Genomic DNA, 60,948 nt, shown 5'->3' on the forward strand with positions numbered 1-60,948 from the left:
CCCCTAGCTTTGCCAACCTTGTAATGGGCATATTCGAGAGGAATCGTTTTAAAGACCCACGTGTTGGGTTATACAAACGATATATTGATGACATCTTGATGATATGGAGGGGGGACGTAGAGAGTTTGAGGGAATTTATTGATACCTTAAATATTAATGAATTTAATTTTAAGTTTACCGATACTTGTAATCCGCATAAAATAGTGTTTTTGGATTTGGAGATATTCATTGAAGAGGGAAGAATTACTACAAAGACATTTTTTAAACCAGTAGATACCAATAGCTTTTTAGATTTTAATAGTTGTCATCTTAAAAGTTGGCGTACTAACATCCCGTACGGACAGCTTAGGAGGATAAGAAGAAATTGTTCAAAAAAATCCGATTTTGATGTACAATCAGAAATTTTAAAACAAAGATTTAGAGAAAAGGGATACCCAGGAGAAATAATAGAGGGGGCCTATAAACGGGTATGTGAGATATCAAAAAGAAAAGAACAGAAAAAAGACAAAGAGGGGATTCAAAATAATGGATCTCAAAAGACCACGTTCATTACAAAGTATAGTTCACAACATAAGGAAATTAAGGCAATAATCAAGAAAAATTGGGGTATATTAAAGAATGACCCTTTTTTGGGAAATTGCATAGATCAAAATCCTAAATGCATTTTTAGAAAAAATAGGACCCTTAAGAATATACTGGCCCCATCCCGCCCTAAAAAAGAAAACAGAGTTAAAGAGGAGCAAGAAGGGAAAGAAGGGCAAAAAGGAGTATATAAATGTGGTAAGAAGAGGTGCAAAAGCTGCATACACATCGCACATGAAATTAAAGAAATAATAAGTCAGGATGGGGAGGAAATCCAGATAAGGCAACACCTTACATGTAGATCCAAAAATGTTATATACCTTTTGGAATGTCCTTGTCACAAAAAGTATGTGGGAAGAACCCTTAATATGTTGAGAGCACGAATCTCAAGGCATAAAAGCAACATAAGGAAGGGTTTTATGCAACACAGCGTCTCTAGGCATTTTAAAATACACCATAATTGTGATCCCACAGGTTTGAAAGTTACCCCCCTGGAGAGCATCTCCTTACGGTCTATTAGAAATTTACGTACCAAGGAGATGTTTTGGATATTTAAGTTAAATTCTCTTGTCCCGCATGGTCTCAATGAAGTGTTAGAGAAATTTTAATCAGGGCCCTTTTTCTATTTTTTCTATTTTTTTTTTTTTTTATTTATTTATTAGTTTTTTAAAGTTTTTTTTTGACAACTGGGATGTACCCATCCATAGATATATGGATGGGATTATAGTTTAGAAAGTATCTATTGAAGTTTTTTAATGTGAGATATAGTTTCATGATATATATGATTATTATTGGTATTATGATATGATGTATAGGCTATTATTAGATGATCTTATATTTATATATATAATTTTAAGGTAAGGGGAATGTATTGATAGTAATGGGTATTTATTGGGTTAACAATGTAGTATATAAGAAATAAGTGATTGAGTGTGTTGTAAACTTATAACATTGTGAAGGATGGAAAAGAGATATGCTGAATTGATCTATTTATATCGTTTTAGATACATTTTTTATATGTATAAAACATGACAGCAACACAGTGAAGGTTCTGCTGTATGCCGGAGGGATGCGTTCCATTACCATGGGAACGCACCTCCTATAGAAGCATCACACAGATGCATCCCGAGCGTGATGACGTTAGGACGGTGTTGCAATCATGTGACCAGTACAGTCACGTGACCGGCACGTCCGCGCGTCATATTGCTGAGAAAACATATTCATGGTTCCGATATATGCCGGGGGAATGCGTCCCATCACTATGGGAACGCACCCCCTAGAAAAGCATTATACAGATGCATCCTGAACGTGATGACGTTAGGACGGTGTGCGATCATGTGACTAGTACAGTCACGTGACCGGCACGTCCGCACGTCACTTTATTGACATAGCATATCCATGGTGGCAACCCGGAAGTAGTATCCGTGAACCGGAAGTCCTCCAGGTAATCTTCCGTGCACCGGAAGTCAGGACCCGGCGCTTCAGGAGGCCATGCAGAGGATATGCAGAGATGATTGGGTGGGTAAGGTTTAACATATGTATATAAGGAGAAGGTATATGTGTATATGTCACTTGAAAAAGTCGCTTTAGGGCGACGAAACGCGTCGGACATATCTGTTAATAAAAGTTAGTTCTTGTTTTGGAAATATCCAAGGGACCTATCATTTATATAGTACAATAGGCATTTCTCTGGAGCGCTGGATCCTTTTTGTTTTTTTGCTTATCTCATTTATATTTAGTCGCACCCTGTCACAGGGGTATGACAGATCCTTGCTTGCTTCAATGGTATTGACTTCCTGAACCTCCGATTGGTGATTGCAGCATTTATACAACGTGTACCAGGACGTGGAGGTGTTAGGTGGAGGGTCTCTTTACAGTGGCCCATCCACCTGCACCGGGTAAGTCCCAAAAAGAATTTCTGTTTTTCTACATCTTGGAAATTACATTCTAGTGGGTGGAGCGCCGTCACTTATTGTTTTTTACTTTTATGGAAGAGTTTGGTGTCATTTCTAATTTCAAAATAAATTACTCCAAGTCTACGGTTCTAAACATCTCCATTCCGCTAGCTCACTTTAAAGAATTGATGAGTAATTCACCTTTCTCCTGGTCAAATTCCGGTATAGATTTTTTGGGTATTAAATTTACAAAGAAAGCAGAAGCTCTGTACACCGCTAATTTTATCCCCCTTACTCACCAAGATTAAAAGTCTGCTCCGCTCTTATGATCTCCCCTTCATATCCTGGCTGGGGAGGAAAAACATTCTGAAGTCTTATGTTCTTCCGATAATCCTGTAATATTTCCGTCTGCTCCCTATTTACATTCCGGGCACCTTCTTTAAGGCATTGAGAGATGCCTTCTCGAAGTTTATGTGGAAAGGGAAAAGGCCTAGACTTCCTCACTGTTTATTAACAAGGAGGAGGGGTGAGGGTGGAGTAGACTTGCCCTGCCCCAAGGAATATTATTTGGCCACTCAGCTCAGTCAATGGATGGAAATAGTTTCACCGTCTAAAGACCCCCTGATCTTTATGTTAGCTAAAGGGTCATATGGCCCTACCATTCTACAAGATCTGTGGTTCCCCACAGTGAAGGTCCGAAGTGGAGGTGTGCGTAACCCACTGCTTAGAGGGACTTTCGAGACCTGGAATAAATTTAGAGACTCCCTAGCTCCCTGCCCCTCGCCTCTCACTCCAATGTGCGCATTATACAGAACTCTGGGTCTTAGGCTGGACGCTTGTTCAATCAGTGCTTGGCTGTTATTTAAAAATAAGACTATCTCAGAAGTCCATTCTATGGCCCACGAACCCACCTCTGCAATAATTGCGGAGCTGCTCCCTAACCACAACCTCTCATTCCTTGCCCAAGCTCACGTAAACAAAACAATTGCAGACTTTTTGAAGATTCATAAAGCTCACCGCCCTGTAACTATTTTCGAGACTACATTAGCTGCAAAAAACCCTAGCAAAAGGAAGATGTCGTTTATTCGAAAACAATTCATTGCTCCTGCTACTCTGTCAAATCCCACTTTTATCACTTCCTGGGAAAAGGAGCTGGGGATCTCTCTCACTCCTAGCGAAACGCGGCTCATACTGAGAACAGCATATGGGTTTTCCCCTTGTGTCACCTCACAGGAGTCGCACTACAAGTTATTGGTGAGGTGGTATAGAACCCCTCAATGGTTATATGATCACAAATTGGCCTCGCAGGATAAATGTTGGAGGTGCGATTCGCATGCTGGGTCGTTCCTCCATATCTGGTGGGAATGCTCTTCTCTGAGACCTTTCTGGAATGATGTTGGTTCTGTGTTGAAAAAGTTATCTCCAGGTTTGGACCTCTCCCCTGAGGTGGTTCTCCTTTGGAAGCCTACAGCGACTTTTCATCCCCTAAAACATAAATTAATTGCGTTTCTCATTGACGTTGCAAAATTCCTCATCCCACTTAAGTGGCGTCAGCTAGACCCCCCACTATTTGTATGTGGAAAGATAAAGTGGATCTTCTCATGAATTTAGAAGGACTCTCTAGTTGGACGAGAGGTTCACATGAGACGTTCCACAAAATCTGGTACCGCTGGAGGTTAATCAGAGGCGAAATAGAGTAAAATGCGGTTGGTGTGCCTTCTCTCCGGCTAAAGAAACGGAATTGCGCTATGGTTGCCCTACTCCGTGGATGGGGGACTCAACTCTAGCGCAAACATGCGTATGTCCTAACTAACGCAGGCTGGAATTGTGTACGTAGCATCTCCCAGTTTTATCCGGGTGTGGCTCTTTCCCCACCTTTGAGCAGTACGATTAGCAACCCCCGCCCCCCTTCCAACCCCCTCCCTCTTCTCCCCCCCCCCCCCCCCTGTCTGTCTTGTCTACAATTTAGGTCATTATTACTGTGTTCTCGGCTGACCCTGTTTCGGGATTCTCCCGCTGAAGATGTTAACCTTAACAGCATATAGTTATGTGTTGGTTGGCCGGTAAGATGGGGAGACTTCGGTATTATGATGTGAGTACGGATTTGATGTTTACTGTCAATACTTGTACCTTTGTCTGCCCTACTTGACAGTTTTTGTTTGTTATGTATACAAAAACTTTTCAATAAAAATTTAAATTAAAAAAAAAAAAGTTATCTTGACTCATTATTCTCCTTTTCTTGTTCTGGACTCTGTTACCTCCTCCTAGGGCCACCATGACATGTATACTGGGGGTGGGCCTTTCTGCTCTCTCATTTAGCTCTATGCCCTTGGCTACCTGGTGCAGGACTGATGCGGCAGTTTGTCACCATTCAGGCTTGCCATCCTGAAGCTTTTCCCTAATATACGGCTTAAGACCATCCACGAATGCTAATGCAAGCATAGTGTCTCCCATTTCTCTTATACCATTGTAGCCCAAGTCAGCCCATCTAGTCTGGAGTTTTTCGAAGGAAGTCTCAATACTGTCTTCTTTGTCCTATACTACGTTGGTCAGCGATAGGGAAGATCCCTTTAATTTTTCTTTGGCCCAATCGTGTAGCCCCACCAGGTATGTGACACCAGAGTCATGGTGGAGAACATTCCTTTGGGCTGCAGGCTGACCGCAATATCTATTAATGTGATCATTTATAATGCTCCCTACAGCTTTCAGAGGGAAATATATGTGTATGTAGGTAGAAAATATGGATATGTATATATATTGCTATATGTCTTTCTTTTTTATACGTATGCTAATTCTATGCAATGCTATAATGCAAAACTTAATATGGACCTTAGTGAGGCTTGTGCCAATGAGATATTATGCCAAAGCTTTGCAAGGCAGAGAGATGTATTTTGAGACTAAGAAAAAATAGCACACCGCGTGCTTGGCTGCTTTCCCAGAATTGACTACATGATTCCTCGCACAGAGACTAGAAAGCAGAAGTGCCTTATCTAAATAATGACTGTTTAACTAACTCTGCCTCAGGCGGAACTGCGGACATTACGTATATGGTTATGCGGTGAATTTGAGGCAATAAGACAGATACACACTTCTAATGATGTGACAAGGGGTATAAAACATCACGTAACCTACAATAAAGAGCGCAGTTACTCCCGTGTGAGGAACTATACCAGACTTCTGTGTGTATTGTTTTTCTTTACCGCCAGCTACAGGGCATTGGGGTGGGCCTGATTGATGCTGTATGCAGTATTACACTGACAGCTTCTCCTGCGTTTAGGGCGTTTAGTGGTGTGAGATCCTGCCATGTTGCATTGTATGTGCTCTGGATCTGGACCATTTGTCTATGAAATAGCATGGGTCTAGCAATAGGGTCAGGTAGTTGTTACACAAGTGACATATGTTCCTAGGGGGTATAATCTTGCATCCCTATTACTCCATAACCAGGGGTGAGGAGAGGTCTTCCTAGTGCACCTCCAGAGGAGATTGATACATTTAGATCTGCCCCAACTCCCTCATGGTCTCCTCCTTGACTTGCGTCATCCTGACTGGCTCCTCTACAGACTGCCTGACATCGTACCACAACTAGATATATCCCTCGTGTTTGCTTACAGCAGGCAGCACCACAGACAAAACAGGTATCACAGAGGTTTGGGTTCTGTGGCCCATGATGCCAGCAGCTCCACCCTTTCAGCCTGTCACTTGACCCGGGAACAGATGGCTTGGCATAGGGTAGAGGTGAAGGGGATGGAGGAGGCGGAGGAGAGGTTGGAGGAAAAAGGAGCTTACCAGAAAATCGGGGAGCAGAATATGTGTGTTCTGCTGGTATCTTGCCTCTTCTACATCTTTACTCCCTTTCAGTCAACTATTCAACATTTCCAATAATCCTTTATCTTTTATCTATCCCGCATGGCTTTCTGCAAACCTGTCCCAATGCTGGGGATCTAGCAATTTAGTACATCCTTTGCCTATTGTGTCCTTGCCTTCTCTTTGTTCCAGTATTTCCCTTGCAGTCTTCCATACCTTATCCTCTTTACCAGCAATATTGCCCATGGCTGGCGACTTATGTATACGAAGAGACTTATTGTTTTTATACGTTCATACACATAAAACAATCCCCTGGCCACTGAAATATACAGTGAAAATGCAGGGGGCCCTGTCCAGACTCGGTGCCCTGTTATCCACAGAGACTTCCTTAATGCCTTGCTGATCTGATAGTTCTGTTAACGTGGGACACACAGATTTATATTTGCGCTTTAGAGGTCAGGTTTCACAGATCAGTTCAGCTTATCTCAGTCACTCACTCATACGCAAATAATCACGCAATAAGGACAGAACAGAAACATACTGTGGTTCATTTTGGTTTTTGTTTCCCCTACTCTTCCAGCCTCCACCCATCTTCCCTCCGCCTCTACTACTACTCTTATACCTATAAGAGGCTTACCAGGGGTGCCTAAATTTATAAATTATTTCCCTTAGTTATGGCTTCCTCGGTTTTGCACAGTGCCCAGAGGTTCCTAAACTTATTGTTTTTCCCCTTTATTATGGCTTCCTCGGTTGTGCACCATGATATTCGGTTAATGGGTTAAATGGTTCCTCACTAGAGATGAGCGAGCACCAAAATGCTCGGGTGCTCGTTGCTCGAGTCGAACGCCATTGAAGTCAATGGGCGACTCGAGCATTTTTGTATATGACCCATGCTTCGCTAAGGTTTTCATTTGTGAAAATCTGGAAAACCCAAGAAAGTGATGGAAACGGCACAGAAACAGATAGGGCAGGTGAGGGGCAACATGCTGGGCTGCATCTGAGGCTTCCAGGTCCCACTGTTAAGCCACAATAGTGGCAAGAGTGAGTCCTCCGCCCATAACAATTTTTACTTCAGACAAACCCTCATTAGCAAGGCACACCTTAGCTAAGCACCACACTACCTCCAACCAAGAACAAGCACTGCCTGCGGGACACACCGCTGCCTCTTCTCCTGGGTTACATGCTGCCCAACCCCCCCACACGACCCTGCGTCCGCAGCGCACACAAAAGTGTCCCTGCGCAGCCTTCAGCTGCCCCCATGCCACACGCTGGCTGCATAGCCACACCACCCTCATGTCTATTTATAAGTGTGTCTGCCATGAGGAGAAACCGGAGGCACACACTGCAGAGGGTTGGCAGGTAGCGACCCTCTTTAAAAGGGGCCGGGCGATAGCCCACAATGCTGTAGAGAATCAATGAGAAATTGACGTTCGATCTTCATTCCAATCCTGTGCCACCTCCATCAGGTGCTGCAAACGTGGGCATAAGTTACATAGCTATGGGGAATTCATGTGCCCACACAGTATTTATTCTGTCTAGGTGTCCCATAGCTCAATCGACACCGCAAGGGGAAAGCCATCTGCACTCTGCCCCCTACCCAAGTCAGTCAGTGTCCTTGTGCCAGACAGGTCAAACACCGCAATGAGAACTAAGTGTGCACCAACAGCATAGGTGGGTCCTAGGCAACCCAAGACATGAACAATAAATAAATCAGAGCGGCCAAACATGGCAGACTTGCACCGCGCCGACGATATAGGCCTCGGCCCACAGCTTCAGGAATCGTAGGCATGAAGCGGACTTCGATGCTAGTTCATCTGAGACGGGCTCATTAAATTAGTTAGCTTTCCGTTCACCGCTCCAATGATTGGATTAGCAGGAAAAAGCTCCACAGCCCCAACCTGGCGTACTTGCACGTCCCCTCGGGACATAGGCCTCAGTCCACACCCTCAGCAAACGCGGGCATGAAGCAGACTTTGATGCTAGTTCATCTGCTACGGGCTCAATAAATCAGTTAAGTTTTCTTTCCCCGCTCCAATGACTGGATTAGCCAGGAAAAAGTTGCACAGCCCCAACCTGGCACAGTTGCAGTTCCCCGGGACATAGGCCTCGGCCAACAGCTTCAGCAATCGTAGGCAGGAAGCAGACTTTCACTGCACCCAGGACATAGGCCTCTGGACAAACCATTAGCAATCGCTCCAATGCTAGTGTAGCTGTGAACATCTCATTAGCACTGTATCGCTCCTATTGTTTGTCCCAATGCATTGCCCCGGATAGCTGAGGTAACGTGAGATAAAATACAGGTTGGCTTCATCCCACACTGCATGCCCTAGTCAGGCTGGGGTTTTTTTCATAGTCACAGGCAGGTACAACTCCGCTATGGGAAGTCTGTGTGCACTCACAGCATGAGTGGCTCCCTGGAACCCACCAACGGTAGATAAATAAATCCCATTGCAGTGCCCCGGAAAGCTGAGCTAGCGTGAGATAAAGTACAGGTGGGCTTCGGCCCACACTGCATGCCCTAGTCAGTCTGTGTTTTCTTCATAGTGCCAGGCAGGTACAACTCCGCTATGGGAAGTCTGTGTGGACCCACAGCATGGGTGGGTCCTAGGAAGCCACCGACGGTACATAAATTAATCCCATTGCAGTGCCCCGTATAGCTGAGGTACGTGAGATAAAATACAGGTTGGCTTCAGCCCACTCTGCATGCCCTAGTCAGTCTTTTTTTTTTCATAGTCACAGGCAGGTACAACCCCGCTATGGGAAGTCTGTGTGCACCCACAGAATGGGTGGCTCCCTGGAACCCACCGACGGTGCATAAATAAATCCCATTGCAGTGCCCCGGATAGCTGAGGTAACGTGAGATAAAGTACAGATTGGCTTCGGCCCACACTTCCTTCCCCCAGTCAGTCTGGGTTTTTTTCATAGTGCCAGGCAGGTACAACTGTGCTATGGGAAGTCTGCGTGGACCCACAGCATGGGTGGGTCCCAGGAAGCCACCGACAGTACATAAATTAATCCTATTGCAGTGCCCCGGATAGCTGAGGTAACGTGAGATAAAATACAGGTTGGCTTCGGCCCACACTGCATGCCCTAGTCAGTCTGGGTTTTTTGGGGGGCCAGATACGTAGAAGACCGCGATGGGAAAACTTAGTGCACCCGTACTATGCACAGACCCCTGTAATATTCCTGTAGCAAAGGTATAAGCTGACCCCACTAACAGTTATGTTGCAGAAGTCTAGGTAGACCCCAGTAACATTTCTGTAGTTACAGTATAGACAGACCCAGTAACATTTCCGTAGCAGCAGTATAGGCAGAGCCCAGTATTAGTAACATTTTAGTGGTAACAGTATAGACAGACCCCAGTAACATTTCAGTTGCAGCAGTATAGGCAGAGCATAGTAACATTTCAGTAGCAGCAGTATAGGCAGAGCCCAGTATTAGTAACATTTCAGTGGTAACAGTATAGGCAGACCCCAGTAACATTTCCGTAGCAGCAGTATTGGCAGAGCCCAGTATTAGGTACATTTTAGTAGTAACAGTATAGACAGACCCCACTAACATTTTAGTTGCAGAAGTATACGCAAACCCCAGAAACATTTATGTAGCAGCAGTATTGGCAGACCCCAGTAACATTTCTGCAGCTGAAGTATAGGCAGACCACTGTAACGTTAATGCAGTTACGCTGCTCTCCTTTGGCCCAAACAAGTTTTTCCGATAACTGTGGTAACACGAGAGAAAATACATGATGTGCATTGCTGATCCCCTGACCCCAAGCGGGAGGAGAAGGTGGCATTACAAGGCCAAGACACCATGACCAGGACCCACTATAGTCTGTGTGGGAAGCACGTTAGCAGGCCCAGGGTCAGGCTCGGTTCCGCGCCTCCACCTTGAATTTTGCCTCCATGGGCAAAATCAAACCTACAGATACGAATAAGAGCCAAGGGACAAAAGTAAAGCCACAGAAGAAAAGTGGAAGCAACAACAGCTATGTGGAAAAGCTAGTATTTTCTGAGACAAGAGGGGCATTTGATAGCAATGAAAAGGATATTCTAGGTACTAAAAGTCTGAACTCCTCCTCATCTCAATCTGAAATATGGAAAGGCTTCATTCATATGTTTTCTGTTGACCATTTCAAAGTGCTAGCAATGCAAGTTTCTGGCTATACCACTCATCTTTGTCAGGAATTACCAAAGATGATCACAAGTAAAGGCCTCATCAATCAGTGCAAAATCAGTCCGGGAGTATGTGGATCTCAGCTGGCCTGCTTCCACCAAGGATATGTGCCTGCTGCTACTCTGTCCCCACCCCTGCAGGGATGCTGGGTTCTATAGTCGGCTCTATTCCTACCTCAGCTGTACACTAAAATATGTAATTATTATCAGTACTAACAAGATGGAAGCCACTATTGCTCTACCGGTCGGCTGAATGCTTCAGCTAGGAATAATGGAATAGGACCCCGGTTGTATTTTGTTGGTTTTCGGAACTGTGGCCATGATTAAGTGGGATGGCCAGGGGCATTCGTATTGTGCCGGTAGAGGTGAAATTCTTGGACCGGCGCAAGACGGACCAAAGCGAAAGCATTTGCCAAGAATGTTTTCATTGTTGGAGGAGGAGGAGGGGGGGGGGGGGGTTTAGAGGAGGTGGCATAGACCGTCGCAGATACCAGAACCGAGGAAGGACCCGCAATTCTGGGTGTGGGTAGGACGTGTGCGGTCCCAGGCTCTGACTCGGTCCCAGCCTCCACCAAATTCACCCAATGTGCCGTCAGGGAGATATAGTGGCCCTGCCCGCCAGTACTTGTCCACGTGTCCGTGGTTAAGTGGACCTTCCCAGTAACCGCGTTGGTGAGGGCACGATTGATGTTGCGGGAGACGTGTGGTGTAGGGCTGGGACGGCACACCGGGAAAAATAGTGGCGACTGGGGACCGAGTAGCGTGGTACCGCCGCCGCCATCATGTTTTTGCAAGCCTCCGTTTCCACAAGCCTGTACAGCAGCATCTCCAGGCTGATCAATTTGGCAATGCGCACGTTTAAAGCTTGAGCGTGCGGGTGCGTGGCGGCGTATTTGCGCTTGCGCTAGCGACAGCTGGACGCTGCGCTGTGAGACATTGCTGGATGGGGCTGAGGACAGGGGAGGTGAGGGTGTGGATGCAGGCCGGGAGGTGCTCGTGCCTGTGCCCTGAAAGGGGGGTTGGATCTGAGTGGCAGGTTGGGGCACAGGGGGAGAGGCAGTGGTGCGACCCGGAGGCGGTGAACGGCCTTCGTATGCGCATGCTGGTGGTGATGAGGCTGGTACTGGTGGATCCCCGGCTGATCTTGGAGTGACAGAGGTTGCACACCACTGTTCGTCGGTCATCCGCGCTCTCACTGAAAAAGATCCACACCTTTGAAGACCTAGGCCTCTGCAGGGTGGCTTGGCGCGAGGGGGTGCTTTGGGAAACAGTTTGGGGAGTATTCGCTCTTGCCCTGCCTCTACCCCTGGCTACCCCACTGCCTCTTCCAACCTGTCCTGCTGCTGCACTTGCCTCCCCCTTTGAAGACCTGTCCTCATTTGGCTTATCAAACCAGGTGGGGTCAGTCACCTCATCGTCCAGCGGCTCTTCCTCCGAATCCTGTGTGCGCTCCTCCCTCGGACTTACTGCCCTTACTACTACTTCACTGATAGACAACTGTGTCTCATCATCATCGTCCTCCTCACCCACTGAAAGCTCTTGAGACAGTTGCCGGAAGTCCCCAGCCTCATCACCCGAACCCCGGGAACTTTCTAAAGGTTGGACATCGGTCACGACAAACTCCTCAGGTGAGAGAGGAACCATTTTTTCCCAATCAAAGCAGGGGCCCGAGAACAGTTCCTGAGAGTCTGTCTGCTCATCACAATGTGTCATTTTCATGCAGTGAGGAGGCTGGGAGGAAGGAGGAGCAGCAGCGAGAGGATTCAGAGTTGCAGCAGTGGACGGCGTAGAAGAGAGGGTGATCAATGCATTGCTGGATGCATTTTCTGCAATCCACGAGAGGACCTTCTCACACTGCTCATTTTGTAATAAAGGTCTACCACGTGGACCCAAAAATTGTGATATGAAGCTGGGGACCCCAGAAACTTGCCTCTCTCCTAATCCCGCAGCAGCCGGCTGCGATACACCTGGACAAAGAACTCGGCCTGTGCCCACTCCCTCATTTGGACCTTCGCTTCGTCGTCCGCGTCCATGTCCTCTAGCCCTACCCCTACCCCTCAGCATTGTGTATTATGAATAGAGCAGATACAGAGCGGTGTGAATAATTATGGAATTATTGGCGTACACTTTCACACTGACAGCGGTTTTGTAATGCAAACTCCAGGCAGAAACAAAGAATAAGGAAGGCTGCAGAAAGGCTTAGCTGGGTAATAGTGAGGCACTACAACTCCCAGCAGCCAGGCAATAAAATGCATGCAGTCACAGGTAGCCCTAAGAAGTTTTTTTTTTTTTAAATTTTTTTGAAAAAGAATACAGGCTATATAGCGTGTATATGTCTTTCCCTTTATCAGTGGCTGTCGCTGTACACTGTGCGTGAAGTTGACGACAGACACAGAGCGGATTGAATAATTATGGAATTATTGGCGTACACTTTCACGCTTACAGCGGTTATGTAACGCTAACTCCAGGCAGAAACAAAGAATAAGGAGGGCTGCAAACAGGCCTTGCCGTGCAATAGTGATTCACTACAACTCCCAGCAGCCAGGTAGTAAAATGCACACGGTCACAGGTAGCCCAACGAAGGAGCTTTTATTTAAATTTGCTACTTTATCTTGTTAGTTGACTATAAGGCTTCTTGTTGCTCCCTACACACAACTCCTCCTGTACATTTTACCTACCCTTATACTTCAGCGTGAAATACTGAGAATTAACCCCCAGACCATGAAAACTCACTAAAGTCCTGGGACCAAAACCCTAAATACAGAACATAAACTGGAAACTGTAGACAGTACTGAGCAGAGATCACGGATGGAGGATGGACAGACAAACAATACCCAGCAGCAAGCAGGGAACACACCAAGACACAGTGAGAACTGGTTTAAGAAACACAACAAACTGAATACAGACTAGAAGGCACCAGCAGCTTGCATGCAGTCATACAGTAAACAACAAAACCAGAGCACTCTGGGAAAGGTCTGACGGGTTTAAATAGGAGAATGTTTGTGAATCACCTCAAGCTGGATGGAAAAGCCAGACACAGTAACCCTGTGGATGCTGGAACAAAGTGAAGCAGACTCAGGAGGCAAGACGATGCCCACGTCTGTCAGATCTGACAGAGAATATTTGAGTGCAACTTTTCAAACTGGCCACTAGATGTCATTGCAAATCCATGTTCTCCATCTCCATAACACTTAACCCTTTGGAGTGAGTCCCTTACATAACTTTATTTTAGAAATGACTCATCTTAAGGCATTCATCAAGGGGTGCAATGAGCAATTTGACCAAACAGGTGTTTTGCAGTAGTTAATCCCTTAGTGACCACCCCATTGCCTTTTTATGTCCTAGCCTGCTGGGCTTTAATCCCCAGGGACATAAAAACATGCTCCCTGTGGGGGTTAAAACCTTGTAGGCTCTGGACATGACAGCTCCATGCTGCTGGCTCCCGGAGGTAATCAACAACCTTGGGCTGTCATCCTGGACTGCGGAAGCCCCTGGGTCATGCAATCGGCGCTACTCAATCGATAGCACCAATCACATAAAAATACATAAAGAGCTAATAAAAGTTAGATTTTCATCTCCCTTATCGATCGCATCCATGAGGGGGGCTGAAACTGCTTGCCCTGTTCTCTGCGATGTCCCGCATTGATCTGGTCTGGAAAGAACCCTCCACCGTCTTCTGTGCATACACACCAAAGGAAAAATGGCAACACATGCACAGAAGCCCAGATCGGCGTGGGACATTTGAAATCTCCTGTCCATTGGCAACTGAAGGTCTGCCAGACCTGACACTATTACACTTTTAGCTCTGAACACAGGAAGGAGCAAAGTGCGGCAGAGGGTCAGTTGATTAGTAAAGATCCCTAGTGGTGCATCAGAATTGGCCTTTACACCTTCAACTTTTTCCTACTACTTTCTAGCTCTGTCTATTACACTGGTGTCAGCCTAATGCTGTTTTCTTTCTTAATTTCTGTTTTCTTGGAGGAAACGACCTGAGAGATCTTGGGGACAATTAGCTAATTATTTCCCTATAGTGTGAGACGCATGAGATACGAGCAGCAAAAATATCCACAATGGCCTCCATTCATCTGCGTATATATAGAGGTGCTCATACAACATTATATGGTGATATCCGCACATCATCTCACACGCTGATTCATTTGGGAAGATTGACTTTAACTCTATCAGGATATTCTAAATAGAATAAGAGAAAAAAAGAAAGTACACAATTAATTCTCATCAGTGAGAATAAATGGACGTATTTGATGTAAGTACTGTCACATCCCCTTACTTGTATAGTGATCATTAAATGTCAATATACAGTTTATAAGTTGTCTGTATAAACTTGAGATCCATAAGATTAAATTACAGTTTTGCTGACCTTTACTAGCTTTCTGATCATATTTTTGCCTATCCTTTGCTACTTTATCTGTTTAGTTGACTACAAGACTTCTTGTTGCTCCCTACACACAACTCCTCCTGTACATTTTACATACCCTTATACTTCTGCATTAAATCCAGAGAATTAACCCCCAGACCGTGAAAACTCACTAAAGTCCTGGGACCAAAATCCTAAATAGTGTTTCTAGTAAAGGGGTGCAACAGGTGTAGTGTGTGGTCTGCTATAATGATGGCAGAGACAAGCTTGTTATATTAACATTTAAATATATGTTGGTATAAATGTTACTAAAATCTTATGAAATAAATTCACATTTACATTTCCGTTGAAGCTTCTATCATTCATACCTTTCTATATGTACAGACAGTAGTGAAAAAACTGATCCTGCAACATAAAAAGACAAAAAAAAAGTTCACAGAAAACTAAACAAAGCTTTCAAATAAAATAACCCGACCTCCACCTTAGGACATGCAGAAGGCACAATAATGGTCTGATGGTTGTTCTGCTGCCTCCAGCACTGACTACAGTTTTAGCAAATGTTAATTTGACATCTAGCGCGTTATAATAACTACAATTTACAACAATGCTGTACATAAAGTCATCAGGATGCAGCAGTCATGTTGGCGGTTGCTACATCTGTACCTATTATCTGTGCCAAGCAGTGATGGAAAGCTTTGTCTTGTTTGTTGGTCAATATCCCTAATCATACTCTGAGCAGCTGACAGTTAGACCATTCCAGCATGTCCCAACTTGGTCACACCATCTCATGTTACTACCTTAACCCTTTCCCAGCTCAACACCTTTTCTATTCTCATTTTATTTTTTCTTCCAAACCTTCAAAAGAACTCTTTCAGTCTTAGTCTCCTGAAATATTCTTCCATCTCACTGAGTTCTATTTTATTAAGCGTTTTAGTAGGACAGAATAAAAGTTACCCGGAGCGGATACTGAGCTCCACATTGGTGGGGTTGTGAGATGACAGATTGATGACACAGCTGATTTTACCTTTGTTCGTGTCCTGTTGGGGGTTCTGTTCCATCATGCCAGACTCGGGATCTTCTTGATCAGTGTTTGGGTACAGGCCTGCTCTGAATCGAAGTCTCTGGAATTTATTTTCCTTGTTCGTAATTAGGCAGCATCATAGTGTTGTGTAAAAGTGTTACATTTGTAGTGTTGTGTAATAGTGTAAGACTGAAAGAGTTCTTTTATGACAAAGAGGGCAACAGGACTCTCAAGCACCCAAACACAGAAGGAACGTGGGGCCAAAAAGAAGTCTGACTGGACCCCCCCTCCTGCCCACAATCCCACCTTGGATAAATATATAGACTCCTTTAGACATGAGGTGCAATCTACTATACTGGACAAGCAGAAAAGGGAAGCATTTAATATCAATATGCAGGAAAGAAGGGCCATCTATGCACTCAAAAACAACAAGGAGATCACTATTAAGCCTGCGGATAAGGGTGGTGCTATAGTCCTCATGAATAGATCAGACTACAAGAAAGCAGCAGAAAGACAACTGACGGACACCAGATACTGCACCAAACTGGATCAAGACCTGACTCTGAAATATGTGAGGGAATTGAGAAGGGTTATTAGAAGTCTGTCTGTGGGCTCCACAAAACCTCTGGACTTGATACCGGAGAACCTCAGGGTTGGAATAGTCTATATGCTTCCCAAACTAAACAAAGCTGGCAACCCAGGGAGGCCAATTATTTCAGGTGTGGGAACCTTCACTGAAGAAATCTCAGGATGGGTGGTAGGTGTCCTTAACCCACTGGTGAGGAATACAACCAGCTACTTGCAGGACACCACAGACCTACTGAACAAACTATCAACCATAGATCTCCTCCCAGATGGTGCAATCCTGGCCACAATGGATGTGGAGCCCTTATACTCCAACATCCCACATGAAGATTGACTAACCGCCTGTCAGGCACACATTGAGGCCAATGCAGATACCGCCATGGGCAGTAAAATGGCACCAAGAAATGCCAATCTTTTCATGACAAAACTGGAGAGTGACATTATCGCATCTTGCCCCAACAAACCATTGGCCTACTTCCGCTATATTGATGACATCATAATCATCTGGACCAACATCGAACAAGAACTAAAAAAATTCCACGAGAGATTTGATGCATTTCACCCCACCATACACCTGACATTAAGCTACTCGTATACAGAAATCAACTTTTTGGACACGACCATAACCTTTTGAACAACTCAATATAGACATTCCTATACCGGAAACTGATTAATTGACCCACATACCTCAGACGGGACAGTTCCCATCCTAAACACATCAAAAAGTCCATAGTTTACAGCCAGGCCACGAGATACAACTGGATCTGCTCCAATCCAACAGATAGAAAGGAACATTTACACAATCTCAAAAAGACATATTTAAATCAGAGCTACCATCCCACCTCAATTGATGACGAAATCACCAGAGCCACCAGGATACCCAGGAATCAACTACTCCAATACAAGGAGAAAGAAAAAAATGGATGTGTACCTCTAGTAGAGACCTACAATTCACAGCTAGATGTACTAAGGAAGACTGCAAATAAACTCTATCATACCTACACAAGGATGCCTGTCCGACCACCATATTCCCGGACCCTCTCCTTCTGTGTTACAGGCAACCTTCTCATTTGAGAAACTGTATAATCAGGAGTGCATTGCCTTCTGACACACAAAAATAACTTATACCTGTAAGGTAAGGAGCTGCAAGACCTGCTCACATATACTGACTGTGGACAGGATACAGATCCCCAACACACAGAAGCACTGGGACCTTCACATGTTCCACGTCCAATGTTGTGTACCTGATCATGTGCAGTAAATGTCCTGTTGGGGGACTTCATATTGGGGAAAGAGGACAAAAACTGAGAGCCAGGATGAGATCTCATTGCCACTCAATTAGAGAGGAATAGACTGAACTACCTGTGGCAAAACATTTTTGTGATCAGGCACACAGCATAGAGCAGATGAGAGTTATCATACTGAAGGGCAATTTCAAGTCGCAGCATTACAGAAGAATTTGGAAGTACAAATTTATGGCCATATTTGTTACCCTCAAGAAAGGAATTAACATCAGCCTGGGATTCTTGCATAAGTGGAAAATGTGAAAATTCTGCAGGATCAAGAGGGACGTCCTCTTCCTGATCATATTTTTTTTTCTTTCATTAAAACTTCATAAAAATTTAGAAATTGACTTTTAATAATGTTGTCATGCAACAGGTGGTGCTGCATCTCCTTTCATGTGCAGGTTGAAGGATAGATAACATACATCATAAAACTGTCCTGAGCTCAGTGGACTGATTTACGATTTATGTCTTGGCTCAGTTTGTCTGCTGTTTTAGGTTATGGGTGGAAAACAGTCTCAAATTGCTGTGTGCGAAAATTTATTTAGATCAAGAGTAGAGATGAGCGCGTATACTCGCTAAGGTACATTACTCGAGCGAGTAGTGCCTTAGCCGAGTATCTCCCCGCTCGTCTCTAAAGATTCGGGGGGCGGGGAGCGGCGGGGGAGAGTGGGGAGGAACGGAGGGGAGATCTCTCTCTCCATCTCTCCCCCCCCCCGCTCCCCGCCGCAACTCACCTATCAACGGCGCCGGCCCCCGAATCTTTAGAGACTAGCGGTGAGATACTCGGCTAAGGCACTACTCGCTCGAGTAATGTACCTTAGCGAGTATACGCGCTCATCTCTACTCTTGATCTAAATAAATTTTCGCACACAGCAATTTGAGACTGTTTTCCACCCACAACCTAAAACAGCAGACAAACTGAGTATCTCCCCGCTCGTCTCTAAAGATTCGGGGGGTGGGGAGCGGCGGGGGAGAGTGGGGAGGAACGGAGGGGAGATCTCTCTCTCCATCCCCCCCCTCCCCCCCCCCCTGCTCCCCGCCGCAACTCACCTATCAACAGCGCCGGCCGCCGAATCTTTAGAAACTAGCGGGGAGATACTCGGCTAAGGCACTACTCGCTCGAGTAATGTGCCTTAGCGAGTATACTCACTCATCTCTAATCAAGAGTAATGTGTTCCCCTCTGTATGTTATAATTGTGTGCCATCCAAACTAGTTTCATTCATTAGCCTGAGGAAGGGGGTGAGATATCCCCAAAAGCTTTCTGTAACCTCATGTATTTTTGTTAGCTATTAAAAGATATATCTATAAGATTATTTGGTTTCTCTTACTGAGAACAATCACACATTGCTCTACTGGCTAACACTGTACCTTTTTTTTGTTTTTTTTTACAATACATTATATGTACCCAAAAATTTTACAAATGAAAACTACAGTTTACTATACAGCAAATAAGCCCCCATATGACCATATTGATGGACAAATAAAAAAGTGGAGATTAAAATGTAAAAAAAATAGTGCATCCTTTGGGCCAAAATAGAAGTTAAATTGTTATTGTTTGATTGCCCCTAAAAAATCAAACAGCTGAAAGTTTGTAAATTTGGCAAAAAAAAATAATGGTTACAATGCAGGTGAATAATTTTGATTGCAACTGAATTTGACTTGATATTGATTGATGCTGAACAATGTTCTCTTTTTTCCATCTAGACGCAGAGAAGGAATATGACTGAGGTCACAGATTTTTTCCTCTTAGGATTCCAAGCTAGCAAATGTGTACGTGTTTTCCTCTTCTGTCTTTTCCTAATTGTTTACTGGGGGACAATATGTGGGAACCTCCTGATCATCACCCTGGTGTCCACCAGCAAGAACCTCCACACTCCAATGTACTTCTTCATCTCACAGTTGTCCATCGGTGACATCCTATTAGCCACAAATATCACCCCAAAGATGCTTGAAATTCTTCTTTATAATAAGGGGGCCATTACTTTTGTTGGTTGTATTACCCAATATTATTTATTCTGTACCTCGGAAGCATTTGAATGTTTTCTCCTCACAGTGATGTCTTATGACAGATATGTTGCCATCTGTAATCCCCTCCGTTACACTTCTGTAATGACAAGGACTTGTTGTATAAAATTTGCCATTGTCGCTTGGTGTTTTGGTTTTGCCATAACCTCATTTTCTTCTGTTTCAATGTCAATGTTGAAATTTTGTGGGAATAATAACATTGATCATTTTTTCTGTGACATATATCCTCTGCTGGATATTGCTTGCTCCGATACCTTCACTGTTCACCTAGAAGTCACAATACTAATTTCTCCTACAATAATCATCCCAACCTCAATAATAATTATATCCTATGTTAAGATTATTGTCGCCATATTAAGGATCCCATCCAGTACTGGTAGACAAAAAGCCTTCTCTACCTGTAGCTCCCACCTTATTGTGGTCTCCATATTCTACTGGACTCTTTTCGGTGTTTATGTTTTTCCCACCCAAGAGCAAACCATGAATATTCCTAAGCTTCTAGCGTTACTCTATACAGTATTCACACCTTTTATCAACCCCATTATTTACAGTCTGAGAAATGACAGCATACGTATAGCTGTAAAAAAATTAATAAAAATATAATACTTATTGCTTACAAAGATCTATGAAATAATTTTCTGGCTGTATGTTGCAGCTACTGATATAGCAGGGAGTAGTTTGACAGTTGACACCTCTTATATCTACTGATCACTGTTTCCTCTAAACTGAGCACACTGCAAACAGGTATTAAATGGGCTTGTTGACCTGATTAGAATGTTGTTTAACCCCATAGTGAGCACCCCATTGCCTTTTTACATCCTGCCTAAGTAGGTTTGAAGGCCCAGGAAATTTAAAATTACCCTGCTCCGGGCTAGTATGAGTAGCCGAGAGCAGGGAGATATCACCAGGAAACACTGTATGCATTTTCCGGTCACATAATCACCATTATCCAATGGATAACGGCAATCATGTAAAGTAAAAAAAAAATTGTAAAAAAAAAAAAAAGGAAAAAAAAAGTTTGAGTTTCATCTCCCCTCATGTATTATGAGGGAAGATGAAGTTACATACTTAAAGCCCCCAAATTTATCTGTGAACCTTCCCCCGGCTTCTGCGCACACGCCCATCACCAAAAATCCGTGGATTGCCAGGGTAAATTAAAATATCTCTGCTACTGGCTAGCAAATGCATCCAAGAGCCTGGAGATTTCATAGTGGTGGGCACGGTGAGCGGTCCTTGGTCACATGATCACCATTATCCAATGAATAACAGTGATCAAGTAAAAGTTAAAGTTTCACTTACCGTCATGTATCCGATCTATGAGGGTGGGTGAAATTACTTACCTAAGGCCTCCGGTGATATCCCCTGACAGGATCTTTATCCACGGACCTTTTCCCAGCTTTGGCACATACGCCCGTCGCCAGAATGACTGATGCAAGCCCAGATGCTGGTGAGGGCCCAGGAAATTTAAAATCTCCTTGTTAGTAAAGGTAGACGAGAGCCTTGAAGCAGTGACTGAGAGCTGCGGTGAGCGGTCTTCAGTCAGGTGATTGTCGTTATCCAATGAGTAATGGTGATCACGTAAGAGTTTAAAACAGTTGAAGTGTAATGCTGCATTTGGTTTGGACCCTGTTGTGCATACAGACATAATATTAGGGCCACAATGGGTATGTTTCTGAACATGGGACAAACAGCAGTATCCATTTTGGGGTGAAAGTCTTCATTCCTATGTGTGCTGTACAAAAAAGGGTTTTTAAAATGACAATTGCAAAAAAAAATGACAATAATATTTTTTTCTCTTCTGCTTTGCTTAGATTCATTCAAAAACTGTGCAGTCAAAATGCACAGTGCATCCCTAGATGAATTCGTTAAGGGGTCTAGCTTTCAAAATGAGATAATTTGTGGGGGTTCTCTGTCGTTTTGGCCACTCAAGGGCTCTACAAGTGAGCAATGGGGCTTAAAACACCTTCAAGCAAAATGTCTGTTCTGAAAACCACCGGCTGCTCCTTTCGGTTTGGACCCCATTGGGCATACAGACATAAGATACCACAATGGGTATGAACACAGGACAAACAGGGGGATTTATTTTGGGGTGTAAATCCTTATTTTCTTGTGCACTATTGAAAAAAAAAATGTCTTTAGAATGATATATTGGCAAAATTTACACTAAGGGGTGTAGTTTTTAAAATGGGTATTTGTGGGGGCATCTATCATTTTAACACCTATGAGTCTTTGCAATCATGGCTTTGTCAGAGCTACTTGGATATGCAAAACCTTTACAGAGTTATTCTATGTTAAAGTGGCACATGTCAGATTTCCAAAAATGTGGTTTCTGCATTAAGGCTTTGTAACTAAGTGTTTAAACTGTTTTCTTTTCAGTTTGCCCAGCTTAGAAGGAAAACTGACCCTATGTCACTAAGAGGCCATCCACACTGTCTTCTGCACCCTATATTTAACATATTGACTGAACTTGGAAAATCATATGTTTGTGATGCTCTGAGTCAAAGTCCAGAGTCCCACAGTCAGGCCAGGGCATACTTCTGAACTCCACTTAGTAAATGTATGGTGCAGAAGATAGTGTGGATGACCTCTAACATGCACTTGTAGACTACATGTACATGTTAGTAGCAAATGTTTACCAGCAGTGTTCCTTCTAAGCTGGTCAATTTGAAAAAGTTAAAGGGGTTATACCAGATTATCAGGTTATTCACAAGATAGGGAATAACTTGCTGATTGGTAGGTATCATAATAGTGAAACTCCCTCTAATCTCAAGAATAGGATTCCATGCCCCTTATCCTCGTATTTGAAAGGTTAATGGAGTGCAACGGTACCAGCTATCTCTTTACTTTCATTGGGCCTGCTGAGTACCTGAGTGGCACTTGGATATTTCTATCCCTCCCATTTTAATGAATGGAACACTAACTGCTCAAACTTGTCCATCACTCCATTCAGAGTGATGTCAATGTGGGTGGAGACGTGAATCCTGTAGTGACAGGAGAGCATGACACTGGAACAGGGCCAGATTTAGAAACCATGGGGCCCTGGGCAAAGGATTTGGTGAGGAACTTTGTTCCTCCTCCAAACAGCTGTCACAATTTGAATGTGGTTTAATTAGTAGTGAAAGATATTTTTTGTTGTAGTAATTTGGATATTTTGCTTTTGCACAAAAATCTTTAAAATAAATTTAAAAAATACTTTAAAATAGAACATAATAATATCCACCCTGGGCTTCAACTTGCAGCCCTTCCAGCTCTGTTAAGCTGTCACTTCTTCTCACTGGTCTGTGCCAGACCTCCCAGTTCCTAACGCGGCTCCTTCACCGTCTCTCTGGCTCCCTCAGCCAACTTCTCTCTCTCTAGAATGTGGCAGGATCTACTTTTATGTTGCTTCCTCCCACACCTAGCAGGTGTAAACCCTTTAAGGTTAACTCAACACAGTAATCTGCACTCCGAGGCTCTCTGCAGGCCACACTTGCAACTGTCTTACCACACTAACAACTTAGTATACTATACACACTTTACAGAAAGGAATGATATTCAGTCTTTTATTTGACAAAAACTTTGCGTTTCCCAAACTGCAAAATCTGAAATTATTTCTGATATGTCTATTTGACACAAATATCCTATGACAGTGACATCATTGTAAAAAAAATTAGTTTAACTTTAGTCATTGATCTTCTTAATCTGTTTTTGAGGAGTTTCATTTTTGAGAAGGATCGCTCTGCAGTGCAATCCATAACCATCATGGAAAGTTAGATTCTCAGGGCAACTTCTCTATTGACAAAGGTATCCTTTACATTTCTATCATGTAATAGTTTGTAGAGGAATAATTCATAAAAGGTTTTAAGGTCATATTCCAAAGAAAAAAACTTTTGCAAACTTGGCAAACTGAATTAGCTCATCTTCCCAGTAATTCTCAAGATTGTCGGGATGATCACTCACCAGCTTCTTGGCTTTGGAGCGGATCTCTTCAGAAGTAAGGACATCTAGTTTGCAAAAAAAAAAATTTGAGTTGTGAGCAAACTGACTCGTAAGCTCAACTGAGGACTGATCAATGACTTGGTGGAAGCGTTTATGTAGAAATTACCAGAATCTGAGAGCTCAACTCCAGAAGCGCTTCCACAATCCAGGGGTCATAAACAAATGTTTACTTTTCGCCAGAATGTTTGCCGGTACTCATTTGTAATGGATAACTGGGCTCCCTGATATACATAGTCAGCGAAGGGTTTCGCTTTGATTGCATAACGGATTGCAAAGACTGTAGAGTAGCAACAGCAGTTTTCAAATTCTGGTGTATGTTTTGTAGGCACAAATTAGTTTTTTTTGAACCTTAAAGAATGTAATTCCTGTATATGATGTATATTCCAGGCTACAGCGAAGACATCCGATCATACAGGCCACTCGCAATGCAATGGACTTCAGCCTTTTCATCAGGAGTTTCGTCTATGCTTTTCAGAGAATCTGCAATAGCTGTGTACCTGTGCACAAGAGCTTTTGTGGCATCACCCGGCAAGACCATTGTGTCATGAAAATTCTTTGAGGTAAAGAGAACTGATTTTTTTTCCCTTCATGTTTCATGGCCAACTTAAGCACCTTTGTTAATATTTCAAACTGCCAATCTGAAGCAGTGAAGAATATTTAGAGTTCATCAAGAAAGCAGAAAAATTAGACAACTGCTGGACAGCTTTCAGCTGCTTCTTTTCCCACAAGATTTAAGCTGTGGGTGGCACAAGGTACCCAGAAGGACGTTCTTGGGCGCTAAGGACACAGGGGAGGAACCACACCAAGCACAATCTAAAGTTCTCAATGGTGCAGCAGGCGGATGATAACAGGGTACGTGTTACAATGGCTGTGAAGGCAAAGGAAGGCTTTAACAGATGAGAAGCCACCGGTCATCGAGTTAACTATGCCACTGGATATGAAGACTGTGTGTTGATCATGTGTGCACTGATCTCCACACATAAATCAAATTCCCACTCAGGCATCTTCCAAAAAGATGCAAAAGTCCCATGGTGATCAGCAAGTGGCGACAAGGACAGTACTGTAAAAGCTGGAAGCCCTTAGCCACAAACTGGTGCATGGCCAGTGAATATGATTCAGTCAATCTATCTCAGGGACTGCCGCAGCTGAGCAGTTTGGCAGTTGTATTTACAACTGAGCAGCCCTATTTAGGTCCCACTCTGCTCTTCCCACATTGGGGGCTAGAAAAGGTACCCTAAACATAGTCTGCCCCTCTCTCTTTCCTGACTGGACTACTGCACCCAGAGAGGTCACTAGCTTGTGGTAAAAAAACGAATTTCAGGACATGGAACATGTTGACACTATTGGACAATGAATGCTCTGAGCATAGGACTGCTATTGTAGCAAGGAAGCTAAGGTGCTTTAACATCAAAATAGCAGCACTCCAAGAGACCCGGAGAACAGGAGAAGGACAGCTAAATGAAGAAAAGGAAAGCTATGCCTTCTTTTGGAAGGGCCTGCCTGAACAAGAAAAAAGAATACATGGAGTTGACTTTGGAATTTTAAAAACGACCTGGTGAAGTATTTGTCTGAAGCACCAATCAGCATCAATGAATGACTCCTAACTCTCCGAATTGATCTTGCCAAAAGCCAGCAGGCAACTATCTATGCATCAACATTAGATGCTGATGAAGACATGAAGAAAAAATTTTACTGCCAGCTGGACACCATCCTATCAGAGATACACAAGGAGGACAAAATCATCTTCCTGAGTGATTTTAGTGCAAGAGCTGAACGAAACTTCGACCTGTGGCCAGGGACTATAGGTAAAGGGGGCGTTAGAAACAGCAACTCGAATGGCATACTACTTCTTACCAAATGTGTAGAACATAACATTGTTATCATCAACACACTCTTCCCTCAGAAAAATAAGATTAAGACATCATGGAAGCATCCCCAGTCAAAGCATTGGCACCTCTTAGACTATGTAATTATATTTACCAGAGACCACCGCAATGTACTTCTCAAAAGAGACATGACAGACGCTGATGATTGCTGGACAGACCATAGGTTAATTCAATTTATGATGGCTATCGAGATTGACCCAAAATGCAGATTCCAAGGAAGTAAGATATAAAATGAACGACCAAGCCTTTCAAGAGCCCTCTAAATGAACCCTTTTCCAAACAACACCCAAGGATCATCTGTCCATGGAATACCCTTAAAATGTTGAAGAACATTGGAATAAACTGAATATCACCATTATTACAGGCTTTGAAGAAATCATTGGATACTAAATTAAAAAACATCAAGACTGATTTGCTGAAAATGATAACGAGATCCAACAGCTAATCGATAAGAAAAGGAAAGCCTTAAAAATATGTCAAAGAAACACCAACTGTGTTGCTAAGATAAAGATCTATACTAGTGCAAAAGCTGAAGTCCAAAGAAGGACCAGAGAAGTCAAGAACATCTGTGGACAAAAAAAGCTCAAGAAATCTAACATATTGCAGATATCAATGATGCATGGGGGTTATTTAAAGCCACAAAGGTCATCTATGGCTCAACAAATCATGGCATACACCCCCTACATTCATCAGATGGAACCAAGCTTCCAAAGGACAAAAAATCAATTGCATTACGTTGGAAAGAGCAATATCATAACTTCCTTAATTGCAGTTCTAATGTGGCTGAAAAGGCTCTCTTGCTAATCCCACGACAACAAGTCAGGGACAAGTTCGCAGTACTGCCTAGCTTGGAAGAAGTCAGCAAAGATATCAGCCAATTAAAAATTAACAAAGCCAGTGTACCTAATGGGATTCCTGTTAAAATCTTTAAAGAGGGTGGACCTGAGCTGACACAACAACTCCACGTGTTGACTGAAAAAGTGTGGGCAACTAAGAAAATCATAGTGGACTTTAAGGACACCAATATCATCACCTTTTTTAAAAAAGGGGTAAAGAATAGACTGAGAAGACTATTGGGTTATTTCCCTTCTAACTTCCACTGTGAAAATCTTTGCGAGAATCCTTTCAAACCGTCTTTTACCCATGTCAGCAGACGTCCTTCCGGAATTTCAGAATAACTTCCGCCCCTCTAAGGGAACAGTTGATGGGATCTTCATGTCATGACAGCTTACATGAAAATGCAATAAACAAAATCAACCACTGTACATGGCTTTTATAGTCCTTGCAAAGGCATTTGACACAGTGAATTACAATGCTCCTTGGACAATTCTCAAAAAAATCGTATGCCTTAATAAATTAGTGAACATCCTGTGGCTCCTCCATGATGACACGATGGCAGCCGCCTTGGACAACACTGGTTCCCAAAGTGACCCATCTAAGGTGGAGTCAGAGGTCAAACAGGGTTGTGTTTTTTCCCCAATTTGATTTACCATCTTTGTAGCTATGATACTGCACTTTGTTGATGGGAAGCTTCCCGCCAGTGTGAAAATCCTCTATTGGACAGATTGTAAGTAGAGATGAGCGAGCATACTCGCTAAGGCAAACTACTCGAGCGAGTAGTGCCTTATTCGAGTACCTGCCCGCTCGTCTCTAAAGATTCGGCTGCCGGCGGGGAAGAGCGGTGAGTTACAGGAGTGAGCAGGGAGGAGCGGGGGGAGAGAGTGAGAGAGAGATCTCCCCCTCCCTGTTCCTCCCCGATCTCCCCCACCACTCCCCGCCCCCTGCCGGCAGCCGAATCTTTAGAGACGAGCGGGCAGTTACTCGAATAAGGCACTACTCGCTCGAGTAGTTTGCCTTAGAGAGTATGCCCACTCATCTCTAATTGTAAACTATTTAACCATAACAGACTTAAATCCAGAATCAAGGTCAGAATGACATCTGTTATAGAGCTCCAATATGCTGATGATAACATAGTCTGTGCTTATTCAGAAGGAGACCTACAAGCCACTTTAAACATCTTTGCAGGAGCATATGAAAAGCTTGGTCTCTCACTGAACAAAGATCAAACCAAAGTGCTCTATCAGCAGGCACCAACTAATCCTTCTGCATTTCCAGAAATACAACTTAAAGGGGTTGTCTCGCGAAATCAAGTGGGGGTATACACTTCTGTATGGCCATATTAATGCACTTTGTAATATACATCGTGCATTAAATATGAGCCATACAGAAGTTATTCACTTACCTGCTCCGCTGCTAGCGTCCTCGTCTCCATGGTTCCGTCTAAATTCGCTGGCAGCTTGCTTTTTTAGACGCGCTTGCGCAGTCCGCTCTTCTCCTTTCAGCACGAGCCGCTTCAGTGTGCTCCCCGCTACAGCTCTTCTGCGCATGCGCAGATGAGCTGTCACTGTTCGGGAGCGCGCTGGAGCGGCCATTCTGTACCATCCTCTGTTAGAGGAAGGTGCAGAGCCGCCCAGCTGTCCGGAGAAGCCGCCCAGCTGTCCTGTCGTCCAGCTGTCCTGCCGTCCTGGTAAGTGATGGGACGGGGGGGCTGCCGCTGCGCCGGGGGGGCTGTCGTCGCTGTGCGGGGGGGGGGGGGGGGGCTGCCGCTGCGTCGGGGGGGGGGGGGCTGCCGCTGCGATGGGGGGGCAGTTGCTAGGCCGTGGGAACTAGCGCTGGGCCGGGGGGGGCTATCGCTAGGCCGGGGGGGGCTGTCGCTAGGCCGGGGGGGGGCTGTCGCTAGGCCGGGGGGGGCTGTCGCTAGGCCGGGGGAACTGTCGCTAGGCCGGGGGGGGCTGTCGCTAGGCCGGGGGAACTAGCGCTGGGCCGGGGGGGCTGTCGCTAGGCCGGGGGAACTAGCGCTGGGCCGGGGGGGGGGGCTGTCGCTAGGCCGGGCGGGGGCTGTCGCTAGGCCGGGGGAACTGTCGCTAGGCCGGGGGGGGGGCTGTCGCTAGGCCGGGGGAACTAGCGCTGGGCCGGGGGGGCTGTCGCTAGGCCGGGGGAACTAGCGCTGGGCCGGGGGGGGCTGTCGCTGGGCCGGGGGGGCTGCCGCTGTGATGGGGGGGGGGCGGCCGTGTTCACTCCAGGGGTCCGGTCGGCGGCTGCGGGGCGTCTGGTTGCCATGGAGACACAGCTGGTAGCGTCTCGGGAGCGCGCATGTCGGGCTGCAGCGAGCGAAGGGAAAAGAGCCGGCGGCCATCTTGGCAAAATTTTTATAAGTTGCTGAAACGCTGGAACTGTAAGTAGAAACCAGCTAGAAAAGTCATTTACAGGGGTAATTAGTAATGTTTGCTTAATTAGGGGGACTGGGCAAAAAAAAAAATTCACTGCTTCCTTGAGACATCTCCTTTAAGGGTGTAACATCGGAAAACATTGACCATTTCTGCTACCTTGGCAGCCACCTCTTCACAAAAGCTAATATCGACGCTGAAATACAGCACCATCTGAGCTCTGTGAGGGCCGCAGTTTTTTGAATGAAGCAGAGAGTGTTTGAGGACTGGGAAACTCTTAGAGATACCAACATGCTTGCTTTTAAAACTATTGTCCTTCCAACTCTGTTATATGTCTGTGAAACGTTGACCATCTACAAATATCACACTCAACTTCTGGAATGATTCTCTCAGTGATGCCTTCCAAAATCCTGCAACTCTCCGGGGAGGACAGGCAAACAAATGTCAGTGTTCTGGAAGAAGCAAAGACAAAAAGCATTGAAGCAATCATGCTTCGCCATCAACTTCGCTGGACTGGCCACATTGTGCCAATGGCCGATTACCGTCTCCCAAAGCAATTAATATATTTCAACTCAAGAATGGAAAATGGAATGTTGGTGAACAGCAAAATAGATTTAAATATGGGCTTAAAGCTAATTTTAAAACTTGGCATAGACATCAAGATCTAAGAAGCCCTGGCCCTCTAGCGCTCAATTAGGGGGTCAGCTATTACCAACAGCACTGTGAATTTTTGATGAGGCACAAATGAAAGGGCAAAAGGGAGAAACATATCAAGAGAATAGCACATCAAGCCAACCCTTCCATTTTGAAACTGTCTTCCACTTTGATGATCTTCCACTTAAAAACCGATGTCCCCATTGTGAAAGAACTAGCAGACCAAGAACAAGTCTCTATAGTTACCTACGGACCCATCGCAAAAACCCCATACTTGGAAGACAATCATGCTCAGCCACGAATGATAGCCCTAATATATATTTAATACTGATTAAACAATAATAATATCAGAATTAATTAATGTAATACTTGCAGGATTAATAGACTTTCTTTGATTTCTAGATGTATGCACCGTCACGGCCCACGCCACCACAGCCAATGACATATTTAAGGTCTGTGCCCTGTCGGCTTCAGAATATAGGCGTACACCATCACGCTTTAACTAGCTATGCAACTTTCTGTGCGGGAGATTTAAAACTAGAAAAACACATAGAATTATTATTTTCTACACAAATAACTTACATTTTTAAAATCAGATATTTCAAAAGGAATTTCCCTTTTTTTCACTTATTGGGGGCCCCTATTTGGTTGGGCCCCTGGGTGCCAGCCCATGTTGCCCTTGCCTAAATCCAGGCCTGTATGGGAGTCCCATTTTCCAGGTGAGCATAGGTTTCAGTTGTGAGAATCCCAATGGTCAGCTAGTTGTCCCCTATGCAGTGGACAGGGAATAATCTGATTGTTGCTGAAGTGCTGAGATCGCTGCCGGATTAAGTCTTAAGATTTGGTTTTGCACCTTCCAGCTCAGTAGATGGGACGTAATGTAATCACATCTGTGGGTAATTAGCTGGCTATTTACCTGGGCTAAATACTGAGCTAAAGTTCTGTGAATTGCAAGGTGCTTGCTGTCTGAGTTGGTAGTAAGTTGCTCCCGTGGACAGCGTGGTCTCCGCTGTGACGTGAACAAAGGACAGCTCCATGTGCTGCGGCTTCACCAGCAGCTAAGTGTGGTGGTTCATTTTAGTTTCCTTTTGGAGTTTGCTTTGTCCTTTATTTTTTTGGCCAAGTAGGGTTACCTTGGTCTCAGGAACGAGTGCAGGCCCGCATCTATCGAAGCGATCAGTCTGCCGTGCTAGGCAGGGCCCTTTCCCTCATTGTCATGTATTTAGGGAAAGACTTCCCATTTATTTTGTGTTGTTGATTTCAGTTGCTGCACCTTGGGCTATTAGTGTGCATAATCGCAGGTGCTGGTGCAGCACATCATTTGCAGACATAACACTGATATTCTGGTACAACCCCTTTACTGTTAAAACAACATCTAAATCAAGGAGTGCAATTATATGTATAAAAGTCTGTGGTATTTTTATAACTATAATTTCCAGAGGGCAAAACTTTGAGGGAACAGTGCTTGTAGAGGAGTCCCTTAGGTGATGGCAGAGAACATAAGGCAATGGCTGCAGACAAAGAAAACTTATTACTCATCTGTTCAGGTATCAGCCACATGGAATAGATTCTAGGCCTAATGGCCCATTTACACTGCATGATTATCACTCAAAATTCATTCAAACAAACACATTTGGGTGATTATCGTGCGGTGCAAATGCAACAAAAAAAGTTCAATGTTCGTTTCGTCAGCATGAAAACCACCTCTGGCTTCTCATTACATGTAAATGCTCCTTGCTCAGCGCTTCATGTAGAAGGTGAAGTGCTGAGCGAGAAGCCAGTGAGAAGCCCGTGATTCAGCAGTGAGGTATGTGAGTCTACACACTACATGGGCGCTAACGACCTTTACGGTAACATCAGCACTGTTTAATCAACTGTCATCCCGTGTAAACGGCCATTACAGACCACAGGAATCAGGTAGCAGTTAGCACACACATAGGAATAACATGGTTCTTTACACAGTCATTCCAACTCTTTAGATGTCTTTCACTGAGAGGATGGGGTACCCTCATGTGATCCAGGCCATAAACCCTAGTTTCAGGGCATCTGCTGTGTCAACAGTCAGACTACTACCATAGCACACTCAACTTCTTGCACCTTCCAGAACTGCCTTCACTTCTGGGAACATCTTTCACACCAAAAAGATTGATCCACCTCCTCCCATACTTCATTAAAAACAAATGTTACAGTATGATATTCATTTTGTGAACAATAGGGCAGATTTATTTATCCTGTCTAATACTTAGTGTAAAGTTAGACTAAACAGCTTGAAGATGCATCAAATTTATCTTAGTTTATGAGAAATTTGGTGCATCTTGTTAGACATATTTGACACTTTTTTTTTCTAATTGTACGCCACCAATCAGTTGGATTTTGCCATTCCTACTACGTTAAATGCAGAGGTACATGTAGGCCATGGCTGCAACAGATACAGTAACACCTGCCTCAGCACTCATACAGATTTATTATCTGAATATTATTGTACAAATGCGGTTTATATCAACCATCACATTTCATCCCATTCCAGGACCAAGGATGTTAATATGGATTGGGCCTTTTCCAACCTCCACTCCTCTGGGAACACTTTTTACAAGGTTTTGGAGTTTCTAGGTATTTGTGGGTATTCAGGGAGGTCAGACATTGGTGTTTTACAAGAAGGTTTGGCTTACAATCAATATTTCATTTATTTGATGGGGTTGAGATCATGGCACCGTGCAGCCACTCAAGCACCTCCACATCAAACTCATCATGATATGGGAGTGAATTTATGTAATTTGTGCGATTTTTCAGGTGTAAAAAGTCACACATTTTGGAACATGTCTTTGTTTGCAAAAATGTATGACTTTCTTTTGATTCTACATAACCCTCTCCACTTTTCAAACAAGTGGGTGTGGCCTATTGGAAGGAGAATGGCCTCCAGTGGACCAGCAGATTTAGAATCTGGCATAAATACTATGCTACTCTACATCAAGTTGCAGATTTCAGTTTCAGCACATGGAGATGTTCCCTTCTTAATACATTTGGTGCATCTTGTTCCAGTAGACTTCAGATTAAGACTGACATACAAACAACAGTCTTAATAAACTCCCTCTTTGTCTTTATAGAGCTTGCTTTGTAGGCTGGTCTTGGAGTAATTACTATCTTGGTGCCTACAATGTCCATGCACCTGTTATACATATTTTTGAAGGGGCGGGTGAACTATTGCACACTGTGATTTCATGACATGATGCTGAGCACTAGGCTCTACTCCTCAATGTGGAAGGTAGGGTTGTGGTACATCTATAAGAGGTAGATCCTGGCACTGAGTAAGTATATACACTGAGCACAAGATGTACCAACAGGGCAGGCCTTCGGATAAATGGTGTGCTACCTGGAATTCACCTCACCACCACCACCCCATGAGAAGAAGATTCAGTCTACGGCAAAACATCTGGCCAGTCCACAATTCCAATTACAAAATTTACAATTTGAGTTTAGTTCACCAGTACCAGACATGACATCAGACAACAACATTTACTTACAACTTCTCTCTAGGTCCTCATCGCCCTCAGGCACTTCCACGCTAGTTGCTGATGCTGCCTGATGTGTAAAACTTCAGCTTATAAGGACCTATGGTAGCTGTGCTTGGAGATGAAGAGGAGTGAATAGCTGTAAAAAAAAATTGGAACCGTGTTAGCCAAAATGATGACGTCATAATATATTGCATTTGATATGAATCACGCAACCAAACCCATTCAAGTGAGTGGGGCAAGCTACAGTACAAGGCACAGCCACTATGAAATATATGGTGTTGTGCCTGGTATGGACAGCGCTGCTGTCACTTCAATCAGATGATCGGTGGGGATCTCAAGCAGTGGACACCAACGATCAACTACTAATGACACCCATCCCGAGGATAGGTCATCAGTAGTTTAGTCCTAGATAACCCCTTTAACCCTTTAGCACCCACCAGACTTATATTTACAGCCTAGGAGCTCAGGATTTATACAGAGCGAGATCAGCAGCCAAGCCCACTCCATACACAGCGGTACAAACCGTGATCAGAATTCATTCTGGTTGCATTTGTTATTTGGCACCCCATCAATACATTGATGGGGTGCCAGCAGCAGAATCCTCTACCTCTGCGGTAGGCAATTTAAGAATTCCTCTGCTGCATCTGTCACAGATGTGGCAGATATAGCAGCAGGGAATTCATTTCACTAGTGGGGATGAAGGAAAAATCTGCCGCATGCGGCAGATGTGTTCTTCATCTCGCGGGGGCACGGCAGCAGTGAAGGGTAAGTTTTATTAGTTTTTTTTTATTGTTTTTTACACTAAAATTATTGTTTTTCAGGGAAAGGCTTATATGTAAAGCCCTTCCATGAAAAACAATTCAGGGGTGCCGGCAGACCATTGTTTTCAATGCAGAGCATCGGGCACCTTGAAAAATGCTGGAGTCTCCTATTGACTTCAATGGGATTCGTTACTCGAAACAGGCTCTCAAGCATTAGAAAAAGCTTAGATCGAGTAACGAGCACCCGAGCATTTTGGTGCTCGCTCATCTCCAATCACATATCAATTTTGCTTAGATTTCTATTTTCTTCAATTACTTAGCATTTTGTTAATTTGGTATATATATATATATATATATATATATATATATATATATATATATATTGTTGTGCAAATGTTTAAGATTTCAAAGCAGACTGGAGTTTCAAGATGTTCTGTCCAAGCTCTTTTGAAGAGGCAAAATAAATGGGCAAAGTTGAGAACCGTGTATGCAGTGGTCAGCCAAGGAAACAGTACAGCTATCTTGCCTTTGAAATCAGAAGATGTCCAGCAGTGCTATCAGCTCAAAACAGGCAGAAACCAGTGGACCCAAGTGCACTCAGCTACTTTTCAGATTATATGTTTAATGCTCCCAAGTTCAGGGTGAAAAATAGACTTGTTAACTAGTGATTGTTTTACTTCCACTTTTAGGATTGACCTCAACTTACTGTATATATGAGAATGTACTCTTGCCCTAGAGTATGCGGGAGGCACATAGGGTATTCCCTAGAGAGTGATGGCTGGGAAAAGTTTTTTTAAATTTTTTTTATGTCATGTGTGACAGCGGTGAGGGAGAATTGAAGAATTCCTCTGCTGCATCTGTCACAGAAGTGGCAGATGTAGCAGCAGGAAATTCTTTTAACTAGGGTGAAGGAAACACGCATGAAGATGTGTTCTTCATGCCCGCGGGGGTCATGGCAGCAGTGGAGACGTAAGTTTTTGTGGGTTTTTTTGCACTAAAATGTTTCTTTTTCAGGGAAGGGCTTAAATGTAAAGCCCTCCCCTGAAAAAGAATGCAGGGGTCTTGTCAATCAGGACATTTAAATGGTGCTGTGAGAATTTTCTGGGATCATGGCTGTTGCAGGTGGGTGCCGGCTAAGCACTCTCTGTGTATGGAGGGAGTTCAGATCCTGAGCCCACTCAGTACACAGCATGTGTTGTGGACAACCATTTACATCTTGACTTAATGGCGTATGTGTAGTTATAATGTAAATTGTTGTATGTGTGTCACAAAGGGGTTAAGGGATGATATCATCCAACTACTGTAATGTAACAGGTGGGGAATATGATGCGGTTTATGCAAATGATTCACACATGGTTACAAAAAGAAAAGGACTCTCTACAATAAAGCAATAAAAAAAATAACTTGTACAATTGCAAACAATGTGGACAGTTCCTCATGGGCCAAAATCATTATAAATATATCAAACAGTCCCTATAAGAGCAAGTACCTGCAATAATAAGTGTGCACCTTCAAATGATAACAGTCAACACAAAGTCCACCCTGGCCAGGGGTAATAGCACACACTGAATTGGAATAAAGTTGCAGATCTTCTTAAGACAAGAATCAATACACTCACAAGCTCTGCTGCGCTCTTAGCCGATGGTGGCTTCAGCAAATTCAGATTTGTGAGCAGGAATAGGCTATTTCACTGGGGAATAATCTCTATTCATAAGCCAATCTGTAATTACAACATCTTTGGCTGAGTAATAATTTCCAGGGGTCACCCTCTGTCTAAAGGATTGGGGGCCTTAACGTGCAATGAATATGTGTCACTGAGTTTCTTATCCGAATGCTTCTTCAGTTGATTACTCTGATTTCCACAGCCATTGTCACGCTTAAATCAGCCTTGGAGGTTGGCCTCTGTATCTCTGGGACCCCCTGGCAGCACATGAGGCAGCAGCATGGCCAGCTCTCACCAGCTCCTGAGAAATGGAGTAACGCTACCGCACTCTCTCTTACTAATAGGGTGTCATGCCACTAATGTCTAATGAGGCTGATGGCCATGAGTTAGAGCCTGGGAGGAAGGCGGGGAGCAGTGCAGCACACAGAGCTCGCTAGCATAGGTCTATCAAGCCCTACAGCACCTGCAGCACTGGTTTTGATGGTTCCCCCTCCACCAGGAAAAGGGATGTGGCTGGCGAGGGGAGAGCAATAGCGGCATATATGGGCACCATGTTAAAGTGCTCTGGGTGGCATAATTTTGTCTGAAGACTGGCCACTGATGGGGAAAACTGTGGGGGCTGCAGCCTGCCTTTCCCTAGCACTAAGCATGGGACTTTTTCATGACATGGGTCACACTACAAATGGGATGAATCTGCGTCACAGCTCCAGACCCCAAGTACTAAAAGAGCCAGAGGCAACGAAAGACTGCAGCAGTAGCCACATAAATGGTGGCGAGGACATTGCAGGACCAGTGCAGCAGTAGGGGATCTGCCCATGTTGGGGAGCTATCCCCCCAACAGCCCAACAATCAAAGGGGGCCAAGGTTTAATGACAGGCTGTATCCTTGGGTTGAAGTGCCCCACAGAATGTAGGATGAGAGAGAGACGCATTGTCAGTCACCGTGGCGGTGGTACAGAAGATTCCCCACAGATGATGCAGCAGGAGAGCGAACTACAAATCCTTGTATTGTATGGGGTAAAATCCCTGGTTCGAGTCAGGAAAACAGACACATGGGACTGTAATAGCTTTACCGTAAACCAGTTATGGCACCTTAGTGTGGATTCAAGCAAGGTCTTGCAAGAGTTATTGGGATATGTTATGTTATGTGATGCAGTTATGCTATTGTAGTGGTGCAAAGTTAGTGGGGCCCCTCTATTATGTTACATGTCTTTATCATGCCATTTGTCTTGTCAGTGTCTTAGATATAGTGTGCATTTCGTATGTGTATTTCACCCTTGCAGCACTGAATGGGTTAATGCCTGGGATATGTCTGAGAAATATATCATGTTGTATGTCACAAGACTATGTTTGATATATGTGTTGGTTAGGATGTTAGAGTGGGTATTCAAGGAATTCTTCTGACAGGTCAGCAAGAGAAGTCAGGAAGTGAGCCACACAGACGCTGATTGGCCTGTGTGGGGTGAGGATGGAGGAAGTGAGTGATTACCTTCTGCATGGCCTGGGATAAGTCTACCCAGGAAATGCCAGTGCTACCATTAAATACTGAGTGCGAGAGAAGGACCGCTGCATGGCTAAGAGCACAAAGACAAGTAAATCTGAGCGTGGACCGGCAGAGCGAAAAAGAGACAGAGAGTCGCCAGGAGTGGGATCACACAGATAACTGGGACTGTGGATCATCCAGAATACCCCAATAATCCTTCCTGTCACACCACTTTATTCTGTTTTATCTGTTCCAGAATGCTGATGTTATTGAAGTTTACCAAGTTCCAGTAATCAGACATTGCTGACCTTTCCTGGTTCCTCCAGAAAGCTTTCCTGTGTGAGGACTAAGTTAGTGTTGTCATCCAGATTCACTGCAGAGGACGGGACGGTGGCGTTATGAGTGACCATGAACTTTAAGGTAACTCCTAGTTACTTTTCCCTGTGACCTCCCCCAGCAGTAACTTGGAAGGGTCCCAAGCTATCCCCAGGGGAGGACACCATGACCTAATTATCCTTATCTACCCCGACATCTCTGTGGCTGTGGGCCGGCTCCTCAGACACTGCACTATGTAAGTGTAATGTTAAAGAGTAATGCATAAGGTGAAAGATTTGTAATGGTGCAGGAAGCCACAGACAAAGAACAGACCTACAGTTTAACATAAAACAATGTAATTTGCGAAATAGAGATGTAAGAAAAAAGTGAAGGCCATCTGCATAATCTGCCGCTTTATGCATCATCCCATCTACTGATGTGAGCCTAACGTCCGAATACTGCACAAGAATAGTTCCAGACATGAAATAAAAATAACAGATGATAAGGGACATCCCTGACATGTTCCATTGGGAATTGAAATAGCAGAAGACAAATGACCATTTACTTTAAGCAAAGATGATGGATTTGAATAGATTTCCTAAGGCCAATTTTGTATAGGAAGAGTGGGGGTTTATACGCTCTACGTATCAAATACAGATGTGAGATCCTAAGAGCTTACTTGAGAGAGAGATAAGGAATTCTCCCCAGTATCTCCCACCACTACCCTTCCTCCAATGGGGCCTGGTCTCTTTCCATTTTACTTTTATTTCCAAATTTTAAAATGAGACCTGTTATTCTTATCATAGTGATAGTTGGGTGGTTAGTTGCTGATATGGGTCTCTCAGCATCAATAGCATAATAAAACTGTAAATATTTATAAGATTAGGTGTGTGATAGATTACATTTTTCCTGTAAAGTTGGGAATGGTTTGAGTTGACCTTCTGCCAGGAAGGGATCTTAAATTTCCATCTATGGGGCGTGGCCTGAATGCCGACCGAGCTAGTTGCACTCCTCTGAGCTCAGACGGCTCAATCCCTTTCCAAGCGACATTAAAGCTTGAAAAAAGAGAGATTTCTACTCCCCAGAATAGGCACCTACCAGAGGGATTGCAGCGATGTCCAAGCGGAGGATCTTCAAGCCTCCCCCACAGAAAGTCTCTGACTTTTTCACAGCTCGCGGCGCCGCCCGAGGTGAAGCCGCAGCTGCTGACAGCCCCCCACTCTGTCTGATCCCTTCATAGAGCGAGACGCTCTAATTGCTTTGGCTGCTCCTGCCCTTATTGAAGAGGCTCTCACCGCAGACACTACGGCAAAGCAGAGGAATGGGGGCTTGAAAGCCCGCAGACAACTGCAGGCACCTCAAGGACAACGCCAGAGGAGGGTGAGTGATGAAAATTTATCTCACAGCCCCAATGGGGAGGCAGGCAAGATGGCGCCCATAACTAAATACCAGCGGGAGGAGAACCCTTCCCCCTCCTCTAGCCCTGAAAAACAACGGCCAAGAGTGGCCTCTCCATCTCCTTTAGTCTCTAGCCTGTCTTTAACAGAAGACCCGATCACAAAGCTCCCCTCCTCTGATCAACCCGCCTCAGAACTTTTTATCAAAAATATAGTGGTTGCCCTGAGGAAATCTATGCAAAATGATTTCAACCTATTATCATCCTCCGTCAACACATCCCTACAAGATCTAGGCAACCGTACAGATCAAATGGAAAACAAAATGGAGGAGTTAAATACCTCTTACGACAACCTGATCATTATACCATAGAAGATGAAATCACTGCCAAAAATTTATTTGGAAAGAAAAATTATCTATGAAAACCCTCCAAACTGGGCAATTCAGACAAGCAAGGCTGTTCCAGATTGATGCTGCTTGGGCGCATCTCTGGATACCAATCATATCCCGCACCTTCCATCATATCTTATCTATGATCACTTGGAATGAATGAAAAGTAATTTTAGAGGACATTTTACTTTGTGTTCAACTTTTTCTACTGCTTTTAAGCTTTTGTTTGCTACACTGATGTTAGACTAATGCAAATTTCTTTCTTGTTTTCTGTTTTCTTGGAGGAAATTACCCAAGTGATCTTGGGGTCAATTATTTACATATTACTAGATTTTAATTTCTCAGTGGATGGAGACACAGGAGACGTGAGAAGCAAAAATATCCACAAGTGGCCTCCATTCATCTGTATACATAGAGGTGCTCATCCTGCATTATGTGGTGATATCCGCCCATCATCTCACATGCTGATTCATTTGGGAAGATTTGCAATTGCATTCTAAATGGATTAAGAAAAAGCGCAGATTCTCATCAGCAGAAGTACATGGATGTACCTGACGTAAGTGCTGTACAGCCCCTTACTGGCATTGACAACATTAATTGTTAATACTTTCACTAATCTGCATAAACTTGTGAGGTCTAAAGAAATCTTTCCTGGCCTCTGCTAGTTTTCTATATTTTTGCCTTATTCCTTACCTCTGCCCCTGGCTGTATGTAATCCAGATAATAATCTACCCGATAACGAACACAAATTTAAGGCCGGATTCACACAAACTTATTGCGTGCACAGTTGCACATGAAAATGTTGCACAAGCGATATGCAGAAAATAGAGCCAATTGATTTCAGAGGGTTCATGTACATGCACGTATTTTGCCTGCACATTTTGATTGCGTAAAACAATATGCGGCATACTTTATCTTCTTATGCATTAGCGCAGGGTGAGAGAACATTTTGAACATGTGAAACTAATTGGCAAATTTAATGGCTGACAGCATCGGTGCATGTTTTTTTGTGTATGACTTGCGTGAACAAAAAGTACAATAAAATAAGCAGATGTGTGCAGAAATATGTAGCGCAAATTCTGCAAAGACTGGCTTGTTACATAGACACATGAATATATTTGGGGCCAAATCTAACACTGTATTAAGTAACCTCAGACTTACATTCCCATTTATAACCCTCCTTGTGGACGCCTGTTATTACTTCAGAGTCCGTAGGTCTGTCAAGTTCAACTAAACAATGGGAAAGAAACAGCCCTTTCCATAAACAGGGACGGTATTTTGTTGGATAATCATCTTGGCCAATCAGATCAAACCTCTGTTTAGTGGCGTGTCAGAACATTTATATGGCTTGTTACATTTTATATGTTGGTTTTTATATGTACAAAACCAATAAAAACCTCCCAGAGAAGTCATAGTAATACACATTGTATCTGATCCTTAGCTAATACCCCACCCAACCCTGGCCACACAGCTAGAACGTCAACTTCTCGTCTCTCACAGCTATGTAACGCGCAATGCGCTAAAGCAAATACGCATATGCTCATGTGAATCTGGCCTTAATGTCAAAAGCCTTGTAGACTCTTGTAGCTCTCAGCTGTCATTCAATAGCTGAGAGCTGCCCCTGATTGGTCCTTGCGCTGAGCCAATCAGAGGCAGCACTCACTCACCCATTCATGAATTCATGAATGGGTGAGTGAGAGCTGCCTCTGATTGGTGAGGGCTGTGACCAATCAGAGGCAGCCCATTCAGCAGGCGGGGATTTTAAATCCCTGGCTGCTGAATACAACACAGAGCAGTTCAGGAGAGCTGCTGGCCGGCCGCGGCTGACCTCCGGCTGCAGGGACAAGGTGAGTATATATATTTTTACATATTTTTGGATGATTTTCAGAGAAGGTCTTATATTTTTAAGCCCTTCCCGAAAATTCATCCCGCGCTCGCCGGCAGCCCATTGCTTTCAATGGAGCCGGCTGTATTGCTGGCTAGATTGAATTCAATGGGCGAACATCGTTCTTCTCTGCCACAGCTGTTACAGCTGTGGCAGAGGAGAATGATCTTTGTAGTATATGTTCTCAATGGGGTCGGCGCTGCTGCCGTCGGCCCCATTGAGTGCATATATAGATAGAACACAAGGAATCGCAGAATGCAGATAGGCGCGATCTGCGATTGCTCGTGTCCTATAATTTATCGGACATCCGCATAAAAAGCGGCCATGTGACCGATCCCATTGCGAAGCAATGGTTCTATATATACGCAGATCGCATGCGCAAATCGCACGAAAAAACGCCTGTCTGACCGAGGCCTGCCATGGGAATCCATTGACATTGTGGAGTGCCAGTGGGTGACAAAAGGAGCCCTGTACCTCTGTCATCTGTTTACATCCTGCCGATGCCATTGACTGTGGCATGTAAAGGGTTAAACTGCCAAGATTTGAGGCTTCTCCACTCCTGGCAGTTAATGCAGGAGCCTGTTTGTCAGTAATCAGCCAAGCCAGCATCTTATAAAATATGTATGTGCAGGTTTAAAGCCCATTAGTAAGGTCAATAAAAAAGCTTATTGGGCATCATTAAGGTGTTAAAGGGGTTTTCCAGGTTAAATACTATTGATGACCTCTGCATAATATAGGTCATCAATTGTTGATTGGTAGGGATCTGCCACTTGACTGCCAGCTGATCAGCTGAGCGGGCATCTGAGTCAGCACCACTCCACACAGGGGTTGAAGCTGAAGCCACTGCCCAACCCCTGTTTAGTGGCCAAAGCTTGTAATTGCACACTAGGGTCTCAATGAAGCCTGCAGTTACAGCAGCGGCTTCCTCCCCTACCGCTTTGTGTAATGGTCCTGACAGAAGGCACCTTCTCAGCTGATCTGCTGGGATGCGAAGCAACATACTCTAGCCAATCAATTATTAAATACTTATGCTGAAAACTTAGTTAACAACTTAATACGCAAAAACTATATATGGGAAATTTGTGAGGACCATTGTAGTTGGGTCCACCAAATAGATCCCGATATGCAATATATATAAGCACACTACAGACTCCATTGCATATATCCCAGTATGATAAATAAATACTGTGTGCTGTTGGAGTTTTAAATGAGGATCGGAATATGAGACAAGCGGCACAAATTGATGAATAATCTTTAAGTACCATATACGGTTGGTATTGGTGCACTGTAGTAAATTACCTCCATCCCGATATATCATCATGTTCTTAGTCTTCTCTCTACAAGTTAGCCCTATGGACTTTTAGAGTAAGGATGGAGATGATACATGTTTGTTTGTTCATTTAGGTTTGTCACCTTTTGTGTATTCGATACAAGAGACCCCTGAAGTCTTAGTTTTAAATAAATCAATAAAAGTTATATTTTAGGAATTTGCCCTGTGATTAATAGAGATAATATTGTAGATTCCTCTGCCCCTGTGAATAAAGAAAACAATAAAGTTTACAGATTTACCAAAGTTTTTACTGACTTGGATTAAACTATATCTATTCCCTGTGTCCCAGTGGATGACATCAGTTTTATACTTCAAAGTATTTTCTTGTCATCTTTAATTTTTTCTAATTATAATTCTCATATTTCTAGGACTTGCTGTTAGTAGATGCTGAAGAATGCTCTGATGACATCTTTTCTCCTTTTAAACACAGGGAAGGAATCTAACCAAAGTCACACAGTTCTTCTTCTTGGGATTTCAAGCTAGCAAACATGTAAGAATTATCTTGTTCTGTCTGTTCCTGGTGGTTTACTGCGGGACATTATTTGGGAACCTCCTGATTATTACCCTGGTGTCCACCAGCAAGAACCTCCACACTCCAATGTACTTCTTCATCTCACAACTGTCCATCAGTGACATCTTGTTATCCACAGATATTGTCCCGATCATGCTTCACATCCTATGGAATAATGGGGGGACCATTACTTTTATTGGATGCATTACTCAATATTATTTCTTCTGTGCCTCGGAACTGTTTGAGTGTTTTCTCCTCACAGTGATGTCTTATGACAGATATGTGGCTATCTGCAATCCCCTCCATTATGCTTCTATAATGACAAGGACTTGTTGTGTGAAATTTGCCATCATTGCTTGGTGCTTCGGTTTTTCCAATACATTGATTTTTTATGTCACAATAGCAATGTTAAAATTTTGTGGGCCGAATATTATTGACCATTTTTTCTGTGACATGAATCCTCTGCTGGAACTTGCCTGCTCTGATACCTTCATTGTTCACCTCGAAATCAGATTAATAGGTTCCCCTCTAGTAATCATCCCAACCATATTAATAATTACATCTTATGTCAAAATTATTGTGGCCATCTTAAGGATCCCATCCAGTACCGGTAGACATAAAGCCTTCTCCACCTGTAGCTCTCACCTCATTGTGGTCTCCATATTTTACTGGACTCAGTTCGGTGTTTATATTTTTCCAACACAAGATCAAACCTTGAATATTCGCAAGATTCTATCATTACTCTATACTGTATTTACTCCTTTCATCAACCCCCTTATATACAGTCTAAGAAATAACTCTATAAAGAAAGCTGCCAAAAACTTAATAAAATGTAATTCGCTTCTATTATAAGGATCTATAGAGAATTTGATTTTTTTACATCTAATGACATACCATGGACCCATTTTACTCCTTCTCTATGTGAACCTTGGGTGCATGTTGGGTGTCATCGTATGGAATGGACTTGGGAGCTGAATACATCGTGGGTGTTAGCTGTTTTTGATAGCTGACACCCCACCGCAACAGATAATGCTGATTGTTAGCAAAAGTTTGTTCCTTGTGGTTTACTGAGGGACATTATGTGAGAATCTCCTAATCATCATTTTGGTGTCCAGCAGCAAGAACCTCTACACTTCAATATACAGATATTGTTCTCAACATGTTCCACATACTACTGTACAATGGAGAGACCATTACTTTTATTGGCTGCATTACCCAATTTTATTTATTTAGGTTATCAGAGACAGCTGATTGTCTTCATTTCACAGTGATGTCTTATGAGATATATTGCCATCTGTAATGCCTTCCGTTCTGCCTTTACAAGGACTAGTTGTATGACATTTGCCATTATTTTGTGTTTCAGTTTTTCCATTCCAATGTTGACATTTTGTGGGCCGTATGCTATGGACCATTTTTGTCTGTGGCAAGAATCCTCTACTGGACATTGCCTGCTCTGATATCTTCATTGTTCATCTTGAAATCTCATTAATACTTATAGCTATAGTTTTCATCCCAATCATCATCATAATAATGACATCTTATGTCACGATTATTGTTACTATATTAATCATTCAATGTGGTCCTGGTAGACAAAAAGCCTTCCCCACTTGTAGCTCCCACATCAGTGGTCTCCATATTGTACTGGACTATATTCAGTGTTTATGATTTCCCAATGAAAGAACAAGCCTTGAATATTTGTAAGCTCCTCTCACTTTTCTATACTGTATGTATTCCTTTCATCAGCCTCATTATATACAGTCTATGTGATAGTGATATAAGTAAAAAATGTAATACTAACTGTGTGCAGTCATGAAAAAAACTAAGACCAACCTCTTTGAGTTCTATGGTTTTATGTATCATGACATAATTAAAAAAAAACAGAACAAACAGCCAACATGCAGAAGCAGTGTGTGTAAAAATGTAGTACACCCATAAATCAAAACTGTCTGTGGCAGCAATAAATTATAGTAATGGTTTTCTTTATGACTTTATCAGTTTCTGACATCGTTCTGGATACATTTTGTCCCACTCTTCTTTACAGCATTGTTTCATTTATTTGAGGTTTGTGGGCATTCGTTTATGCACATATCTCTTAAGGTCTCACTTCAGCATTCATGTGGGTTGAGGTCTGGACTGTGGCTGTGGCATTGCAAAACCTTGATTATTTTCTTCTCCAGCCATTTTGATATAGACTTGTGGTGTGCTTGGGATCGTTCTCCTGTTGCATGACCCAGTTTCAGCCAAGCTTAAGAGTTTGATTTGATGGCTTTATATTTGACTCCAGAATATATTAGTATACAGAGGAGTTCAAGGTCAACTCAAGGACTGCAATGTGCCCAAGTCCTATGGCTGCAAAACAAATCCAAGTCACCACACCTCTACCACCATGCTTAGCAGTTGATATCAGGTGTTTATGCTAACCTGCTGTGTTTCTTTTTTGTCAAACATGGTGCTGGGCATAATTGGCCAAACATTTAGCCTCATGTTTGACTCTAGAATACTTTTGGTATACAGATGAGTTCATGGTCGACTCAATTACTAAGTCGGCATGAAGTGTTTGTGCTGATATGTTGTGTTTAGGTTTTCACCAAACGTGGTGCTGGGTATTCTGGCCAAACACCTCCACTTTGCTCTTATCTGTCCTAAGGACATTGTTGCAGAAGTCTTGTAGTTTGTTCATATGCAACTTTGCATACCTTAGCTGTGCTGCCATGTTCTTTTTTAGTAAGAAGAGGATTTCTCCTGGTAACCTATCCAAACAAGCTATACTTATTCAGTATTGCGTCTGACCAATCTTCAGATGACAACTGACTCATGGAACCCAGAAAACAAGACAAAGAGACTGTGAAACAAACTAATAACATGGAAAGGTGGGAACAGAGGGTATAAACACAAGTTGGGATAGGGGATAACTGACTCTATACTTTCTCTGACTGATCTTGCCTAAAACTTGGCTATAGTCCTGACAAGGGCTACCCCATGTCTCAAACCTCACTAGATTCCCTATATAACCTAAGTTAGTGATAGGACCCAAAGACAGGAAATGAAAGGGACAAGGCAGGACTGGAACAGGAGAACATAATGAAAATAAACACAAAGGCAGCAACTTGAGGTTCATAGCTAAAAAGCTTACATGAACATACTTATAATGGCCACAGCAAGGCAAGACTACCAGGCTTCCCAACTGAGACTGATCAGGACACTTAAGTGTATAATTAGCAACTGCAGAATCCCAGGCCGCTTTAATATCAGAAAGGCCAAGAAGGTAATTTTGATCTTTCAGTTTGTCTTTTTGCTCATTATTTCTACTGTATTGCACGTAAAGCAATGGCACTTGATAACTTTTCCTAACTAATAAAGGGAAGCGTTGGGTTAAAAAAACTAGAGGGGTCGGTCACACATTTTTCGAGATTATTCGCTTCTTACCTAGAAAGGCCGAAACAGTTATTTTGACTTTTACATTTTGGTAGTATAGAGGGTAATAGAGCTGCTGCTGCACATATGCAGCAGTGGCTCCATCCCTCTCAATGGGGTAGGCAGATATCTGGGTGCTGTGTGGACTCTGTTGTATCTGCCCCGTTGATTTCAATTAGCAGACAGAAACAGTTGATCTGCTCTGTCCAATGGCTTATTTACAAGAACGTATATTGGTTGGAATTTTCACGGCAAGCCGATATATGCTGCCATCTGAGCAGTTCCCACCTTCACTCCCCCTCACGGCTCTCTGCCTCTCTCCTCCCCTCCGGTGTTTGCAATGGGAGGGGTGGGAAGGGGGCAAAGCTAAGCTCCGCTCTGTCCCGCCCACTCCAATTGCTGGCCTCGGGGAGTGGGTGGGAGCTTAGGTCTGCCCCCATCCCGCCCACTCACATTGCAAAGAGCTAGAGGGGAGGAAAGCGGCAGAGAGCTGGTGAGGCGGAGGGAAAGGAGTCAACTGCTCAGATGGAAGCGTATATCGGCTGGCCATGAAAATGCTGGCCGATATACGCTCGTGTAAATAAGCCCTTATTGAGATGAAATGGAGCTCAGCTATTTCTGTCTGCAGAACAGAGCCAAGAAAGAAAACTTCACAGGTACCACACAGGCCCAACCCAGGCACTGCAAACCTGATGGGTCAGATCCATGGGCAACCAATTCTTACATAAAGGGGGGAAGCAATACAATTATGCATTTTTCATGCACAGAGTATTTATCTAATATAGGCATCAAATATAGTGAAGAATAGGCACTTGTGTTTTACCTACTAGCCGCAATATTGTCTTATTAGTTTAAAAAAAGAGGTCAGCACGCAAAAGTCTCAATAATAAACTTTTTCATTTTTTAAAATAGAATTGTATTAAAATATCACATTACGAAAGAGATGAGTTCCCAAACAAAAATTAATCCCTTCACAGTATTGACATATAATAAAAGAATGAAATTTTAATTGAGACTATTTAAAAACAGGGCACAAAATTAAGTTGCAGGCATCTTGCTCCCATTTAAGTAGGAGACAGAGCGCAGGCAACTGAAACACACACACATATCTTAAACTCAGACAAGAACACTAATAGGAACATCTATAAGCAGGTTTCTTAATGGGGGTCTGAGTTTCCATAGTGGCCGGTCCTGTCTAATTAATAGAAGACAGTAGGAGTCTGACCGCCTCTGGTATTGTGGAAATTTCATATAATTTCTCTTATACAATGGTTCAAGGATGTATAATGAATGTGCAATCACTAATTTCTCATTTCATTTAGTACATAGGTTACATCACAGTGTTTATGATGTACTTTTGGTCCGTGGTTGGACACATTTCCCTGCCACGATGGCAGTTCATCAGGAACCCCTGAACCTACACAGATATGGGAGGTAGTGAATACTGTTACCCAAGTGTGCGATTAGACCCAGTTCAGCAGATATGTTGTCTGAGTCCTAACAAGTAGATGACCTGCGGCTGAAGAGCGGACTCTTTTCTGCTTAAAATGGTTGTCAGGCTACTGAGCAGGAGGGTGCATCTATCTGTCACAGGTCAGTTTCTTGATCGTTACGTTTCTTAGTCCAATTTTTGTGCACCTACCAGTATCTTCAGTTGGGAAATTACTATAGCCCTATAGTAATTTCCCAAACAGCTTCACCGTAGTATTAGCTCAGTCAGTGATACAAAACTCTATACCAGCCGATGTTGTCTAGCTGATAATAGAACTTAGTCGTTTGACCAGCTGAAATCTCTGTTATAGTGAATACTGACTAGCCTAGAGGTTCACTCCCTCTCTAACTCAACTTCGTTTTGCTCGCTGTCTATTAGTAATTTGTCTAAAGCCACATTTATACAGAATGATTATCGCTTAAAATTCGCTCAAGGCCGTCGTTTGAGCAATAATCGTTGTGTGTAAATGCTCCGCTCTTTCACTCTTTGGCTGCACAATGATTTTTAAGGGAGCATAAAATCCATTGTTCAGCGGGAGAGCTGATGGCAATGACAGCTATATGCATTACTTTTTTGATGCATTATTTATTTTTGTTTGGAGACTCATCTCTTTTATACTGTGATATTTTAATACAATTCTATTGTATTATAAAATGTTAAAGTTTTTTTTATTGAGGCTTTTGCATGCTTTCTCTATCCATTATGCAGCAAGACGTGTGTATATGGTTGTAATATATGCAGCTTTGATTTATTGTATTTCAATATTGGTTTATTAGTTGCATGAAAATCGCATTATTTTTCCCAGATATTGCTTATCCGCAGTCTTTCTGAGTGAACGAAAGTCCACTATGCGTTCAGTGTGTTTCAACTTGTCAAATATTGAGTGACTAGGATTTGTGAACACATTGATCAGTCGCGTTGAGACCAGTGTCGCATACAGTTCAGCTCCACTAGTGGAAAGCGTTACACTGCTGAACAAGTTACAAATAATCAATTGCAAGATATTTGTCACAAGTCTAGCGCAAGACTGAAGTTTCATGCTGTAGCCACTTACAGGAAAGTAGCATGGTACAGGAGTAGCCGGGGTCTGGTTCACCAAATGGCGGTGCAGTACAAAGGGTTGAAGCAATAACTTAGTCAGGAGGTATAGTCAGGGTCTGGTACATGAGATGGACTATCAGTTGTAGAAGAGCAGGTATGTAGAAGAGACACTTGATTAGAGGCACAATAGCATGCAAGGAGGGAGTGGCAAGGCCAGACTTTCATAGAGAGCCTTATCAGGGAAGGTACAAGACACTGGGTGGACCAAGACAGGAAAACACGGAGCTAGGAACATAAACAGGAGGCAAAGGACAAGGAACAAGGTGCTAAGACTTAGGGGAGTATGCTGAAACAGCTCAATAGGTAGGGCTGCTGCTTGGGGTGCAGGAGGTCACAGGGTCAAATCCTGACAGTATTCCCCTCCTTCCAGATTGGCCCCCGGATATCCCAGGGCCTGGTTTTCCTAGGTACCAATGTGAGTCTGGGGTCATGGACACCAAACGCCAGCTCCCAAGAGTTCTCTGGCCCGTATCTTCCTTTCCACCTTATCAGATACTGCCTCCATGAAGTCTTGAGTCCAGAATATTGTCCACAACATACTCCTCTTCCCTTTGAACATTCACTGGTGGAAAAGGTGGCTGGCTTCTTCCTGGAAAGGGGTTTTCCTTAAATGTCGTATGAAACATGGGATAGATTTTTAGATTTCTAGGCAGGCCCAGATGAAATGCTACTTGGCCCACCCTTGCCGTGTTTGCAAATGGCCCCATATATTTTGGTCTAAGCTTGGAAGAAGGGACCTGACTTTTCAGATTCTGAAAAGTCAGAATCTTCAGCCACACTTTGTCCTCCACCTGAAACGCAGGAGAGGCCCTGCAATGGTGATCTGCAGCTCGTTTGTAGTTCACCTGGGCTTCCTTTTAGTATTTTCTTTCATTTTCCTTGAGTTTTCTGTAAGGTTACCAGTCTGTGGTTGGCCATGGGGACAGAAGTCACAACTGGGAGGCCCAGAATGAACACTGGATGTAGTCCACAGTTCACAAAAAATAGACACTGTAAGGTCGAGCAATGCCTGGCATTATTATATGTCAAATCTACCATTGGTAGGCAGTCCATCCAATCATCCTGGAGATGTGAGATGAAGCAATGGATACTGTTCCACTGTTCCAGAGTTTGGCTTGTCCTTTCGGTCTGACCGTTGGACTGGGTAAGAAACACTGAGGATAAATTTATGGTGATGCCCAAGGCTGTGTAAAAGTTCTTCCAAAACTTTGATGTGAACTGTACCTCCTTGTAAAACACTACATCATCTAGTATTCCATGCAGCCTGAAAACTTATCTGATTACCAGTTCTACAGTATTCTCTGCAGTTGGGATCCCTTTGGTGGTGATAAAATGGGCCATCTTAGTAAGCTGGTTTAACACTATCTCTTTTGAGAGGTCCACCATAAAGTCCATAGATATGGATTCCCACAGTCTTGATGGGACTGGTAGTGGCTGTAATAGTACTAGCGGACGAGCTCAGGGTATTTTATTATTTACACGTGTCACAGGAGTTGACATGTTCTTTAACATCGTCCTTGCAATTGGGCCACCAGAAGAAGCGAAGCAGGAGCTCCAATGTCTTTGAGATCCCGGAATGGCCAGCAATTTGCAAATAATCGATCTGTTTTATGACCTCAAGTCGACCCACATCTGGAACATACAGTCTGTCTTTGTGCAAACAGAATACAGATGTACTTCTTTGGAAAGTTGTGTGACAAAAGGATCAGTTTCATACCCTTCTTTAAACTTTGTCAGCAATTCCTTAGGGTTAAGTGTTCCCAAAAAATTTGGGGGGCTAAAATATTACTGTCCGTCTCAGCCTCCTCTTGTGATTTACCCAGAATCCTCGATAGGGCATTGGCCTTATCGTTCCTGGAGCCCGGTCAGTAAGAAACAATAAAATTGAATCTCGAAAAGGTGTCTCCATTCAAAGAAGGCTACCTTGATGGCTAGAAGTTCCTTATTCCCAATGTCATGGTTTCTTTCTATGGGCGATAAGATGGAGGATAGGAATGCACTTGGATGTAGCTGCATTTTGTCTCTGACTGATTGTGGCAGTATCGCACCCACTGACGAATTGGAGGCGTCAATGTCCATGACAAAGGGCAATTCTCGATTTGGGTGGATTAGTATCGGTGCTGACGTAAAGAGGGTCTTTAATCTTTCAAAGGCATTCTGTGCCTCTGCGGACCATAAAAATGTTTGTGTTTTTTTCGTGAGAGTGGTGATAGGCAGGATGTTTTTTAAAAAGTCTTTTATGAATTTCCTGTAAAAATTTGCAAACCCAACAAAGCGTTGATCCTCTTTTAAGTTCTTGAGAACAGGCCAATCCACAACAGCCTTAATTTTGGTAGGGTCCATACTTAGACCATTTAAAGAGATGATATACCCTAGAAACTGCATCTGGGTCTGTTCAAATTCACTCTTCTCTAGTTTGACATAAAGGCAGTTCTCTTGGAGTCACTCCAAGACCAATCGGACTTGGTTACAATGTTCTTCCATGTTGTTAGAAAAAAATGAGGATATCATCGAAGTAAGCCACCACAAATTGATCCAGTAGGTCTCGAAATACATTGTTAATGAAATGTTGGAAGGCGGCAGGAACATTTCACAGACCGAACGGCATGACTAGATATTCAAAGTGTCCATATCTTGTTCACATTCCTCAGCTTAGTGGACTGATTAAGTATGTATCTATTTGCTCAGATTGTCTTGTGTAGAGATGAGCGGGCGCACTCATTCGAGCATTAGGGTGTTCCAGATAACTCGAGACGAGCACCACGCGGCTCCATTACATTTCCTTCCCTGAGAAATTTGCGCCCTTTTCTGGCCAATAGAAACACATGGAAGGCATTACAACTTCCTCCTGCGACGTTCCAGCCCTATCCCACCCCCCTGCAGTGAGTGGCTGGCGAGATCAAGTGACCCCCGAGTATTTAAACCTGCCCCGCCCGCGGCTCGCCACAGACACACGCTAATAGAGATCAGGGAAAGTGCTGCTGATGCTGCTGCTATAGGGACAGTGTTAGCGTCTTCAAGAACCACAACCGTCCTTCTTAGGGCCACAGCTGACCTAGTGCATTACTATTGTGGCTGCTGTGAGCAGTTTCGCACAATTTTTTATTTTAATGTATATCGGACGTGCAGGCTGTAGCGTTCTCAGGCTGCAGTCTGTACTTGAGTATAGTGGCAGTATTGGTCAGGCAGGGACAGTGGTAGTGTAGAATCCTGTCTGCAAAAACCCCAACAGTTCTTCTTAGGGCAACCTGTGACCATGTGCATTGAACTCCGTGGTTACTGGGAGTTGTAGTACCTCTGTATTGCACAGCCTAGCCTGCGTGCAGCCTTCATTTAGAAACATTTTTCTGTCCGCACTTTGCATTGCGTCAGTTCAGTCTGCCTCTAAGTGTACGCCAAGAAACCACACATTTTCTACAACGCTCTGTGTCATACGTGTGCTGTCTCACAAGTGCACGGTGTGCCCGACGCCCATAGATTGAAAGTGCAATACACACTACATAGCCTCAGCCTGCATTGCATAGAAAAATAAGGAGATTTAAAAAAAATTCCTTGTTAAGGCTACCGGTGACCCAGTGCATTTGCCTGCGTGGCGTGTGGGACTTCACGTCCATCCATACTGCATAGTTCACAGCAAGGCCTAAGTGTAGCCTTCAGTTAAACATTTTTCTGTCCGCACTTTGCGTTGCATCAGCGCTGTCTGCCTCTAAGTGTACGCCAAGAAACCACACATTTTCTACAACGCTCTGTGTTATACGTGTGCTGTCTCACAAGTGCACAGTGTGCCCGACGCCCATAGATTGAAAGTGCAATGCACACTGCATAGCCTCAGCCTGCATTGCATAAAAAATAAGGAGATTTTTAAAAAAAATTCCTTTTTACGGCTACCGGTGACCCAGTGCATTTGCCTGCGTGGCCTGTGGGACTTCACGTCCATCCATACTGCATAGGTCACAGCTAGGCCTAAGTGCAGCCTTCCTTATAATTAATCTCTGGCTTCATTTTGCGTTATATTACCACTGGCAGCAACCAACTGCGCGGCAATAATTCACAAACATTTTTACACCGCTCTGTCTCTGCTCGATTCTTAATCCAGCAGACTGAGGGGTAGGGGTAGGGGCAGAGGACGTGGACGCGGTCGCGGTCGAAGACGCGGAGTCCCAAGTGAGGGTGTGGGCATAGGACGAGTTCCTGGTCCAGGTGAATCGCAGACGGCTGCTGCGGGAGTAGGAGAGAGGACAGTTTCTGGGGTCCCCAGCTTCATATCGCAATCTTTGGGTCCACGTCGTAGACCTTTATTAAAAAAGGAGCAGTGTGAGCAGGTCCTGTCGTGGATGGCAGAAAGTGCATCCAGCAATCCATCGACCACCCAGTCTTCTACGCCGTCCACTGCTGCAACTCTGAATCCTCTGGCTGCTGCTCCTCCTTCCTCCCAGCCTCCTCACTCCATGAAAATGACACATTCTAAGGAGCAGGCAGACTCCCAGGAACTGTTCTCGGGCCCCTGCCCAGATTGGGCAGCAATGATTCCTCTCCCACCAGAGGAGTTTATCGTGACCGATGCCCAACCTTTGGAAAGTTCCCGGGGTCCGGGGGATGATGTTGGGGACTTCCGGCAACTGTCTCAAGAGCTTTCAGTGGGTGAGGAGGACGATGACGATGAGACACAGTTGTCTATCAGTGAGGTAGTTGCAAGGGCAGTAAGTCCGAGGGAGGAGCGCACAGAGGATTCGGAGGAAGAGCCGCTGGACGATGAGGTGACTGACCCCACCTGGTGTGATAAGCCAACTGAGGACAGGTTTTCAGAGGGGGAGGCAATTGCAGCCGCAGGACAGGTTGGAAGAGGCAGTGGGGTGGCCAGGGGTAGAGACAGGGCAAGAGCGAATAATCCACAAGCTGTTTCCCAAAGCACCCCCTCACACCAAGCCACCATGCAGAGGCCAAGGTGCTTTAAGGTGTGGCAGTTTTTCACTGAGACGGCGGGCGACCGACGAACAGTGGTGTGCAACCTTTGTCGCGCCAAGATCAGCCGGGGAGCCACCACCAGCAGCCTCACCACCACCAGTATGCGCAGGCATATAATGGCCAAGCACCCCACAAGGTGGGACGAAGGCCGTTCACCACCTCCAGCTTGTGCCACTGCCTCTCCCTTTGGGCCCCAACCTGCCACTGAGATCCAACCCACCTCTCACGACACAGGCACGACCATCTCCTGGCCTGGACCCATACCCTCACCTCCGCTGTCCTCGGCCCCATCCAGCAATGTCTCTCAGCGCGGCGTCCAGCTGTCACTAAGAGAATCGTTGGAGCGAAAGCGCAAATACGCCGCCACGCACCCGCACGCTCAAGCTTTAAATGTCCGCATAGCCAAATTGATCAGCCTGGAGATGCTCCCCTACAGGCTGGTGGAAACTGAGGTGTTCAAAAACATGATGATGGCGGCAGCCCCGCGCTACTCTGTCCCCAGTCGCCACTATTTTTCACGGTGTGCCGTCCCAGCCCTGCACGACCACGTCTCACACAACATCGTACGCGCCCTCACCAACTCGGTTACTGGCAAGGTTCACTTAACAACGGACACGTGGACAAGCACAGGCGGGCAGGGCCACTATATCTCCCTGACAGCACATTGGGTGAATTTAGTGGAGGCTGGGACAGAGTCAGAGCCTGGGACCGCTCATGTACTACCCACACACAGAATTCCGGGCCCCAGATCGGTGCTGGTATCTGCGGCGGTGTATGCCACCTCCAGTAAACCTTCCTCCTCCTCCTCTCCCAACGCAACCTCTACCTTACAATCAAGACGTGTCAGCAGCAGCATGTCGCCAGCAGTCGGTGTCGCGCCGCGCGGCAGCACAGCGGTGGACAAGCGTCAGCAGGCCGTGCTGAAACTACTCAGCTTAGGAGAGAAGAGGCACACGGCCCACGAACTGTTGCACGGTCTGACAAAGCAGACCGACCGCTGGCTTTCGCCACTGAGCCTCCAACCGGGCATGGTCGTGTGTGGCAGTAATCTAGTGGCGGCTCTGCAGCTCGGCAGCCTCACGCACGTGCCATGCCTGGCCTACATCTTTAATTTGGTGGTTGAGCGGTTTCTGAAAAGCTACCCACACTTGTCAGACCTCCTCGGCAAGGTGCGCCGGGTCAGCGCACATTTCTGCAAGTCCAACACGGACGCTGCCACCCTGCGCACCCTGCAACATCGGTTTAATCTGCCAGTGCACCGACTACTTTGCGACGTGCCCACATGGTGGAACTCTACGCTTCGCATGTTGTCCCAGCTGTATGAGCAGCGTAGAGCTATAGTGGAATACCAACTCCAACATGGGCGGCGAAGTGGGAGTCAGCCTCCTCAATTCTTTACAGAGGAGTGGGCCTTGATGGCAGATATCTGCCAGGTCCTTGGAAACTTTGAGGAGTCCACCCTGATGGTGAGCGGCGATGCTGCAATCATTAGTGTCACCATTCCCCTGCTATGCCTGTTGAGAAGTTCCCTGCAAAGCATAAAGGCTGATGCTTTGCGGGCGGAAATGGAGGCGGGGGAAGACAGTATGTCGCTGGATAGTCAGAGCACCCTCATGTCTATATCTCAGTGCGTTTTGGAGGAGGGGGAGGAGCCTCAGGAAGAAGAGACAGCTGGGCCAACTGCAGAGGGTACCCATGCTGCTTGCCTCTCATCCATTCAGCGTGTATGGCCTGAGGAGGAGGAGGAGGAGGAGGATACTCAGTGATCTTCCTAGTGAGGACAGCCATATGTTGCGTACAGGTACCCTGGTACACATGGCTGACGTTATGTTAGCATGCCTTTCTCGTGACCCTCGCATTAGACGCATTCTGGCCAGTACGGATTACTGGGTGTACACACTGCTTGACTCACGGTATAAGGATAACCTTTCCCCTCTCATTCCCAAAGAGGAAAGGGGTTTGAGAGTGATGCAATACTACAGGGCCCTGGTGGACAAACTGATGGTAAACTTCCCATCTGACAGCACTAGTGGCATAAGGCGCAGTTCCGAGGGCCAAGAAAAAGGGGAGGCGCGGAGATCAGGCAGCATGTTCAGCGCAGGCAGGGGAACACTCTCCAAGGCTTTTGCCAGCTTTATGGCTCCCCAGCAAGACTGTCTCACACCTCCCCAGTCCAGGCTGAGTCGGAGGGAGCACTGTAAGAAGATGGTGAGAGAGTACGCAGCCGATCGTACCACCGTCCTCCGTGACGCCTCTGCTCCGTACAACTACTGGGTGTCAAAGCTGGACACGTGGCCCGAACTCGCGCTGTATGCCCTGGAGGTGTTGGCTTGCCCTGCGGCTAGCGTCTTGTCAGAGAGGGTGTTTAGTGCAGCTGGGGGAATCATCACAGACAAGCGTACCTGCCTGTCAACTGACAGCGCCAACAGACTTACACTCATCAAGATGAACAAAGCTTGGATTTCCCCAGACTTCTCTTCTCCACCAGCGGACAGCAGCGCTACCTAAAGACCTTTGTCAATCTGTGTATGATATTCGTCCTCCTCCTCCGGCTCCTCCTCCTGAAACCTCTCGTAATCACCGCGAATGGGCAATTTTTCTGTGGGCCAAGAGGCTCATATAACTTTTCTAAATAGTATTTATCTGTTTCAATTCTCATTAAAGCATTGAAACTTCCATCTGAACCTATTGTTTTTTAGACTGGGCTGCCTCCAGGCCTAGTTAAAAATTAAGCCACATTATGCTAAGCGATTAATGGGTGTCACCTGCCCTCTGGGTTGGGCATGGGCAATTTTTCTGGGGTACATTTGTACTGTCGTTACACCAATTTTTCAGGCCCTCGCCTACAATGTAATCAAAGTAATTTTTATGGGCTTTGCCTGCACTCATGGTATACCACTGTGTCTGGGGTTGGCCTACACTTTTGCTACAGAAATGTAACTCTGCTCTGCCTACCTATACTTCTGCCACAGTAATGCTACAGGGGTCTGACTATACTTCAGCAACAGAAATGTTACTTCAGTCTGCCGATACTTCTGCTCCTGAAATGTTACCTTGGTTGGTGTATACTGTTACTACTGTAATTTTACTAATACTGGGCTCTGCCCATAATGCTCCAATGGAAATGTTACTGGGGCATGTTTATACTGCTATAATAGAAATATAACTAATAGTGGGCTCTGCCCATACTGCTTCTACGTTAATGTTACTGGGGTCTGACTATACTGCTACTACTGAAATGTTACAAATACTTTGGTCTCCCTACACTGCTGCCAGGGAAATGTTTATCTGCTGCTTTGCCCATACTGCTTCTACGGTACCGTTACTGGTGTCTGACTATAATGCTACTACTGAAATGTTACAAATACTTTGCTCTCCCTACACTGCTGCCAGGGAAATGTTTATCTGCTGCTTTGCCCATACTGCTTCTACGGTACCGTTACTGGGGTCTGACTATACTGCTACTATTGAATTTGTTACAAATACTTTGCTCTCCCTACACTGCTGCCAGGGAAATGTTTATCTGCTGCTTTGCCCATACTGCTTCAATGTTACTGTTACTGGGGTCTGTCTGCACTGCTGGAACTGAAATGTGACTGGGGCATGTCGCAACTGATACTACTGAAATGTTACTGGGGTCTGTCAATACTGCTGGAACTGAAATGTTACTGGGGTCTGTCTGCACTGCTGGAACTGAAATGTGACTGGGGCATGTCGCAACTGATACTACTGAAATGTTACTGGGGTCTGTCAATACTGCTGGAACTGAAATGTTACTGGGGTCTGTCTAGACTTATACTACTGAACTGTTACTGGGGCCTGTCTATGCTGATACTACTGAAATGTTACTGGGGTCTGTGTATACTGCTGCAAATGAAATGTTAGTGGGGTCTGTTGTCACTGCTGCCAATGAAATGTTAGAGGGGTTTTTGCATACTCTTACCGCTGAAATGTTACTAATTCTCGGCTCTGCCTATACTGCTGCTACTGCAATATTACAGGGTAGTGGAAACGGAGGCTTCCCAAAGACATGATGGTGGCGAGGCCGCGCTTCTAGGTTCCCCAGGCGCGACAACTTTTCAGCGACGCGGTGACTGGGAAGGTGCATATAACCACGGACACGGGGACAGGACACGTACTGCCTCAAAAACATCCCTGTCCTCCTCCTCCAACAATGAAAACATTCTTGGCCGAAGCCCACCTGTATTTAATCTGATGTTAGCTCTGCTGTCCAGAGCACTGCAATGCGATTTATTTATGTACCGCCAATGGGTTCCAGGCAGCCACCCATGCTGTCGGTCCACACGGACTTCACATTATTGAGTTGTACCTGTCTGTGTCTATGTATTAAAAACCCCGGTCAGACTGGGGCATGCAGTGTGGGCCGAAGCCCACCTGCATTTAATCTGACGTTACCTCAGCTATGCTGGGCAATGCAATGGGATTTATTTATGTACCGCCGGTAGCTTCCTGGGACCCACCCATGCTGTCGGTCCACACGGAGTAGTAACTGCATGTGTCTACTTATAAAGAACCCCAGTCTGACTGGGGCATGCAGTGTTGGCCAAAGCCCACCTGCATTTAATCTGACGTTACCTCAGCTGTGCTGGGCAATGCAATAGGCTTTATTTATGTACCGCTGGTGGCTTCCTGGGACCCACCCATGCTGTGGGTCCACACAAACTTCACATTAGGGAGTTGTACCTGCCTGTGTATACTTATAAAAAAAAACAGACTGACTGTGACATGATCATAACACATAAATTTCAGATCTATTTTCAGAAGAAAAGATTGTCTCTTTTCAAGTGCTAAGAGACAAATATGAGATTACTCCCAGAGAGTTCCACTCTTATTACCAGATGCGATCTTTCTTATCAGTATCCCACCTGGAAAAATGCTCCCTACCCAATAAACTAACTACCTTACTCTCCAAGAAAGACCCATCAAATACGTCCCTGACAGAGAGATTTTACAATATTCTGTCAGGAAATTTAGGCACAAAAAAGAAAATGCACTTACTAAACTGGGGATTCGACCTAAAAAAATCATTCCCTATAGACCAATGGCTAACAGCTTTCACTTGGGCAAACAAATCTACGTTATCTGCAAATCTCCTTCAAATCTATATCTATATATATAAAATTGAATGTATGCGTGTCTGTCTGTCTGTTTGTCCTTTATGCGCTACTACACCATTCATCCGATTGCCATGAAACTTTGGGAAGTTGTTGAGTACACTCCTGGGAAGATTATAGGCATAGTAAAACTATCCTACGATAAATGGCGCGGGTGCAAGCGTCGTCGACAGTTGCGCCCCCCCCCCCAAGTAGATCGTTTGATTTCCATCACTGCCACTAATTCTCTCACTTTGCGATGTCATAGAAACTTGAAATTTGGCACGAGCATTGATTATGTCAAAAATAGGAAAGCTAATGGGTCCCAACTCGATTATTCAATTCTAAGCGCAAAAGAATTAGCGTCCAAATTTTACGTACGGAATCTAATTCTCTCACTTCCCAATGTCATAGAAACTCGAAATTTGGCACGAGCATTGATTATGTCATAAATAGGAGAAGCTAATGGGTCCCAACTCGATAATTCAATTCTATGCGCAAAAGAATTAGCGTCCAAATTTTATGTACGGAATCTAATTTTCTCACATAGAAACTTGAAATTTGGCACGGGCATTGATTGTGTCATAAATAGGAAACGCTAATGGGTCCCAACTCGATTATTTAATTCTATGCGCCAAAGAATTAGCATCCAAATTTTACGTACGGAATCTAATTTTCTCACATAGAAACTTGAAATTTGGCACGGGCATTGATTATGTCATAAATAGGAAACGCTAATGGGTCCCAAGTCAATTATTCAATTCTAGCGCAAAAGAATTAGCGTCCAAATTTTACGTACAGAATCTAATTCTCTCACTTCTTGATGTCATCTATATATATATAAATGTATGTCTGTCTGTCTGTCCTTTATGCATTACTATACCATTCATCCAATCGCCATGAAACTTTGGGAAGTTGTTGAGTACACTCCTCCGAAGATTACTGGCATAGTACATCTATCCTATGATAAGTGCCGCGCGTGCGAGCATCGCCGACAGTTATGCCCCCCCAGACAAAGATCGTTTGATTTCCATCTCAAGCATGAAAGCAAAAGGCATTACGAGCGACGGGATGAGTGTTCAACCAGAAAATGATGCATCCGCCGAACGTTTCGCAAGACAATTGCTGGATATTGAGAATGCTGAGGTCAAATGAAAGCTGTGCTGTGATTGGTTGCTATTTCTTATACTGCTGAGGTAACATGAAAGCTGTGCTGTGATTGGTTGCTATTTCTTATACTGCTGAGGTAACATGAAAGCTGTGCTGTGATTGGTGGCTACTTCTTATACTACTGAGGTTGCATGAAAGCTGTGCTGCGATTCGTTGTTATATATTATACCACTGAGGTAACAGGAAAGCTGTGCTGTGATTGGCTGCTATTCCTTATACTGCTGAGGTAACATGAAAGCTGCGCTGTGATTGGGTGTTATATATTATACCACTTAGGTAACATGAAAGCTGTGCTGTGATTGGTTGTTATATATTATACCACTGAGGTAAGATGAAAGCTGCGCTGTGATTGGTTGTTATATATTATACCACTGAGGTAACATGAAAGCTGCGCTGTGATTGGTTGTTATCTAGATATATAAAAACAAATGAATGTCTGTCTGTCTTCGCAGCAACGCGCGACGGGTAAGCTAGTATTATATATATACAATTGAATGTATGTCTGTCTGTGTGCGTGTCTGTCTGTTTGTCCTTTATGCGCTACTACGCCATTCATCCGATCGCCATGAAACTTTGGGAAGTTGTTGAGTACACTCCTGGGAAGATTACTGGAATAGTACATTTATGCTACGATAAATGGCGCACATGCGTGCGTCGTCGACAGTTACGACCCCCCCACGTAGATCGTTCGATTTCCATCATTGCCACTAATTCTCTCACTTCCCGATGTTGTAGAAACATGAAATTTGGCAGGAGCATTGATTATGTCATAAATAGGAAAAGCTAATGGGTCCCAGCTCGATTATTCAATTCTATGCGCCAAAGAATTAGCGTCCAAATTTTACGTACGGAATCTAATTTTCTCGCTTCCCAATGTCATAGAAACTTGAAATTTGGCACGAGCATTGATTGTGTCATAAATAGGTAAAGTTAATGGGTCCCAAATCGATTATTCAA

At 44.3% G+C, this 60,948-nt stretch overlaps 2 protein-coding genes across 2 annotated transcripts; both read left to right on the forward strand.

Annotated features, from left to right (window-relative positions):
* The first annotated feature begins 19,343 nt into the window (after nucleotides 1–19,343).
* LOC136610369 (olfactory receptor 10A7-like) lies at nucleotides 19,344–20,349 on the forward strand. The gene is made up of 2 exons (XM_066589601.1): nucleotides 19,344–19,349; nucleotides 19,426–20,349. Exons 1-2 carry the CDS (start codon nucleotides 19,344–19,346, stop codon nucleotides 20,347–20,349), a joined length of 930 nt encoding a protein of 309 aa, XP_066445698.1.
* A 10,835-nt stretch (nucleotides 20,350–31,184) lies between these two features.
* LOC136610370 (olfactory receptor 5G9-like) lies at nucleotides 31,185–43,587 on the forward strand. Its single transcript, XM_066589602.1, has 2 exons — nucleotides 31,185–31,271; nucleotides 42,655–43,587. Exons 1-2 carry the CDS (start codon nucleotides 31,185–31,187, stop codon nucleotides 43,585–43,587), a joined length of 1,020 nt encoding a protein of 339 aa, XP_066445699.1.
* Nucleotides 43,588–60,948: the final 17,361 nt, after the last annotated feature.

Source organism: Eleutherodactylus coqui, chromosome 2 (genome assembly GCF_035609145.1).
Source record: "Eleutherodactylus coqui strain aEleCoq1 chromosome 2, aEleCoq1.hap1, whole genome shotgun sequence".
NCBI classification, from domain to species: domain Eukaryota; kingdom Metazoa; phylum Chordata; class Amphibia; order Anura; family Eleutherodactylidae; genus Eleutherodactylus; species Eleutherodactylus coqui.

Bases quoted from the DNA above. Each gene is read 5' to 3' on its own strand.
- LOC136610370 (XM_066589602.1), top strand. From the start codon at position 31,185: ATGAAAACCACCTCTGGCTTCTCATTACATGTAAATGCTCCTTGCTCA. The intron at 31,272-42,654 runs GTGAGAAGCCCG...TTTTAAACACAG, and splicing joins AAGTGCTGAGCGAGAAGCCA to GGAAGGAATCTAACCAAAGT.